This window comes from Leopardus geoffroyi, chromosome X, assembly GCF_018350155.1.
Source record: "Leopardus geoffroyi isolate Oge1 chromosome X, O.geoffroyi_Oge1_pat1.0, whole genome shotgun sequence".
NCBI lineage: Eukaryota > Metazoa > Chordata > Mammalia > Carnivora > Felidae > Leopardus > Leopardus geoffroyi.
The window spans coordinates 123,593,904-123,662,638 of NC_059343.1; the positions used below are offsets into that span (position 1 = coordinate 123,593,904).

At 54.1% G+C, this 68,735-nt stretch overlaps 4 protein-coding genes and 1 long non-coding RNA gene across 20 annotated transcripts; 4 read left to right on the forward strand and 1 right to left on the reverse strand.

Moving 5' to 3' along the window:
- Positions 1–12,447: 12,447 nt before the first annotated feature.
- On the forward strand, positions 12,448–13,844 carry LOC123594668 (melanoma-associated antigen 9-like). Of its 3 annotated transcripts, none has more exons than XM_045471536.1 (2): positions 12,448–13,464; positions 13,582–13,844. In XM_045471536.1, the coding sequence occupies exon 1, from the start codon at positions 12,617–12,619 to the stop codon at positions 13,349–13,351; it is 735 nt and encodes a 244-aa protein (XP_045327492.1). In that variant the 5' UTR covers positions 12,448–12,616; the 3' UTR covers positions 13,352–13,464; positions 13,582–13,844. The 3 variants fall into 3 exon arrangements, with proteins under 3 accessions (XP_045327492.1, XP_045327491.1, XP_045327493.1); XM_045471535.1 differs by having other exon boundaries at positions 13,608–13,844; XM_045471537.1 differs by having other exon boundaries at positions 13,611–13,844.
- Positions 13,845–31,086: 17,242 nt separating this feature from the next.
- On the forward strand, positions 31,087–32,425 carry LOC123594669. The gene is made up of 3 exons (XR_006710834.1): positions 31,087–31,172; positions 32,030–32,132; positions 32,291–32,425. It is a non-coding gene; the product is annotated as an uncharacterized LOC123594669 (long non-coding RNA).
- Positions 32,426–32,592: 167 nt separating this feature from the next.
- Positions 32,593–33,989, forward strand: LOC123594841 (melanoma-associated antigen 9-like). Of its 4 annotated transcripts, none has more exons than XM_045471809.1 (2): positions 32,593–33,609; positions 33,727–33,989. In XM_045471809.1, exon 1 carries the CDS (start codon positions 32,762–32,764, stop codon positions 33,494–33,496), a length of 735 nt encoding a protein of 244 aa, XP_045327765.1. In that variant the 5' UTR covers positions 32,593–32,761; the 3' UTR covers positions 33,497–33,609; positions 33,727–33,989. The 4 variants fall into 4 exon arrangements, with proteins under 4 accessions (XP_045327765.1, XP_045327764.1, XP_045327766.1 ...); XM_045471808.1 differs by having other exon boundaries at positions 33,753–33,989; XM_045471810.1 differs by having other exon boundaries at positions 33,756–33,989.
- A 12,973-nt stretch (positions 33,990–46,962) lies between these two features.
- Positions 46,963–48,774, forward strand: LOC123594475 (heat shock transcription factor, X-linked member 3-like). Its single transcript, XM_045471203.1, has 2 exons — positions 46,963–47,500; positions 48,184–48,774. The coding sequence occupies exons 1-2, from the start codon at positions 47,003–47,005 to the stop codon at positions 48,772–48,774; spliced, it is 1,089 nt and encodes a 362-aa protein (XP_045327159.1). The 5' UTR covers positions 46,963–47,002.
- A 705-nt stretch (positions 48,775–49,479) lies between these two features.
- EOLA2 (endothelium and lymphocyte associated ASCH domain 2) lies at positions 49,480–54,283 on the reverse strand. Of its 11 annotated transcripts, none has more exons than XM_045472652.1 (4): positions 54,153–54,269; positions 51,582–51,729; positions 51,181–51,463; positions 49,480–50,385 (listed from the first exon to the last, which is right to left on the reverse strand). In XM_045472652.1, exons 3-4 carry the CDS (start codon positions 51,431–51,433, stop codon positions 50,069–50,071), a joined length of 570 nt encoding a protein of 189 aa, XP_045328608.1. In that variant the 5' UTR covers positions 51,434–51,463; positions 51,582–51,729; positions 54,153–54,269; the 3' UTR covers positions 49,480–50,068. The 11 variants fall into 11 exon arrangements, with proteins under 11 accessions (XP_045328608.1, XP_045328605.1, XP_045328607.1 ...); XM_045472649.1 differs by lacking the exon at positions 54,153–54,269 and adding an exon at positions 53,997–54,138; XM_045472651.1 differs by lacking the exon at positions 54,153–54,269 and adding an exon at positions 53,894–54,008.
- Between the last annotated feature and the right edge of the window lie 14,452 nt (positions 54,284–68,735).

Here is a 68,735-nt window from a genome sequence, read left to right on the forward strand (position 1 = left end):
GTCTCTCTCTTTGCCCCTCCTCCTTTGTGGGGGAGTGAGTGTTCTCTTTTTGTCTCTCAGAAATGAATAAATAAACATTAAAAAAATAATAAAAAAGTAAACCAAAATACATAGCTGGTCTTGTTCCAGGGTCTGTCTCAGACCTCCCCAAATGCTTTTAATCCCAAAGCTTGAGGAAGGAATCCCTAAAAGATGAAGGTGTCTTGTTATGTCAATGAGGTGAGTCTGGGCATCTCCCAAGCACGGGGCCTGATTGCCAGGTGAGTGGACCATGTGCTTAGAGGATGGGCGCTTTCATTCCTCCTCCCTCCACTGCCAGGGAGGGCCGAGGGGCTGCAGACTGAGTGAGGAAGCCTCCAGAAAACCCCGAAGGGAGGCGTTGAGGGAGGTTTCAGGTGTTTGAACTTGCAGGTGTGTGGGGGAGGGCCGCACTCTGATGGTACGGCAGCCTCGCCCCTCTGCCCACATACGCAGGCAGCTCTTGTGTCTGGCTCTTCCTGAGCTCCATCCTTTTACAGTCAAGAGGTGAGCTACCGGGTAGCTTGTTTGCCTGAGTTCCGTGAGCCACTCTAGCCAATTCATGGAACCTGAGGACGGGGTGGTGGGAACCTCTGATTTAGAGCCTCTCGGTCGCAAGCAGGGGTGACGGCCCGGGGTTTGGGACTGGCGGGAGTAGGGGTGGGCAACCTTGTGGGCCCGAGCCCCGGCCCTGTGGACTGCGATGCTGTCTCTGGGTGGAGAGTGGCAGAAGCAGGATGAACTCTGGGCCACCCCGCCGGGCCCGGCCCTGGCTGTGTGAGAGTGCTGTCAGGCTGCCTCCAGGCCCGGCAGTCAGTTTGCATCGCCAGCGTCGTGGCAGCTTAGGAGGGCAGCGCCTCCGGCTTCCCTCAGGAGGAGGGCTAAGCTTCCAGGAGCAGTTCTGGAACACCAAGATCACAAAGCCCTGTCCGTGCCCGGCGGGGTGTCCGATCCCCCCAAGCCTAGGGCTGGCTTTTGCTCCACGGTCGCAGAATCACTGTGTCCTTTCAGTAATCAGACTACGTCGTTTCCATCGGCCCCTCTTCTCCCCCAGACCCTTTTGTCTGGAGGGGTCCTACCCAAGAGGGACTGAAGCATCTTGGCAGAGCAACATTGTCGTAAAAGTGAACCACAAAGACTCGTCACGGTCAGGGGCTAGTCAGGGTGACAACCTGAATTTTCAGCAGTGTTTGAAATGGGGGCACGTGACCCTTTTCATCCTGATCGCTTACCCGGTGAGGGGTGGACAAAAGAGCCTTGCCTTCCTGGGAAAGCTGAGGGAACACGCACACGGCCTGGTGGGTGCGGCAGGAGGAAGGCGAGGGAACAGGCGGCCAGTGCTTGTTGCGGACCGCAGATAACCAGGCCGGGCCCTCACAGCGAGCCGAGAGCAGAGGGCCGCCCCCTCGAGGGGTTCCGAGTCGGATCTGCCCTGAGTGCACGGAGGCCTCGGGGTCCCTGCGGTTGGCCTTCCCGGGACCTGCAGCTTCAGCGGGCATCCCAAGCTCGGAACACGCTCCCTCGTCTGTGTCAGAAATGCCCCTGGGCGGCTCCGTTTCTCTTGGTCTCCTGGGAGAGCGAGTGCTTCCTTGCGCACATCTGGAAGGGACCCAGATGGTGCAGGGCGGCACCCAGGATATTTTGACAGATTTGGACCCCACAGAGGGGTGTCCCAAATCTACAACACGCCCAGAGCCCAAGACCTGGCGGTCGGGCTTTGCCTGCTCTCGGTCCAGCACAGCACCTGCTGAGGCTGAAAAGGCCCGCCCACGGGGGCCACGTTCAGGTTTGGCTCGGCATTAAAGCCAGGCAGTTAGGCTTTGTGGTTCGGGTCTAACAAAGTCGGTGGCGCTTCCGCAGCAGCTTCCCGCAGGAAAGCCAAGACCGGCCAGGCCAGACAGCAGCTGCCCAAGTCCCCATGGCAAGCAGATGCTTTCCTAAGCCTTTCCGGCCTCGCCATCCTTAGAGTCTCGCCACCTGACCGCTGCAAAACCTGCACCTCGGGCCAGATCATCGTCATCCTCTAAGGGTCAGACCTGTGATTTCCCCAGGGCTCCTTAGCAAACTGTAGGGGGTCTGGGGATTGGGGGCTGCTCCGGGAAGAAGACATGACCAGGAGACACAGCAGCACACAAGCTCTCCTGGGTGGCGCCTGAACAGCCCCATTACCCAGGAGTCCCTCACAGCATGAGACCATCCAGGGGCTTATGGGCAGGGAGCCTATGCAGAACGGGAGTGCTATGGTCCGAATGTTTGTGTCCTCCCCCCGCCCCCAATACATCTGTTGAAATCCTAAGTGCCAAAGAATGATGGCATTTGGAGGTGGGGCCTTTGGGAGGTGCTTAAGTCACGAAGGTGGAACCCTCATGGGTGGGAGGAGCACCTTGGGAAAGAGGCTGCAGGGAGTTCCCCAGCCCCTGCCACCATGAAAGGACACAGCGAGAAGATGGAGGCTGTGACCCAGGAGGAAGGCTCTCACTGCACCGTGCGCGGGCACCTTGCCGGCATCTTGCACTTCCAGCCTTCAGCACCGTGAGGAATAAATGTCCCTTCTTCATAAGCCGCTCAGTGTGTGGCGTTGTGTTACCGCAGCCCCGTGGGCTAAGGGATGAAGGCAAGGGAAGGGGCCCCTGGGGGAGGCCTCCCTCAGGGAGGGGGCTCAACTCAGCAGCTCAGGGCCCTGGCCCGGGGTCTTAGAAGCATAAGGCTCTATCTTGTGTATTCTCCGCAGATGCAGGGTGAGGTTTGGCGAGGCACGCCAAGCACGCAGGCTCCAAACGGCCCAAACTCTGCTGCTTTGGGCTACGTTGGAAACAATCACAAACGTGAGAGAAAATGTGAGTCGGGTGCTGGCGGGTGTTTGAGCCAACAGGGTGCAGCAGCCTGCCATGAAGAAGTCCACCGCCTCGGGGGCCCCTGTGCGCAGGACCCGTTTGGCCCATTTGTAGAACACGACCTGAACCCTGCTTTTCCAGTCTCTAAAAGGCTCTGCGGGCTGCCTCTCTCTCCCACGTGGTCCTCCTTTCCCCAGGGCCTCCAGTAGGCAAAAAGCACCAGGAGACACCTTCTGTTACCAAGATTCAGAGTTCACAACAGAGAGAGACACTGATGGAGAGTGACTCTAATGGCACAGTTCCCGATGGGAGAACATCTCTGAAGGAGACACATCCGATACTGCAGAAAAGAAACGCTGATGGAAACCCTGAGGACCCGGGTCTCCCTGTCTACAGCATGGGAGGGAAACCGGCTATTAACAACACTTGCACATGGTTCCTCGAGAAAGCACCCAATGGCCCCGTGCCATTTGCAACCTTCCCAGTGTCCCCGAGCCTTGGGCGACTACTGAATGTAACGCCACCAGATAGGAAAGGCTCCTTTGCTGCTGGTCTGTGCAGTACACGGGAGGCTTCGTGGCTTCAGGGCTCTATCAACTTGGTCAGGTGGAACCTGGGCCCCTGACTCCATCTTCCACGGCCTAGGTTGGGCCTTTTCTGACACCTTCCCAGGGGACCGGGGCCCAGAGGAAATGGCCCAGACCCCGTGGAGCGCTCTGCACAGCCGCTGTGATGCGGGGCCCTCCGTGCCTGTTCCTGCTGTCCTGTTACATTGCAGAGCTGTAACGTCAAAGACGCTAAACCCCGCCCAGCTCCTGGTGGGTCACACACAACTTTCTTCCTTCCAAAATGTACACCCTGGGACCGGGTTCACATCGTGGTCTCCACTGTCCCCAAGGACTTCCTTAGTCTGGAAGGGGAGACGGAGCACCCAACTGGGACTCCACGTGGGAGCTGGGCTGGATGCGGGAGCCCCGGGAAGGGAATCGTGAGGGGGGCCGGGCCAGCAGTTAGGACTTCCGGAGACAGCGACCTCGAAGCCAGACCACAGGAGAGGGTAGCACGGGGTCTGACCCTGACACGGGCTCCAGGTGTGTCAGACAACAGTGCTGGCCAGACGAGCGGCAGGCCGGGCCAGGGGCCGGTGCCCGGCAGAGAGTGAGAAAAAGCGGCTGGAGGGCTGGAGGGCTGGAGGGCTGGAGGGCTGGTGGGTGCAGGCGAGGGTGAGGTGAATGCAGTGGCCAGCAGGGCTGGAGAAGGCAGGCCTGGGACGTGGCGAGGATTTGTGTCCACAATGGACGCTCTCCTTCTGGGCCGTGGCTGAGATAGACCCTCAGGGTGTGAGGTGACCCAACAGCAGGGGAAGGGTGGTGCCTTCGGGGGATGGGGACCAGGAAGGGGGTGGCTCCCGGGACACTGGGAGCAACGGTGGGGGGGGGACAGGGGGATGTTAAAGGATGGAGTCCAGGGGGTGGGGGTCGGGGCGGCCGAGGGCAAGGCCACAGAGCCAGGCTTGCCTGGTGGAGACGCCGGGCCTCGGGCCCTGTAACCTGGAGCTCGGCGCCCTCCCGGTGGGCACCAGGCTGTGTGGGAGCCGCAGAGAGTCAAGATTGAAATCGCTTTCCCTTCAGCGTGGCTGTCCTCCTGGCCTGGTCAGCTGTGCTCTGGGAGTCGCCCAGCCTGGGGTTTGGTCCCTGTAAGGCGGCGACACGTCTGGGTCATCTCTGGGGCCTTTGAAGCCCTGAGGGCCAGTCATTTCTCCCAGAGGGTCTCGAGCACAGAAGCTACCTGAGACAGACTCGTCTGAGCGGTGGTCACGGGTCCCAGGGTTGTAATGCTGGGACTGAGAAGGTTTAGCCAAGAGAGACTGGGATTTCCATCATGCCCTTCTTCATGTAGACTGAAGATGGCACGGTGGCTATTTCTTCTTCAGGGGACGAGCTGAGCCTCCTGCCCTAGACTGTTAACCCCAGTGGAGATTCGGGGACTCTTGAAACAAAGAACATAAGGCAACAGTCCTACAGAAGACTTCGGACCTAACAGTGCCTAAATCCAATCAAATCTCTGCCTGCTCTCTGTAGAGCGCCACACTGTGTCTTCATGAATCTTCTTCTCTCCCACATCCCTCCCACCAATAGGTCCTGTCCCTGTCAGTAACCAACAGAGCTCAGGGGCTCTCAAGGGCCACAGTGAAATACCGCTTCCACTCCTTAAAGAGCTCACTGAAGGGAAAATCCTTATGTGTGCAACTAAAGGAAGCTGAGATGCTGTGGAAGAAGAGATGCTAGGAGCCCCCTTCTGAGAAACCACCAATGACTTTGAAATGGTGGCTTTGTTTTACTTTTACCTCCCGTTTAAATCCTTATCCTCTCAGGGCACGGCCATACAAGACACGCTGACTTCTGGAATGAACACTTAGTAAACCTGTCTAGAAGCACACAGCCCACGGAGCAAGCCTGACTCTAGACCTGGGGTTCCGTCGAGGGTTCCAGCCATTGGACTGAAAGGCACCTTGGGAGACCCTCTCTCAGACCCTCTTGGTGTTCCCCTTTTAGACACAAAGTATGGACTCTCAGAGAGGGCCAATGACGCTCCTCAGTGGTGGAGCTGGCACAAGGAGCTAGGATCCTCGCAGGCGGGGCCCTTTCCTCCTATCCAGAGTGAAGATTAAGAACAAAGTTGTCCAGATGCCTAGAGAACACGTATCCCCAAATCCACTGTCCCATCCTCTCACCTATGGCGAAGATGACTTTCATTTGGGTTTTGTGCCACCCCACACCCAGACTCTCCTCTATTTTCAGATACTTCATATTGGTTCCATCTAGTCACGTCTAGCTAAACAAGTAGGAATGGTCCCTGGGAGTGAGTCTGTGTAAAGAAGGCCCTATGAAAAGTAGCCCCACAGTAAAGAACGTTATTCAGTGTATCTCCAATCAAGGTAATGGCAGGAGAGGACACACGGGGTGGGGTGGGAGTGGGCTCGGGACAAGAGAAGCAGGGTGGGCATGGCAGTGGACCCGTGAAGTGCTTTGTGTCAACAGAACGGAGTATATTCTGAACTTGCAAATCAAGTAATTAAAGGGGGAAATACCGAGGGAGATCCAATTTGCAAGCAGGAGGCCAGAAATCTGGGAGAGCGGAAGCGAAACCACCATATGGAAGAAAGGAAATAAGGCTTCAGAGGTAGGCTTGAGGGACCCTGAATCCAAGTGTCTGCAGAAGGTGATCTGCAAAGGACATACTCAAGTGCTCCCAAAGTGAGCAGGTCTTGGGCAATGAGAAGGTTTCCTATAGGGAACAAATGGAAACTAAAGGCAATCCCCTTGTGATCTGGAGAAGGATGAGCTGAGGAACATGGAGAAGCACAACAAGAGACTCTCAAGCACAGCGGAGGAAGCGGCCGTTCACGCCTAACACCGACGCATTGGGTAACGCTGTGTCTGAGGTGTTGTGGGTAAAATTGAGGTTGAGGAATAAGATGAATGCTCACACCGTGCTCCATCACAGCCCTACTCTGGGGACAACATGACCCGGGGGCAAGAAACCAGGACTTTTTGTTGAAAACAGGCCCAACTAACCAGCAGGAGGAGTTGGAAGAGACCAAAGAAAGAAATGGGGGGGCGGGTAGGCAGCAGGAAGAAACGGGGGGGGGGTTAACAACCAAACCCTACTCTGAGGAAACTTGACCTGGGGGCAAGAAGAGAGATTCTTTGAGCCTATCTGAGCAGGACCAACTAACCACCAGGAACAGTTGGAAGAAAACAAAGTGGGAAGTGAGTGGGCAGTAATAAAAGGGGGGCTACCAACTGGAGCACTGCTCTGAGGAGAACATGACCGTGGGGCAAGATAACAGGACTTTTTATTGGGGTCTCTCACAGCAGGACCTACTAACCAGCAAGAGTAATTGGAAGACACAAAAAGGGAAGTGAAGGTGGGGCAGTAATAATGGGCTACCAAGTGAGACACCACTCTGAGGACAACTTGATGTAGGGGGCAAAAAAAGCGGAGTCTTGGTTGCACACTATCTGAGCAGGACCAACTAACCAGAAGGAAGAGTGGGAAGAGACCAAAGACAGAAGTGTGGGGCACGCAAGAAAACCTAGGGCAAGTAAACAGGACTCTTTGTTGGGGCCTATCTGAGGAGGACATCTAACTAGGAGGAACAGTTAGAAGAGACCAAAGTGGGAAGTGTGTGTTGGGGGGTGGGAATAAGATGGGAGCTACGAACTGAGACACCACTCTGAGGACAACTTGACATAGGGGACAAGAAAATACGACTCTTTGATAGGGCCTATCTAAGCAGGACCAACTAAGCAGCAGGAACTGTTGGAAGAGACCAAAGCGGGAATTGGGTGGGGGCAGGAATAACGGGGGGCTAACAACTGACACCCTACTCTGGGGACAACTTGACCTAAGGAGCAATAAAACAAACAATACTCTTGGTGGGACCTATGTGAGCAGGACCAACTAACTCGCAGTAACAGTTGGAAGAGACCAAACCTGGAAGAGCGTTGGGGTCAGGGAAAAAAGTGGGGCTAAAAGTTGAAACCCGACTCTGGACAATTTGACCTGGTGGCAAGAAAATGACTCTTTGTTGGGGCCTATCTGAGCAGGACCAACTAACCGGGAGGAACAGTAGGAAGAGTCGGAAGCAGGAAGTGTGTGTGTTTGGGGGGGGGAGAAGCAGGAATAAAAGGGGGTACCAACTGAAACCTTAGTCTGAGGACAACTTGACCTGGAGGCAAGAAAACAGGACTCTTTGTTGAGGGCAATATAAGCAGGACCAAGTAACCGGCAGGAACAGATGGAAGAGACCAAAACGGAAAGTATGTGGGGGGCAGGAATTAAAGGGGTCCTACCAACTGAGCCCCAACTCAGAGGACAATTTGTCCTGGGCGCAAAAAAAACCAGGATTTTTTATTGGGGCCTATCTGAGCAAGACCAACCAACAAGCAGGAACATTTGGAAGAGACCCAAGCAGAAAGTGTGTGTGTGGGTGGGGGGCAGAAATCAAAGAGGAGGCTACCAACTAGGACCCTCCTCTGGAGACAACTTGACCTGCGGGGAAAGAAAACAGGAATCATGGTGCAGCCTATCTGAACAGGGCCAACTAACCAGCAGGAAGAGATGAAAGAGACCAAAGTGAGAAGTGTGGGGGGGGGAGCAATAAAAGGGGGGTTACAAACTTAAGGCCAACTCTGAGGACAACTTCACCTGGGCCAAGAAAACAGGACTTTTTGTTGGGCCTTATCTGAACAGGAACAACTAACCAACAGCAGCAGTTGAAAGAGACCAAACCAAGAAGTGTGTGTGTGGGGGGCGCGTGGTCAGCAGGTACAAAAGGGGGGTGCCAAATTAAACACAACTGTGAGGACAACTTGTCCTAGGCGCAGGAAAATAGGATTCTTTGTTGAGACATATACAAGCAGGACAAACTAACCTATAGGAAGAGTTGGAAGAGACCAAAGAAGGAAGGGGGAGGCAGGAATAAAAGGGGAGGCTACCACCTGAAATCCTACTCTGAGGTCAACTTGACCTAGTGGAATACAAATAGGACTCGTAGTTGGGGCCTATCTGAGCAGGACCAATTAACCAGCAGGAACAGGTTGAAAAGACCGAAGCAGGAAGTGTGGGGTGGGCAATAGGAATAAAAGGGGGGGCACCAACTGACTCCCTACTCTGATGACCACTTGACCTGGGGGAAAGAAAATAGGACTCTTTGTTGGGCCCTATCTGAGCAGGACCAAGTAACAAGCAGGAACCGTTGGAAGAGACCAAAGTAGACAGAGTGGGAGGGCAGGAAAAAAAAAGGGGGGGCTACCAAGTAAGACCCTAATCTGGGGACTACTTGATCTAGATGGTAAGAAAACAAGACTGTTTGTTCGGTCCTATCTGAGCAGGAGCAAATAACCAGCAAGAGCCTTTGGAAGAGAAACAAACGGGAATGGGGGGGAGATAAGAGGGGGGCTGCCAAATGGGACCCAATTCTGAGGACAACGTAACCTGGCGGCAAGATAATAGGACTCTTTGGGGGCCAATCTGAGTAGGACCAACTAACCAGGGGGAACAGTTGGAAGAGGCCAAAGCACGAACTGGGGGGCAGGAATAAAAGGGGGGGCTACCAGCTGAGACCATACTCTGAGAACAACTGGACAAAGCGGGCAAGTAAATTAAGACTCTTTTTTGGAGCCAATCTGAGTAGGGCCATCTAACCAGCAGGAAGAGTTGGAAGAGACCAAAGCAGGAAGTGTGGTGAGCAGGAATGAAAGGGGCCTAGTAACTGAGACCCTACTTGGAACACTACTTGACCCAGGGGGCAAGAAAACAGGACTCTTTATTGGGGCCTGTTGAGCAGGACCAACTACACATCAGGAATCGTTGGAAGAGACCAAACCGGTAAGTGGGTGGGAGCAGGAGTAATAGGGGGGCTGCCAACTGAGTCCCTACTCTGAGGACAACTTGTGTTGGGGACAAGGCAACAGAACTCTTTGCTGGGACATATCTGAGCATGACCAACAAACCAGTGATTACCGTTGGAAGAGACCAAAGCAAGAAATGTGTGTGTGTGTGTGGGGGGGGGGGCGGTGCGGCAGGAATAAACGGGGGAGGGGGGGCTACCAACTGCAAGAGTACTCTGAGGACAACTTGACATGGGGTCAAGAAAATAGAACACTTTGTTGGGGCCCTGTCGGAGCAGAACCAACCAACCAGCAAGAACAGCTAGAAGAGACCAAAGCAAGAAGAGAGGGGGGAGGAATAGAAGGGGGGCTACCAACTGAGACACTCCTCTGAAGACAACTTGTCCTAGGAGCAAGAAAACAGGAGGCTTTGTTCAGGCCTATCTGAGCAGGACCAAGTAACCAGCAGGAACAGTTGGAAGAGAGAAAAGTCGGAAGTGTGTGTGGCGGGGCGGCAGGAATAATAGCGGGGACGGGCCCAGGCTCTTCTGCAGCAGGTGTCGGGACTTCATGGAGATCCGCAGGGCCCATCCCGCCCCGGGGAGAGGAGATCAGCCTGGGCCGCGGTGCCGGGGTACGTGTAGAGGGTGGCCGCAGGCCCCGTCCACTCAACTGTGCCTCGGGGATCTGAGGAAGCTGAGGACCTTGGGGTGAGGGACAGGATCCTAGGTCAGGAAAGGGCAGGGACACAGGACGGGGCCACGGTGTCCAGGTGGGGGTCAGAGGGAGGACTGAGGGACTCAGGTCCCCAGGACAGAGGGGACGTCCCAAAGTTCAAGACCTCACGCCTTCTGAGAAGGGCCCTTGGGAGGCATGGGGACTCGCGGAGGAGAGTCGGGCCAGGCTTCCGCAGCCGGGTCTCAGAGACACCGGAGGAGGCGCAGGGGGCGGGGGGTGGCTGGGACACCTCAGGTGGGCAGAGGGCAGGGCCCGTGTCCCGGGGCGATTCCTAATGAGGAACAGAGGGACCTGCAGGCAAAGGAGCCTGGACCCCACAACAGAGTCAGTCCGCGCAGGGCCCCGGGAGGGATGGGGACACTGGGCGAGGCTGGACTTGGGCATGCGGGTCTCGGATCACCTGGACGGGGGAGTGGGGGTCGGATGGGTGAGCCGGGGAGAACCGAGGACCCGCTGTCTGTCGGGAGCAGCCGCTCCGGTGGGCAGAGGGGAGGAGGGCCCAGGTGCTGTCAGGAGACCAGGTCCACCCCAGCCCAGAGCTACGAAGTCAGTCCGTGCCGCAGGCCCGGGGTGCCCCTGCATCGGGTGGCCAGAGGTGGCGGGCACCCCGTCACTGAGCCTGGGCGGTGCGTCCCACAGACCTTCGGACCCCGGTCTGAGGGGCACGAGTTCCCATCGTCAGCGGCCACGCGCACAGGCCATCCCCGGGGTGCAGGAGGCCACGGAGCGAACACCGAGGGAGGGACTCTGGCCCCCAGAAGGCAGGCCCCGGGCCTGAAGGCGACCCCTAGCGGCAGCCTAGGGAAGCCCCTAGTGGGAATGAGGCCCCGCGGGGTGTCTGGACTTCCGCATCGCATCCGGGTCTCAAGAGACTGGCGGGGCGGGGCGGGGCGGGGCGGGGCGAGGCGAGGGGGCCTCGCGTCGGCGTCAGCGTTGGCGTCAGCGTCGGCGTCGGCGTCGGCGTTGGCTTCGGCGTCTTCCGGCCGCGCCTCGAATCCCGTCAGGCGCGGGAAGGGCGCAGAGCCTCGTGGGCTTCGAGGTGAGGCCCAGAGGGAGGAGCGAGGGAGCCGGGACCCAGAGGGGAATGAGTCCGGCGGTGGGGGCGGCGGTGGAGGCCGCAGGGTGGCGCGACCACGACGACTGTGACCAGGGCGTGAGGCGTGGGCGGACTCGGGCTCTGCGTCCCAGCCCGACTGAGAGCTGGTTGCGCGCGAGGAGCCGGCGTCAGGCGGCAGAGGCCGAGGCCCAGGCCGCCCAGGGAGTCCGGATGGGGACGAGAGGATAGGGCTGAGGGACCCCAAGGAAGCCATGTGAGCCCCCCGCCATCGGCCCCGGGCCTCCCCGGACTTGGTCGCCTCGTGCGACGCCAGCCGCCTTGGCCCGGACCTCGCCGGGCCGTGAGGGTTCTGGTGGGAGGCAGCGGGCCCGGGGCTCCCCGGGAGAGCCCTGCGGGAGGACGGCCGGAGGCCCCTTGGACCCCAGCCCCGGGGCCGCCCTCGGAAAGCCGCCCCCGCGGTGGGTCTGGGCGACGGGAGGGCCTTGGTGTGCGGGGCTGGACCCCGGTCAGCCGAGGCGGGATCCCGGGCCCTGGCCGGGGTGCAGGGGAGAGAGGAGGCGCTGCCTCCCAGCCCAGGACACCTGCGTAGGGCCCAGGCCTGCCCTGCCGCTCGGGTCCGCTCTGGCTGTCAGCGGAGGCCCAGAAAGGGCAGGCCCAGGCTGGATGGGGGGTGGGGGGTGGGGGCTCCCGGGGCGGGGCCGCCCAGAGTCCTGGCCGGAATCTCCTGGCCGCAGTGGGGGGTGGGGGCCCGGGGCGATGCTCGAGGTCTGCACCCACCCTGAGACCCTGAGGCGCCCCCTCCCTCCCTCCCTCCCTCCCTCCATCCCTCCCTCTTCCAGGGGCTCTGCGAGCTCTGCAGTTGAGGCCTTGGTCTGAGGCAGGAGTCCTGAGGTCACAGAGCAGAGGAGGCGCGGCCGCGTGCCAGTCGGTTGTCCAGGCGAGGTGCGTGCTCCACGCGTGGGACCGGGGGCTCGCCCATCCCACCCCAGAGGGGACCCCTCGGCCCCCAACCCCCATGCGGCCCCGCTCTCAGGCCTGGGAGGTCGGGCTCTGGGTGGGCTGGGCCTCCCCGTGAGGAGCCACCCCTCTTCTGTCTTCAGGGTCTGGCGACCATCATGTCCCTGGGTGAGAGGAGTGTGTTCTGCAAGCTTAAGGAGGAGCCAAGAGAGGTCCCGCTGCCATGGGATGCACTGCTGCCAGAGCCTGAGGACAGGGAGGTGGAGGAGGTGGAGTTGGAGGAGGAGGAGGTGGATTTGGAGGAGGAGGCGGTGGAGGAGTTGGAGTCGGAGGAGGAGGAGTTGGAGTCGGAGGAAGAGGAGTTGGAGGTGGAGTTGGAGGTGGAGGAGGTGGAGTCGGAGGAAGAGGAGGAGTTGGAGGAGGAGGTGGAGTTGGAGGAGGAGAAAGCAGAGGAGGAGGAGGGGGGTTACCCATCTCCCTCCTCCTCCTCCTCTTCCTCCCCGTCCTCCTCCTGCTCTGTCCTCATTGTGGTCCCCCTGGAGGAGGGGTCTGCTGGTGCCGGGTCCCCGAGTCCTCCCCAGAGCCCTCGGAGCACCTGCCCCTCCCCCAGTGCCATGGCAGGCGCTCCGGGGAGCCAGTCCCACCAGGGCTCCAGCAGCCCCGATGAGGAGGGGTCGAGCACCTGGGGGGCCCCGGCAGGGGCCCAGGCCTCGCTCCCAGATGCGCTCCGCGTGAAGGTGGCCGCCCTGGTGCTGCTTCTGCTCCTCAAGTATCGCACCAAGCAGCTGACCACGCGGGCGGAGATGCTGGCGGCGGTTAGCCAAGATGACCAGGACCGCTTCCCCGTGATCTTCCGCCGAGCCTGCGAGTATCTGCAGCTGGTCTTTGGAGTCGACGTGAAGGAAGTGGACCCCCGCGAGCACTCCTACGTCCTGGTCAGCATCCTGGGCCTCAGCTGCGATGGGACGCCGAGTGGTAGGGACGGCATGCCCAAGACCGGCCTCCTGGTGCTGGTCCTGTGGGTGATCCTCCTGGAGGACGACCGTGCCCCTGAGGAGGCGGTGTGGGAAGCGCTGGGGATCATGGGGGTGTATGCCGGCAGGGAGCACGTATTCTATGGGGAGCCCAGGGAGCTGCTGACCGAAGTCTGGGTGCAGGAAGGGTACCTGGAGTACCGGCAGGTGCCCGGCAGCGAGCCCGCACGCTACGAGTTCCTGTGGGGTCCCAGGGCCCACGCAGAAACCAGCGGCGTGCAAGTGCTGCAGCACATCCTCGCGGTCAACAGCAGGCAGCCCGGGTCTCCGTGTCTGTCCGAAGAGGCTGTGAGCCATGAGGAAGAGCGGGCCTGAGCCCGAGGGGCAGCCGGGCCCGTTCCCACCTGGGGTCGAGCAGCTTCTCCTGCGGGGCACGAAGCCAGGCCACTTCTCCCCTGCGAGTGCGAGCAGAGCGGGCGCTGGGCGTTGTGAGTAGTGGAGGGCCAGGGCGGCTTGGGGCAAAGCGGGGCCAAGCGCACGTTTGGGTGGGTTCTTGTTCTCTGTCTACGTGGCCTCGGAAATCGATCTTTGTTTCCTCGAGGAAGTTTTCAGATGTTGTTCCTTGTCATAGAAGGTTTCGTGAGCTTCGGGCTCAGTGTGGGAGTGGCACCCACGCCACAGGCGTTCAAGAGTCAGCGTTTTGCCGTTTGGTGCAACGAGCTGGGAACCCTTCCGTCCTCGTTCGGGATCCAGAAGGGAATCGCGGTGCCTGGGCTGGGCACAGACAGGGATGTCTTGCCAACGTGAAGACCTTGGCAGTAAACGGATGGTTTCAGGACATGGAGAAATAAAAGATGTTCGTTCTTGCTTCTTGTCCCTTGTCATCTGTCATTCTGGACATGGGACATAGAGATGTGTGCCTGCCTTTGCTTGGGTCTCCAAGAAAGGAGGAGACACTCGATCTGAGCAGAGGTCCCCAGCTCACTGGGACATTTGTGGCCGGACATTCGCTGAGCTCTGCTCACTCTCGGAAGGGCCCTGTGTTGGCAGTGAGGACACTAGGAGAGGCAGGACACGTCCCACCCATAGGTGAGTATCTAGCAGCTGCGGTCCCCATGGGAAGGCAGGGAAAGGTCCCCTAAGAGGAGCAGAAGAAATGAAAGAAGGCTGAGGCGGTGGGGCTCCAGGGGGGGAGCCCTGCAGTGGCGATGCCCTGCCCGAGCCAGGCTGGCCTGGGATCTCTGTTCAGTGCGATGCCTTCTGGGCAGCTGATCACAATGTAGCGGGGAGGGGACAGTGGCTGCGGTGTGCTCCCTGCCTCTGTCTCCAGGAAGTCGGGGAGTGAGAGCCTGGATCTGAGGCGCACAGACTCAGCTGTGCAGAGGGCGGGGGCACGGCCCGAGCCGGTCAGAGTCAAGGTGAGGATCCCGGAAAGGATGGTGACAGAGGTGGGGGCCTCGGTCTGGGATGCCTGGTTCGGGCCGGCAGAGAGAAGGGGCCCGGCCGGGCAGCAAGGCGTGCACGTCGACATGTGAGGGAGCACGGCCGGCCCCCCATCCCGGAATGCAGGTCAGTCCAGCCGGCAGCCCGAGAGACCCCGGCAGGGTGGTCAGGCGGAGCCCTTCTCCCAGCGGGGCTAAGGGTGGTAGACTCGGGGCCCCAGAGGGACGGGCCCAGGCTCTTCCTGGAGCTGGTGTCTGGACCTGAGGGAGGGCGGTAGGGCCTACTACACCCACCCACCCTGGGTAGAGGCGCTCAGGCCCCGCTGAGGCCGGGGTTTCTGGAGGGGGCGGCCGCAGGCTGCGTCCACTCAACTGTACCTCGGGGGTTTGAGGGAGCTGAGGACCTTGGGGTGAGGGACAGGATCCCAGGTCAGAAAGGGCAGGGGCACGGGCCGGGCTAGGGAGTCCAGGTGGGGACATGGGGGGAGGACCGAAGGACTCAGGTCCCTAGGACACACAGAAGGGACCTGCCGGAGTTCGGGCACCCGCGTCCTTCTGTGAAGGTCCAGGGGCAGGATGGGCATTTGGGTGGACGAGTCGGGCCAGACTTCCACAGCGGAGTCTCACAGACACGGGGTGTGTGTGTGTGGGTTGGGGGAGGCGGCTGGGACACCTCAAGTGGGCAGAGGGCAGGGCCTGGGTCCTGTGGCCATTCTTGGCGAGGATGCAGAAGGAGGACAGAGGGAGCCTGGGCCCCTCAACAGAGTCAGTCCGAGCCTTCCGAATGCCTGCCCCTCCCCCGCTGACATGGCAGGTGCTCCGTGGAGCCAGTCCGATGAGGACCCCAGCAGCCCCGATGAGGAGGGGTCCAGCACCAGAGGGGCCCCAGAAGGAGCCCAGCCCTCGCTCCCAGATGCATTCGGCATGAGGCTGGCTGACCTGGTGGCATTCCTGCTCCTCAAGTATCGCACTCAGCAGCCGACCGACCACACAGGCGGAGATGCTGGCGGCGGTCAGCCAAGATGACCAGGACCACGTCTCCGTGATCTTCCGCCAAGCCTGCGAGTATCTGCAGCTGGTCTTTGGTGTTGACGTGAAGGAAGCGGACGCCAGAGACCACTCCTTCTTCCTGGTCACCATCCATGGCCTGATATGTGATGGGATGCTAAGCAGTAGGCAGGGCATGCCCACGGCCAGCCTCCTGGTGCTGGTCTTGGGGGTGGTCCTCCTGGAGAACAACTGTGCCCCTGAGGAGGAGGTGTGGAACGTGCGGGCTACCAACTGACACCTACTCTGATGACAACGTGAGCTAGGGGCAAGAAATCAGGACGCGTTATCAGGGCATACGTGAGCAGCACCAACTAACCAGCAGGATCAGTTGGAAGAGACCAAAGTGGGAAGCGTGTGGCCACCATGAATGAAAGGGGAGCTAACAACTGAAAACCAACTCTGAGGACAACGTGACTTGGGGGCAAGAAAACAGGACTTTCTTTTGGGGCTTATCTGAGCAGGACCAACTAACCAGATGGAACAGTTGGAAAAGACCAAAGCAGAAAGGGGGGGGGCTACCAACTGGGATCCTACTCTGAGGACCACTTGATCTAGTGGACAAGAAAACAGGAGTCTTTGCTCGGGCCTAAATGCGCAGGACCAACTAACCAGCAGGAATATTTGGTGGAGACCAAAGATGGGAGTGTGTGCTGGGGAGGGGTGGCTGGAATAAAACGGGGGCTACCAACTGGAACCCTACTCTGAGGACAACTTGACCTGGGGGAAAGATACAAGGACTCATTGTTGTGGCCTATTTGAAGAGGACCAACTAACCGGCAGGAGCACGTGGAAGAGACCGAGGCGGAACTTTGTTGGCGGTAGGAATAAACGGGGGGCTACCCACTGAGAAAGTACTCTGAGGGCAACTTGAACTGGGGGCAAGAGAACAGGACTCTTTGTTGGGGCCTATCTGAGCAGGAACACCTAATCAGCAGGACCAGTAGGAAGAGACCAAAGCAGAAACTGTGAGGGGGGCAGCAGGAATAAAAGGGGGGCAACCACCTGAAACCATTCTCTGAGTAGAACTGTACCTGGGGGCAAGAAAAAAGGACTCTTTGTTGGGGCCTATCTGTGCCGGAGCAACTAACCAGCATTAACATTTTGAAGAGACCAATGCAGGAAGTGGGGGAAACGAATAAAAGGGAAGGCAACCATCTGAGACCCTATCCTGAACACCATTTGACCCGGTGGCAAGAAACCAGGACTACTGGTGCGTGTCTATCTGAGCAGGACCAAGTAAGAAGGAGGAACAGTTGGAGGAGACCACAGCGGGAAGAGTGGGGAAGGGAACAAAGGGGGACTAAAACCTGAAACCCTACTTTGAAGACACCTTGACCTGGGGCATGAAAATAGGACTCTTTCTTGGGGCCTATCTGAGCCGGACCATCTAACCAAAAGGAACAGTTGGAAGAGACCAAAGCAGCAAGTGGAAGCAATAAAGGGGGCCTGCCAACTGAGACCCTACTCTGAGGACAACTTGACCTGGGGGCAAGTCAACAGGACTCTTTGCTGGGGCCTATCTGAGCAGGACCAACTAACCAGCAGGAACAGTTGCAAGAGACCAAAGCGGGAAGTGGGGAGGGGCAGGAATAAAAGGGGTGCTACCAAGTGAGACACTGCTCTGAGGACAATTTGACATAGGGGGCAGGAAAACAGGGCTCTTGGTGGTGCCTATCTGAGCAGAACCAACTCATCAGGAACATTTGGAGGAGCCCAAAGCAGGAAGTGTGTGTGTGTGTGTGTGTGTGTGTGTGTGTGTGTTGGGGGGTGGCAGGAATGAAAGTGGGGCTACAAACTGAAAACCAACTCTGAGGACAAATTGACCTGGGGGAAGAAAATCAGTCTTTGTCGGGGCCTATCAGAGCAGGTCCAATTAACCAGAAGGAACTGTTGGAAGAGATCAAAGTGGGAATTGGGGGAGGGCAAGAATAAAAGGAGGGTACAAACTCAGACACTACTCTGAGGATAACTTGACCTAGGGGGCATGAAAACATAAGTCTGTTCGCCCTATGTGAGCAGGAACAATTAACCGGCAGGGACATTTGGAAGAGACCAAAGTGGGAAGTGAGGAGGCAGGAATAAAAGACGGGTACCCCCTGGAACCCTACTCTGAGGACTCCTTGACCAGAGACCAAGAATATAGGACTTTTTGTTGGGGCCTATCTGAGCAGAACCAACTAACAAGCAGGAATACTTGGAAAAGACCAAAGCAAAATGTGTGGGGTGAGGTTGCGAGTATAAAGGGGGGCTACCAACCGAGACCCTACCTTGAGGACAGCTTCACCTAGGCGGCAAGAAACTAGGACTATTCGTTGGGGCCTAAGCAGAGCAAGGAACCAGCAGGGACATTTGGAGCAGACATAAGCGGGAAGTTGGGATGTGCAGGAATAAAGGCAGGGCTACTGCCTTCAACTCTACTCTGAGGACAACTTGACTTGGGGGCAAAAAACCAGGACTCTGTGTTGGGGCCTATCTGAGCAGGATGTACTCATCAGCAGGAACAATTGGACGAGACCAAAGCAGGAAGTGCGCGGGGGGGGGGGCAGGAATGGGGGGGGGGCTACCAACTGAGACCCTACTCTGAGGGCAACTTAACCTAGGGGGCAAGAAAACAGGACTCTGTGTTGGGACATAGGTGAGCAGGACCAACTAACTAGAAGGAACAGTTAGAAGAGACCAAACAGGGAAGTGTGTGGGGGTGGGAATAAAAGGGAAGCCACCAACTGAGACCCGACTCTGAGGACAACTTGACTCAGGAGGCAAGAAAACAGGACTCTTTGTTGGGGGCCTACCTGACCAGGAACAACGAACCAACAGGAGCAGTTGGAAGAGACCAAAGCGAGAAGAGAGGGAGGGGCAGGAATAAAAAGGGGACTACCAACTGAGAACTTACTCTGAGGACAACTTGTCCTGGGGCAAGAAAACAGGACTCTTGGTTGGGGGCCTATCTAAGCAGGACCAGCTAACCAGCAGGAACAGTTGGAAGAGAGCAAGTGGGAAGTGGGGGTGGGGCAGTTATAACAGGGGGGCTAAAAACTGAGACCCGACTCTGAGGACAACTTGACCTATGGGACAAGAAATCAGGACTCTAAGTTGGGGCCTATGTGAGCAGGACCACCTAAGCAGCAGGAACATTTGGAAGAGACCAATGCAGGAAATGTGTGGGGGGGGGGGTGCGGGAATAAAAGCAGGGCTACCAACTGAGACCCTACTCTGAGGACAACTTGACCTAGGGAGTAAGAAAACAGGACTCTTCTTTGGGGCCTATCTGAGCAGGACCAACTAAGCAGCAGGAACTGTTGGAAGAGACCAAAGCAGGAAGTAGGGGTTGCAGGAATAAAAGGGGGCTAACAACTAAGACCTTACTCTGGGGACAACTTGACCTAGGGGGCAAGTAAAGAGGACTCTTTGTTGGGCCCTATCTGAGCAAGACCAAGTAACCAGCAGGAATAGTTGGAAGAGATCAAAGTGGGAAGTGGGGGAGAGAGAATAAAAGGGGGGCTACAAACTGAAACACTACTCTGAGGACATCTTGTTCTGGAAAAACAGATGTTGATCAAGAAAACAGGACTCTTTGTTGGGACTATCTGAGGAGGGCCAGCTCACCAGTAGGAACAGTTGTTAGACAGCCAAGCAGAACGTGTGCAGAAGGGTTAGGAATAAAAGGGGAGGCTACCAACTGAGACCATACTCTGAGGACGACTAGACCTAGGGGGCAAGGAAACAGGACTCTTTGCTGCGGCCTATCTAACAAGGCCCAACTAATCAGCAGGAACAGTTGGAGAAGACAGAAGCTTGAAGCAGGGTGGCAGCGTTAAGGTGGGGCTACCAACTAAGGCCTTACTCTGAGGACCAGGTAACCTGGGGCCAAGAAAACAGGACTCTTTGTTGGGGCCTATCTGAGCAGGACCAACTCACTAACGGGAACAGTTGGAAGAGGCCAAAGTGTGAATTGCAGGGGCAGGAATAAAAGGGGGGCCACCGACTGAGACCCTACTCTGAAGACAACTTGATAGAGGGGACAAGAAGACAGGACGATTGGTTCCGGCCTATCTGAGTAGGACCAGCTAACTATCAGGAACAGCTGGAAGAGACCAAAGCAGGATTGGGGGGCAGGAAAAAAGGGAGGCTGCCAACTGAGAACCTGTTCTTCAGACAAGTTGACATTGGGGGCAAGAAACAGGGCTCTTTGTTGGGACCTACCTGAGCAGGACCAACTAACCAGCAGGACCAGCTGGAAGAGACCGAAGCGGGAAGTGTGGGGGGAGAAAACAATAGGGGGGCCACAAACTGAAACCCTACTCGGAGGAGAACTTGACCTGGGGCAAGAAGAAAACAGGACTCTTTTTGGGGGCCTATCTGAGCAGGAGTAACCAACCAGCAGGAAAAATTGGATTGAACCAAGGGAGGAAGCGGGGGGGGGGGGGACAGGAATAAATGGGAAGCTGCAAACTGAGACCCTACTGTGCAGAAAACTTGACCTAGAGGGCAAGAAAATAGGACATTTTCTTGGGGCCTATCTGAAGACAACCAACTAACCAGCAGATACAGTTGGAACATACCAAAGCAGGCAGAGCGGGGTGGCAGGAATAGAAGGGGTACAACCAACTGAGACCATACTCTGAGGATAACTTCATCTAGGGGTCATGAGAAATGGACTCTTTGTTGCGGCCCATCTGAGAAGAACCAACTAACCAGCAGATACAGTTGGAACAGACCAATGCAGCAAGTGTTTGGTGGAGGCAATCAAAGGGGGTCTACCAACTGAGGTCCTACTGTGAGATCAACTTGACCTAGTGGGAAAAAAAACAGGACTCTTTTTTGGGCCTATCTGAGCAGGACCAACTAACCAGCAGGAACAGTTGGAAGAGACCAAAGCTGGAATTGTGTGAGGGGGTGCAGGAATAAAAAGGGGCTACCAGCTGAAACCCTACTCTGAGGACAAACTGACATGGGGGCAAGAAAACAAGACTCTTTGTTGGAGTCTATCTGGACAGGACCAACTAACCAGCAGGAACCTTTGGAACAGATCAAAGCTGGAAGTGAGGGGAGGCATCTATAAAAGTGGGGCTACCAACTGAGACCCTACACTGAGGACCATTTGACTTGGAGCAAGAAAACAGAACTCTTTGTTGGGGCTTATCTGACCAGGAACAACTAACCGGCAGGAGCAGTTGGAAGAGACCAGGAAGTGGGGAGGGCAGGTATAAAAGAGGCCTACCAACTGAAACCCTGCTCTGAGGATAACTTGATCTGGGGGCGTGAAAACAGGACTCTTTGTTGGGGCCTATCTTAGCAGGACCAATGAACCAACAGCAGCAGTTGTGAGAGACCAAAGCGGGATGTGGGGAAGCGGGAGAAAAAGGGAGGCAACCAACTGAGACCCTACTCTGAGGACAAATTGACCTGGGGGCAAGAAAACAGGACTCTTCTTTCGGGCCTACATGAGCAGGACCAACTCACCAGCAGGAACCATTACGAGAGAAGAAATGAGGACGTGTGTGTAAGGGGGTGGCAGGAATAAAAAGGGCGCTACCGACAGAAACCCTACTTTGAGGACAACATGACATAAGGACATGAAAATAGGACTGATTGTTGGGGCCTACCTGAGTAGGACCATCTAACCAGCAAGAACTGTTGGCCCAGGAATAAAGGGGGGGCTAACAACTAAGACCTTACTCTGGGGACAACTTGACCTAGGGGGCAAGTAAAGAGGACTCTTTGTTGGGCCCTATCTGAGCAAGACCAACTAACCAGCAGGAATAGGTGGAAGAGACCAAAGCAGGAAGTGGGGGAGAGAGAATAAAAGGGGGGCTACAAACTGAAACGCTACTCTGAAGACAACTTGACATGGGGGTAAGAAAATGGGACTCTTTGTTGGGACTATCTGAGGAGGACCAGCTCACCAGTAGGAACAGTTGTTAGACAGCCAAGCAGAAAGTGTGCAGAGGGGGTAGGAATAAAAGGGCGCCTACAAACTGAGACCCTACTCTGAGGACAACTTGACCTAGGGGGCAAGGAAACCGGACTCTTTGCTGCAGCCTATCTAACAAGGCCCAAGTAATCAGCAGGAACAGTTGGAGAAGACAAGAGCTTGAAGCGGGGTGGCAGCATTAAAGGGGGGCTACCAACTAAGGCCCTACTCTGAGGACCATGTAACCTGGCGCCAAGAAAACAGGACTCTTTGTTGGGGCCTATCTGAGCAGGACCAAGTTACCAAAGTAGTTGGAAGAGACCAAAGGGGGAAGTGTGTGGGGGCAGGAATAAAAGGGGGACTACCAACGGAAACACACCTCTGAGGAAAACATGCCCTGGGGGCAAGGAAACAGGAATTTGGGGGGGGGTGTTCTGAGTAGGACCAACTAACTAGAGGGAACAGTTGGAAGGGACCAAAGCAGGAATTGTGTGGGTGAGGCAGCAGGAATAAAAGTGGGGCTGCCAACTGAAACCCTACTTTGAGGACAAATTGACCAGGGGGCAAGAAAATAGGAGTCTTTATTGGGGTCTACCTGAGCAGGACCAAGTAAGCAGCAGGAACTGTTGGAAGAGACCAAAGCAGGAAGTAGGGGGTGCAGGAATAAAAGGGGACGCCAACAACTAAGACCTTACTCTGGGGACAATTTGACCTGGGGGGCAAGTAATTAGGACTCTTTGTTGGGCGTATCTGCGCAGGACCAACTAAGCAGCAGGAATAGTTGGAAGGGACGGAAGCGGGAAGTGTGGGAGAGGGAATAAAAGAGGGCCTACCAACTGAAACCCTACTCCGAGGACAACTTGACTTGGGGGCAACAAAATAGGACACTCTGTAGGGACTATCTGAGGAGGACCAACTCACCAGTAGGAACAGGTGTTAGACAGCTAAGCAGAAAGTGTGCGGAGGGGGTAGGAATAAAAAGGGGGCTACCTACTGATATACTTCTCTGAAGACAATGTGCCCTAGGGGGCAAGAAAACAGGGCTCTTTCCTGGGGCCTATCTTAGAAGGATCAACTAACCAGCCTGAGCAGTTGAAGAGACCACCTAGGGAAGTGTTGGGTGGAGCAGGAATAAAACTGGGGCACCCAAAGGAAACCCTACTCTGAGGGAAACTGGGCCTCGGGGGCAAGAAAAGAAGACTCTTTCTTGGGGCCCATCTGAGTAGGACCAACTAACCATCAGGAATAGTTGTAAGAGACCAAAGCAGAAAGTGGGAGGAGGCAGAAATAAAAGGGGGGCTATCATCTGAGACCCTACTCTGAGGACAACGTGACTTAGGGGACAAGAAAATAGGACTCTTTTTTGGGGCCTATCTGAGCAGGACCAACTAAGCAGCAGGAACTGTTGGAAGAGACCAAAGCGGGAATTGGGTGGGGGCAGGAATAACGGGGGGCTAACAACTGACACCCTACTCTGGGGACAACTTGACCTAGGGAGCAATAAAACAAACAATACTCTTGGTGGGACCTATGTGAGCACGACCAACTAACTCGCAGTAACAGTTGGAAGAGACCAAACCTGGAAGAGCGTTGGGGTCAGGGAAATAAGTGGGGCTAACAGTTGAAACCCGACTCTGGACAATTTGACCTGGTGGCAAGAAAATGACTCTTTGTTGGGGCCTATCTGAGCAGGACCAACTAACCGGGAGGAACAGTAGGAAGAGTCGAAAGCAGGAAGTGTGTGTGTGTGGGGGGGGGGGGAGAAGCAGGAATAAAAGGGGGTACCAACTGAAACCCTAGTCTGAGGACAACTTGACCTGGAGGCAAGAAAACAGGACTCTTTGTTGAGCGCTATATAAGCAGGACCAAGTAACCAGCAGGAACAGATGGAAGAGACCAAAGCGGAAAGTATGTGGGGGGCAGGAATAAAAGGGGTCCTACCAACTGAGCCCCAACTCAGAGGACAACTTGTCCTGGGCGCAAAAAAAAACAGGATTTTTTGTTGGGGCCTATCTGAGCAAGACCAACCAACAAGCAGGAACATTTGGAAGAGACCCAAGCAGAAAGTGTGTGTGTGGGTGGGGGGCAGAAATCAAAGAGGAGGCTACCAACTAGGACCCTCCTCTGGCGACAACTTGATCTAGGCCGCAGGAAAATAGGATTTTTGTTGAGGCCTATCTAGGTAGAACAAGTAACCAGCAGGAACAGTTGGAAGAGACCAAACCAGGAAGTGTGTGTCGGGGGGTGGCAGTAGTAAAAGGGGGACTACCAACTGAAATCATACTCTGAGGACAACTTGATTTGAGGGCAGGAAAACAGCACTTTTTGTTGGGGCCTATCTAAGCAGGACAAAGTATCCACCCGGAACAGTTGGAAGAGACCAAAACAGGAAGTGTGTGGGGGTTGGGGGGGGGCGGAATAAAGGGAGGGGGCGACAAACTAAGACCCTACTCTGGGGACAACCTGACCTAGGGGGCAAGAAAACAAGACTCTTTCTTTGGGCGTATCTGAGCAGGACCAAGTAACCACAAGGAGAATTTTGGAAGAAACCAAGGAGGGAATTGTGTGTGGTGCAGGAATAAAAGGGGTGCTACCATCTTAAACCCAACTCTGAGGACAACTTACTTTGGGGCAAGAAAACATGACTTATTCTTGGGGCCTATCTGAGCAGGACCAACTAAACAGCAGGAAGTGTTGGAAGAGAACAAAGCAGGAATGGGGGGAGCAGGAATAAAAAGGGAGGCTACAAATGAGAACCAACTCTGGGGACAACATGACCTAGGGGAGAGAAAATAGGACTCTTTGTTGGGCCCTATATGAGCAGGACAAACTTCCCAACAGGAGCGGTTGGACGAGACCAAGGAGGGAAGCGTGTGGGGTGCAGGAAACAAGGTGGGCTACGAACTTAAACCCAACTCTGAGGACAATTTACCTGGGGGCAAGAAAACATGACTTATTCTTTGGGCCTATCTGAGCAGGACCAACTAACCAGCAGGAACAGTTGGAAGAGATAGGAATTGGAGGGGGGCAGGAATGAAAAGGACGCTACAAATGAGACCCTACTCTGGGGACAACATTTTCTAGGGGGCAACAAAATAGGACACTTTGTTGGGCCCTACCTGAGTAGGACAAACTAACCAACAGAAGAGGTTGGAAGAGACCAAGGAGGGAAGTGTGTGGGGGTGCAGGAATAAAAGGGGGGCTACCAACTTAAATCCAACTCTAAGGACACCTTGACCCGGGGACAAGAAAATAGGACTCTTTGTTGGGACCTATCTGAAAGGGAACAACTCACCGCCAGGAACACTTGGAACAGACCAAAGTGGGAAGCGTCAGTTGGGAGGGGCATTAATAAAAGGAGGGCTCCCAACTGACACACTACTCTGAGGACAACATGACCTTGGGGGCAAGTAAACAGGACTCTTTTGCGGGGCCCATCTAAGCAGGACCAGCTAACCAGCGGGAACAGTTGTTAGAGACCCAAGCAGAAAGTGTGGGGAGGAAGGAATAAAACGGGAGGCTACCAACTGAGACCATACTCTGGGGAAAACTTGACCTCGAGGGCAAGAACAGGACTCTTTGTGGAGGACCATCTAAGCAGGACCGACAAACCAGCAGGAACAGTTGGAGCAGACCAAAGTGGGAAATGTGGGGGGGACAGCAATAAAAGTGGGGCTACCAATTTACACCCTACTCTGAGGACACCCTGGAACAAGAGAACAGGACTCTTTGTTAGGGCCTATCTGACCAGGACCAACTAACCAGCAGGAGAATTTGGAAGAGACCAAAGAGGGGTGTTGGCTTACAAGGGGCCTACGGACTGAGACCCTACTCTGAGGACAATGTGACCTGGAGCAGGAAAATAGGACTCTTTACTGGGGCCTATCTGAGAAGTACCAACTAAGCAGCAGGAGTAGTTGGTAGGGATCAAAGCGGGAAGTGGTGGGGGAGGGAATAAAAGGGGGGCTTCAAACTGAGACACTACCCTGGGGACAATTTGAATTAGGGATCAAGAAAACAGGACTCTTGGTGGGGCCTATGTGAGCAGGACCAACCAACCAGCGGGTACAGTTGGAGCACACCGATGTGGGAAGTGTGTGTGGGGGGAGCAGGAATCAAAGGGGGGCTACCAACTCAGATCCTACTCTGAGGACAACTTGACCTAGGGGCCATAAATCAGGACTCTTGGGGGGCCTATCTGAGCAGGACCAACTAACTCACAAGAACAGTTGGAAGAGGCCAAGGTGGGAATTGTGAGGAGGGGGGGGGGAAGAAATAAAATGGTGGCAACCAACTGAGACCCTACTCTGAGGACAACTTGACCTGTGGGGCAACAAAACAGGAAACTTGGTCTGGGCCTCTCTGAGCAGGATCAACTAATCAGCAGGAAGAGTTGGAAGAGACCAAAGCGAGAAGTGTGGGGGTTCAGACATAAAACAGGGGCAACCAAGTCAGACCCTACTCTGAGGACAACTTGACCTTGGGGGCAAGAAACGGGACTCTATCTTCGGGGCTACCTGAGAAGACGCACTCACCAGCAGGAACAGTTGGAAGAGACCAGAGCAAGAAGCGTTGTGGGACAGGAATAAAAAGGGGGCTACCAATGGAGACAGTACTCTGAGGGCAAGTTAATCTGGGGGGTAAGAAAACAGGACTTTTTGTTGGGGCCTATCTGAGCAGGACCAACTAACTAACATTTGAAGTTGGAAGAGGCCAAGAAGGGAAGTGTGTGAGGTACAGGAATAAAAGCGGGGGCTACCACCTTATACCCAACTCTGAGAACAACTTGACCTGGGGGCAAGGAAACACGATTATTTTGGGGCCTATCTGAGCAGTACCGACTAACCAGTAGTAAGAGTTGGAAGAGAACAAAGCAGGAACTGTGTGTTGGGGGGGTGGTGGTGGCAGGAATAAAAAGGGGGCTACCAATTAAACCCTACTTTGAGGACAGCTTGACCTAGGGGCATGAAAATAGGACTCTTTGTTGGGGCCTATCTGAGCAGGATAAAGGAACAGTTGCAAGAGACCAAATTGAGAAGTGGTGGCGGGGGGGGGGGGCTATAAAAGGGGTGCTACCAACTAAGACCCTACTCTGGAAACAACTTTACCTACGAGGCAGAAAATATGTTTCTTTGATGGGGCCTATCTGAGCAGTACCAACTATACCAGCAGGAAGGGTTGGAACAGTCCAAAGCGGGAAGTGTCGGGGGGGCAGCAATAAAATGGTGCTCCCAAATGAGACCGTACTCTGAGGACAGCTTGACTCTGGGGCCCATAAAACAGGACATTTTTGGGGGGGGGCCTATCTGAGATTGATGTCTAACCAGCAGGAACAGTTGGAAGAGACTAATGCAGGAAGTGTGGGGGGCAGGAATAAAAGGGGGGGCTAGTAACTGAGACCATACTCTGAGGGCAACTTGATCTAGGGGGCAAGAAAACAGGGCTCTTTGTTGGGACCTATCTGATAAGGACGAACTAACCAGCAGGAACAGTTGGAAGAGACCAAAGCAGGAAGTGGGGTGGGGAGGGAATAAAAGGGGGACTACAAACTGAAATCCTACTCTGAGGACAAGTTGACTTGGTGGCAAGAAAATAGGACTTTTTGTTGTGGCCTATCTGAGCAGGACCAACCAACCAGCAGTAAAATCTGGAAGGACCAAACCAGGAAGGTGGGGGGGGGTCAGGAACAAATGGGGGGCTACAGATTGAGATGCTACCCTGTGGACAACTTGACACACGAGGCAAGAAAACATGACTCTTATTGGGGCCTATCTGAGTCAGACCAACTAACGAGCAGGAACAGTTGGACGAGATCAAAGCAGGAAATGGGGAGGCAGGAATAAAAGTGGACATCAACTGAGATCCTACTCTGTGGACAACGTGACCTGGGGGGCAAGAAACCAGGGTTCTTCCTTCTGGCCTATCTGAGCGGTACTCCCTAATCAGCAGGAAGAGGTGGAAGACACCAAAGCAGGAAGTGTGGGAGGCATGAGTAAAAGGGGGGCTACCAACGAAGACCCTACTCTGAGGACAACTTGAACTGGGGCAAGTAAACGGGGCTCTTTGTTGGGGCCTATCTGACCAGGACCAACTAGCCACCAGGAGTAGTTGAAGAGACCAAAGCGAGAAGTTTGCCGGGGCAGGTATAAACGGGGGCTACCAACTGAGACCCTAATCTGAGGACGACTTGACCTGGGGGAAGAAAACAGGACTCCCTTTTGTGGCCCATGTGAGCAGGACCAAGTAACCAATAGAGCAGTTGGAATGGACCAAAGCAGGAAGTGGGAGGGGGGGCAGGAAAAAAGGGAGGCAACCAACACACACCCTACTCTGAGGACAACGTGACCTCGGGGGCAAGAAAACAGGACTCTTGGTTCGTGCCTATGTGAGCTGGACCAACTCACCGGCAGGAACAGTTGGAAGAGACCAAACCAGGAAGTGTGTTTGGAGGAGTGGCAGGAATATAAAGGGGACTACCAAATTAAACCAGATGCTGAGAACAATGTGACCTAGGGGCATGAAATTAGGACTGTTTCTTGCAGCCTACTTGAGAAGGAACAATTAACCAGCAGGAACCCTTGGAAGATACCAAAGCAGGAACTGGGTGGATCGGGAATAAAAGGGGGCTACCAACTAAGACCCTACTCTGGAGACAACTTGACCTGGGGGGAGAGAAAACAGGAATCATGGTGCAGCCTATCTGAGCAGGGCCAACTAACCAGCAGGAAGAGATGAAAGAGACCAAAGTGAGAAGTGTGTGTGGGGGGAGCAATAAAAGGGGGCCTACAAACTTAAACCCAACTCTGAGGACAACTTGACCTGGGGCCAAGAAAACAGGACTTTTTGTTGGGCCTTACCTGAACAAGACCAACTAATCAGCAGGAGCAGTTGAAAGAGACCAAACCAGGAAGTGTGTGTGTGTGGTGGGGGGGGGGGGAGCGTGGTCAGCAGGTACAAAAGGGGGGTGCCAAATTAAACACAACTGTGAGGACAACTTGTCCTAGGGGCAGGAAAATAGGATTCTTTGTTGAGACATATACAAGCAGGACAAACTAACCTATAGGAAGAGTTGGAAGAGACCAAAGAAGGAAGGGGGAGGCAGGAATAAAAGGGGAGGCTACCACCTGAAATCCTACTCTGAGGTCAACTTGACCTAGTGGAATACAAATAGGACTCGTAGTTGGGGCCTATCTGAGCAGGACCAATTAACCAGCAGGAACAGGTTGAAAAGACCGAAGCAGGAAGTGTGGGGTGGGCAATAGGAATAAAAGGGGGGGCACCAACTGACTCCCTACTCTGATGACCACTTGACCTGGGGGAAAGAAAATAGGACTCTTTGTTGGGCCCTATCTGAGCAGGACCAAGTAACAAGCAGGAACCGTTGGAAGAGACCAAAGTAGACAGAGTGGGAGGGCAGGAAAAAAAAGGGGGGGACTACCAAGTAAGACCCTAATCTGGGGACTACTTGATCTAGATGGTAAGAAAACAAGACTGTTTGTTCGGTCCTATCTGAGCAGGAGCAAATAACCAGCAAGAGCCTTTGGAAGAGAAACAAACGGGAATGGGGGGGAGATAAGAGGGGGGCTGCCAAATGGGACCCAATTCTGAGGACAACGTAACCTGGCGGCAAGATAATAGGACTCTTTGGGGGCCAATCTGAGTAGGACCAACTAACCAGGGGGAACAGTTGGAAGAGGCCAAAGCACGAATTGGGGGGCAGGAATAAAAGGGGGGGGCTACCAGCTGAGACCATACTCTGAGAACAACTGGACAAAGCGGGCAAGTAAATTAAGACTCTTTTTTGGAGCCAATCTGAGTAGGGCCATCTAACCAGCAGGAAGAGTTGGAAGAGACCAAAGCAGGAAGTGTGGTGAGCAGGAATGAAAGGGGCCTAGTAACTGAGACCCTACTTGGAACACTACTTGACCCAGGGGGCAAGAAAACAGGACTCTTTATTGGGGCCTGTTGAGCAGGACCAACTACACATCAGGAATCGTTGGAAGAGACCAAACCGGTAAGTGGGTGGGAGCAGGAGTAATAGGGGGGCTGCCAACTGAGTCCCTACTCTGAGGACAACTTGTGTTGGGGACAAGGCAACAGAACTCTTTGCTGGGACATATCTGAGCATGACCAACAAACCAGTGATTACCGTTGGAAGAGACCAAAGCAAGAAATGTGTGTGTGTGGGGGGGGGGGGCGGTGCGGCAGGAATAAACGGGGGAGGGGGGGCTACCAACTGCAAGAGTACTCTGAGGACAACTTGACATGGGGTCAAGAAAATAGAACACTTTGTTGGGGCCCTGTCGGAGCAGAACCAACCAACCAGCAAGAACAGCTAGAAGAGACCAAAGCAAGAAGAGAGGGGGGAGGAATAGAAGGGGGGCTACCAACTGAGACACTCCTCTGAAGACAACTTGTCCTAGGAGCAAGAAAACAGGAGGCTTTGTTCAGGCCTATCTGAGCAGGACCAAGTAACCAGCAGGAACAGTTGGAAGAGAGAAAAGTCGGAAGTGTGTGTGGCGGGGCGGCAGGAATAATAGCGGGGACGGGCCCAGGCTCTTCTGCAGCAGGTGTCGGGACTTCATGGAGATCCGCAGGGCCCATCCCGCCCCGGGGAGAGGAGATCAGCCTGGGCCGCGGTGCCGGGGTACGTGTAGAGGGTGGCCGCAGGCCCCGTCCACTCAACTGTGCCTCGGGGATCTGAGGAAGCTGAGGACCTTGGGGTGAGGGACAGGATCCTAGGTCAGGAAAGGGCAGGGACACAGGACGGGGCCACGGTGTCCAGGTGGGGGTCAGAGGGAGGACTGAGGGACTCAGGTCCCCAGGACAGAGGGGACGTCCCAAAGTTCAAGACCTCACGCCTTCTGAGAAGGGCCCTTGGGAGGCATGGGGACTCGCGGAGGAGAGTCGGGCCAGGCTTCCGCAGCCGGGTCTCAGAGACACCGGAGGAGGCGCAGGGGGCGGGGGGTGGCTGGGACACCTCAGGTGGGCAGAGGGCAGGGCCCGTGTCCCGGGGCGATTCCTAATGAGGAACAGAGGGACCTGCAGGCAAAGGAGCCTGGACCCCACAACAGAGTCAGTCCGCGCAGGGCCCCGGGAGGGATGGGGACACTGGGCGAGGCTGGACTTGGGCATGCGGGTCTCGGATCACCTGGACGGGGGAGTGGGGGTCGGATGGGTGAGCCGGGGAGAACCGAGGACCCGCTGTCTGTCGGGAGCAGCCGCTCCGGTGGGCAGAGGGGAGGAGGGCCCAGGTGCTGTCAGGAGACCAGGTCCACCCCAGCCCAGAGCTACGAAGTCAGTCCGTGCCGCAGGCCCGGGGTGCCCCTGCATCGGGTGGCCAGAGGTGGCGGGCACCCCGTCACTGAGCCTGGGCGGTGCGTCCCACAGACCTTCGGACCCCGGTCTGAGGGGCACGAGTTCCCATCGTCAGCGGCCACGCGCACAGGCCATCCCCGGGGTGCAGGAGGCCACGGAGCGAACACCGAGGGAGGGACTCTGGCCCCCAGAAGGCAGGCCCCGGGCCTGAAGGCGACCCCTAGCGGCAGCCTAGGGAAGCCCCTAGTGGGAATGAGGCCCCGCGGGGTGTCTGGACTTCCGCATCGCATCCGGGTCTCAAGAGACTGGCGGGGCGGGGCGGGGCGGGGCGGGGCGAGGCGAGGGGGCCTCGCGTCGGCGTCAGCGTTGGCGTCAGCGTCGGCGTCGGCGTCGGCGTTGGCTTCGGCGTCTTCCGGCCGCGCCTCGAATCCCGTCAGGCGCGGGAAGGGCGCAGAGCCTCGTGGGCTTCGAGGTGAGGCCCAGAGGGAGGAGCGAGGGAGCCGGGACCCAGAGGGGAATGAGTCCGGCGGTGGGGGCGGCGGTGGAGGCCGCAGGGTGGCGCGACCACGACGACTGTGACCAGGGCGTGAGGCGTGGGCGGACTCGGGCTCTGCGTCCCAGCCCGACTGAGAGCTGGTTGCGCGCGAGGAGCCGGCGTCAGGCGGCAGAGGCCGAGGCCCAGGCCGCCCAGGGAGTCCGGATGGGGACGAGAGGATAGGGCTGAGGGACCCCAAGGAAGCCATGTGAGCCCCCCGCCATCGGCCCCGGGCCTCCCCGGACTTGGTCGCCTCGTGCGACGCCAGCCGCCTTGGCCCGGACCTCGCCGGGCCGTGAGGGTTCTGGTGGGAGGCAGCGGGCCCGGGGCTCCCCGGGAGAGCCCTGCGGGAGGACGGCCGGAGGCCCCTTGGACCCCAGCCCCGGGGCCGCCCTCGGAAAGCCGCCCCCGCGGTGGGTCTGGGCGACGGGAGGGCCTTGGTGTGCGGGGCTGGACCCCGGTCAGCCGAGGCGGGATCCCGGGCCCTGGCCGGGGTGCAGGGGAGAGAGGAGGCGCTGCCTCCCAGCCCAGGACACCTGCGTAGGGCCCAGGCCTGCCCTGCCGCTCGGGTCCGCTCTGGCTGTCAGCGGAGGCCCAGAAAGGGCAGGCCCAGGCTGGATGGGGGGTGGGGGGTGGGGGCTCCCGGGGCGGGGCCGCCCAGAGTCCTGGCCGGAATCTCCTGGCCGCAGTGGGGGGTGGGGGCCCGGGGCGATGCTCGAGGTCTGCACCCACCCTGAGACCCTGAGGCGCCCCCTCCCTCCCTCCCTCCCTCCCTCCATCCCTCCCTCTTCCAGGGGCTCTGCGAGCTCTGCAGTTGAGGCCTTGGTCTGAGGCAGGAGTCCTGAGGTCACAGAGCAGAGGAGGCGCGGCCGCGTGCCAGTCGGTTGTCCAGGCGAGGTGCGTGCTCCACGCGTGGGACCGGGGGCTCGCCCATCCCACCCCAGAGGGGACCCCTCGGCCCCCAACCCCCATGCGGCCCCGCTCTCAGGCCTGGGAGGTCGGGCTCTGGGTGGGCTGGGCCTCCCCCTGAGGAGCCACCCCTCTTCTGTCTTCAGGGTCTGGCGACCATCATGTCCCTGGGTGAGAGGAGTGTGTTCTGCAAGCTTAAGGAGGAGCCAAGAGAGGTCCCGCTGCCATGGGATGCACTGCTGCCAGAGCCTGAGGACAGGGAGGTGGAGGAGGTGGAGTTGGAGGAGGAGGAGGTGGATTTGGAGGAGGAGGCGGTGGAGGAGGTGGAGTTGAAGGAGGAGGAGTTGGAGTCGGAGGAAGAGGAGTTGGAGGTGGAGTTGGAGGTGGAGGAGGTGGAGTCGGAGGAAGAGGAGGAGTTGGAGGAGGAGGTGGAGTTGGAGGAGGAGAAAGCAGAGGAGGAGGAGGGGGGTTACCCATCTCCCTCCTCCTCCTCCTCTTCCTCCCCGTCCTCCTCCTGCTCTGTCCTCATTGTGGTCCCCCTGGAGGAGGGGTCTGCTGGTGCCGGGTCCCCGAGTCCTCCCCAGAGCCCTCGGAGCACCTGCCCCTCCCCCAGTGCCATGGCAGGCGCTCCGGGGAGCCAGTCCCACCAGGGCTCCAGCAGCCCCGATGAGGAGGGGTCGAGCACCTGGGGGGCCCCGGCAGGGGCCCAGGCCTCGCTCCCAGATGCGCTCCGCGTGAAGGTGGCCGCCCTGGTGCTGCTTCTGCTCCTCAAGTATCGCACCAAGCAGCCGACCACGCGGGCGGAGATGCTGGCGGCGGTTAGCCAAGATGACCAGGACCGCTTCCCCGTGATCTTCCGCCGAGCCTGCGAGTATCTGCAGCTGGTCTTTGGAGTCGACGTGAAGGAAGTGGACCCCCGCGAGCACTCCTACGTCCTGGTCAGCATCCTGGGCCTCAGCTGCGATGGGACGCCGAGTGGTAGGGACGGCATGCCCAAGACCGGCCTCCTGGTGCTGGTCCTGTGGGTGATCCTCCTGGAGGACGACCGTGCCCCTGAGGAGGCGGTGTGGGAAGCGCTGGGGATCATGGGGGTGTATGCCGGCAGGGAGCACGTATTCTATGGGGAGCCCAGGGAGCTGCTGACCGAAGTCTGGGTGCAGGAAGGGTACCTGGAGTACCGGCAGGTGCCCGGCAGCGAGCCCGCACGCTACGAGTTCCTGTGGGGTCCCAGGGCCCACGCAGAAACCAGCGGCGTGCAAGTGCTGCAGCACATCCTCGCGGTCAACAGCAGGCAGCCCGGGTCTCCGTGTCTGTCCGAAGAGGCTGTGAGCCATGAGGAAGAGCGGGCCTGAGCCCGAGGGGCAGCCGGGCCCGTTCCCACCTGGGGTCGAGCAGCTTCTCCTGCGGGGCACGAAGCCAGGCCACTTCTCCCCTGCGAGTGCGAGCAGAGCGGGCGCTGGGCGTTGTGAGTAGTGGAGGGCCAGGGCGGCTTGGGGCAAAGCGGGGCCAAGCGCACGTTTGGGTGGGTTCTTGTTCTCTGTCTACGTGGCCTCGGAAATCGATCTTTGTTTCCTCGAGGAAGTTTTCAGATGTTGTTCCTTGTCATAGAAGGTTTCGTGAGCTTCGGGCTCAGTGTGGGAGTGGCACCCACGCCACAGGCGTTCAAGAGTCAGCGTTTTGCCGTTTGGTGCAACGAGCTGGGAACCCTTCCGTCCTCGTTCGGGATCCAGAAGGGAATCGCGGTGCCTGGGCTGGGCACAGACAGGGATGTCTTGCCAACGTGAAGACCTTGGCAGTAAACGGATGGTTTCAGGACATGGAGAAATAAAAGATGTTCGTTCTTGCTTCTTGTCCCTTGTCATCTGTCATTCTGGACATGGGACATAGAGATGTGTGCCTGCCTTTGCTTGGGTCTCCAAGAAAGGAGGAGACACTCGATCTGAGCAGAGGTCCCCAGCTCACTGGGACATTTGTGGCCGGACATTCGCTGAGCTCTGCTCACTCTCGGAAGGGCCCTGTGTTGGCAGTGAGGACACTAGGAGAGGCAGGACACGTCCCACCCATAGGTGAGTATCTAGCAGCTGCGGTCCCCATGGGAAGGCAGGGAAAGGTCCCCTAAGAGGAGCAGAAGAAATGAAAGAAGGCTGAGGCGGTGGGGCTCCAGGGGGGGAGCCCTGCAGTGGCGATGCCCTGCCCGAGCCAGGCTGGCCTGGGATCTCTGTTCAGTGCGATGCCTTCTGGGCAGCTGATCACAATGTAGCGGGGAGGGGACAGTGGCTGCGGTGTGCTCCCTGCCTCTGTCTCCAGGAAGTCGGGGAGTGAGAGCCTGGATCTGAGGCGCACAGACTCAGCTGTGCAGAGGGCGGGGGCACGGCCCGAGCCGGTCAGAGTCAAGGTGAGGATCCCGGAAAGGATGGTGACAGAGGTGGGGGCCTCGGTCTGGGATGCCTGGTTCGGGCCGGCAGAGAGAAGGGGCCCGGCCGGGCAGCAAGGCGTGCACGTCGACATGTGAGGGAGCACGGCCGGCCCCCCATCCCGGAATGCAGGTCAGTCCAGCCGGCAGCCCGAGAGACCCCGGCAGGGTGGTCAGGCGGAGCCCTTCTCCCAGCGGGGCTAAGGGTGGTAGACTCGGGGCCCCAGAGGGACGGGCCCAGGCTCTTCCTGGAGCTGGTGTCTGGACCTGAGGGAGGGCGGTAGGGCCTACTACACCCACCCACCCTGGGTAGAGGCGCTCAGGCCCCGCTGAGGCCGGGGTTTCTGGAGGGGGCGGCCGCAGGCTGCGTCCACTCAACTGTACCTCGGGGGTTTGAGGGAGCTGAGGACCTTGGGGTGAGGGACAGGATCCCAGGTCAGAAAGGGCAGGGGCACGGGCCGGGCTAGGGAGTCCAGGTGGGGACATGGGGGGAGGACCGAAGGACTCAGGTCCCTAGGACACACAGAAGGAACCTGCCGGAGTTCGGGCACCCGCGTCCTTCTGTGAAGGTCCAGGGGCAGGATGGGCATTTGGGTGGACGAGTCGGGCCAGACTTCCACAGCGGAGTCTCACAGACACGGGGTGTGTGTGTGTGGGTTGGGGGAGGCGGCTGGGACACCTCAAGTGGGCAGAGGGCAGGGCCTGGGTCCTGTGGCCATTCTTGGCGAGGATGCAGAAGGAGGACAGAGGGAGCCTGGGCCCCTCAACAGAGTCAGTCCGAGCCTTCCGAATGCCTGCCCCTCCCCCGCTGACATGGCAGGTGCTCCGTGGAGCCAGTCCGATGAGGACCCCAGCAGCCCCGATGAGGAGGGGTCCAGCACCAGAGGGGCCCCAGAAGGAGCCCAGCCCTCGCTCCCAGATGCATTCGGCATGAGGCTGGCTGACCTGGTGGCATTCCTGCTCCTCAAGTATCGCACTCAGCAGCCGACCGACCACACAGGCGGAGATGCTGGCGGCGGTCAGCCAAGATGACCAGGACCACGTCTCCGTGATCTTCCGCCAAGCCTGCGAGTATCTGCAGCTGGTCTTTGGTGTTGACGTGAAGGAAGCGGACGCCAGAGACCACTCCTTCTTCCTGGTCACCATCCATGGCCTGATATGTGATGGGATGCTAAGCAGTAGGCAGGGCATGCCCACGGCCAGCCTCCTGGTGCTGGTCTTGGGGGTGGTCCTCCTGGAGAACAACTGTGCCCCTGAGGAGGAGGTGTGGAACGTGCGGGCTACCAACTGACACCTACTCTGATGACAACGTGAGCTAGGGGCAAGAAATCAGGACGCGTTATCAGGGCATACGTGAGCAGCACCAACTAACCAGCAGGATCAGTTGGAAGAGACCAAAGTGGGAAGCGTGTGGCCACCATGAATGAAAGGGGAGCTAACAACTGAAAACCAACTCTGAGGACAACGTGACTTGGGGGCAAGAAAACAGGACTTTCTTTTGGGGCTTATCTGAGCAGGACCAACTAACCAGATGGAACAGTTGGAAAAGACCAAAGCAGAAAGGGGGGGGGGCTACCAACTGGGATCCTACTCTGAGGACCACTTGATCTAGTGGACAAGAAAACAGGAGTCTTTGCTCGGGCCTAAATGCGCAGGACCAACTAACCAGCAGGAATATTTGGTGGAGACCAAAGATGGGAGTGTGTGCTGGGGAGGGGTGGCTGGAATAAAACGGGGGCTACCAACTGGAACCCTACTCTGAGGACAACTTGACCTGGGGGAAAGATACAAGGACTCATTGTTGTGGCCTATTTGAAGAGGACCAACTAACCGGCAGGAGCACGTGGAAGAGACCGAGGCGGAACTTTGTTGGCGGTAGGAATAAACGGGGGGCTACCCACTGAGAAAGTACTCTGAGGGCAACTTGAACTGGGGGCAAGAGAACAGGACTCTTTGTTGGGGCCTATCTGAGCAGGAACACCTAATCAGCAGGACCAGTAGGAAGAGACCAAAGCAGAAACTGTGAGGGGGGCAGCAGGAATAAAAGGGGGGCAACCACCTGAAACCATTCTCTGAGTAGAACTGTACCTGGGGGCAAGAAAAAAGGACTCTTTGTTGGGGCCTATCTGTGCCGGAGCAACTAACCAGCATTAACATTTTGAAGAGACCAATGCAGGAAGTGGGGGAAACGAATAAAAGGGAAGGCAACCATCTGAGACCCTATCCTGAACACCATTTGACCCGGTGGCAAGAAACCAGGACTACTGGTGCGTGTCTATCTGAGCAGGACCAAGTAAGAAGGAGGAACAGTTGGAGGAGACCACAGCGGGAAGAGTGGGGAAGGGAACAAAGGGGGACTAAAACCTGAAACCCTACTTTGAAGACACCTTGACCTGGGGCATGAAAATAGGACTCTTTCTTGGGGCCTATCTGAGCCGGACCATCTAACCAAAAGGAACAGTTGGAAGAGACCAAAGCAGCAAGTGGAAGCAATAAAGGGGGCCTGCCAACTGAGACCCTACTCTGAGGACAACTTGACCTGGGGGCAAGTCAACAGGACTCTTTGCTGGGGCCTATCTGAGCAGGACCAACTAACCAGCAGGAACAGTTGCAAGAGACCAAAGCGGGAAGTGGGGAGGGGCAGGAATAAAAGGGGTGCTACCAAGTGAGACACTGCTCTGAGGACAATTTGACATAGGGGGCAGGAAAACAGGGCTCTTGGTGGTGCCTATCTGAGCAGAACCAACTCATCAGGAACATTTGGAGGAGCCCAAAGCAGGAAGTGTGTGTGTGTGTGTGTGTGTGTGTGTGTGTGTGTGTGTTGGGGGGTGGCAGGAATGAAAGTGGGGCTACAAACTGAAAACCAACTCTGAGGACAAATTGACCTGGGGGAAGAAAATCAGTCTTTGTCGGGGCCTATCAGAGCAGGTCCAATTAACCAGAAGGAACTGTTGGAAGAGATCAAAGTGGGAATTGGGGGAGGGCAAGAATAAAAGGAGGGTACAAACTCAGACACTACTCTGAGGATAACTTGACCTAGGGGGCATGAAAACATAAGTCTGTTCGCCCTATGTGAGCAGGAACAATTAACCGGCAGGGACATTTGGAAGAGACCAAAGTGGGAAGTGAGGAGGCAGGAATAAAAGACGGGTACCCCCTGGAACCCTACTCTGAGGACTCCTTGACCAGAGACCAAGAATATAGGACTTTTTGTTGGGGCCTATCTGAGCAGAACCAACTAACAAGCAGGAATACTTGGAAAAGACCAAAGCAAAATGTGTGGGGTGAGGTTGCGAGTATAAAGGGGGGCTACCAACCGAGACCCTACCTTGAGGACAGCTTCACCTAGGCGGCAAGAAACTAGGACTATTCGTTGGGGCCTAAGCAGAGCAAGGAACCAGCAGGGACATTTGGAGCAGACATAAGCGGGAAGTTGGGATGTGCAGGAATAAAGGCAGGGCTACTGCCTTCAACTCTACTCTGAGGACAACTTGACTTGGGGGCAAAAAACCAGGACTCTGTGTTGGGGCCTATCTGAGCAGGATGTACTCATCAGCAGGAACAATTGGACGAGACCAAAGCAGGAAGTGCGCGGGGGGGGGGGCAGGAATGGGGGGGGGGCTACCAACTGAGACCCTACTCTGAGGGCAACTTAACCTAGGGGGCAAGAAAACAGGACTCTGTGTTGGGACATAGGTGAGCAGGACCAACTAACTAGAAGGAACAGTTAGAAGAGACCAAACAGGGAAGTGTGTGGGGGTGGGAATAAAAGGGAAGCCACCAACTGAGACCCGACTCTGAGGACAACTTGACTCAGGAGGCAAGAAAACAGGACTCTTTGTTGGGGGCCTACCTGACCAGGAACAACGAACCAACAGGAGCAGTTGGAAGAGACCAAAGCGAGAAGAGAGGGAGGGGCAGGAATAAAAAGGGGACTACCAACTGAGAACTTACTCTGAGGACAACTTGTCCTGGGGCAAGAAAACAGGACTCTTGGTTGGGGGCCTATCTAAGCAGGACCAGCTAACCAGCAGGAACAGTTGGAAGAGAGCAAGTGGGAAGTGGGGGTGGGGCAGTTATAACAGGGGGGCTAAAAACTGAGACCCGACTCTGAGGACAACTTGACCTATGGGACAAGAAATCAGGACTCTAAGTTGGGGCCTATGTGAGCAGGACCACCTAAGCAGCAGGAACATTTGGAAGAGACCAATGCAGGAAATGTGTGGGGGGGGGGTGCGGGAATAAAAGCAGGGCTACCAACTGAGACCCTACTCTGAGGACAACTTGACCTAGGGAGTAAGAAAACAGGACTCTTCTTTGGGGCCTATCTGAGCAGGACCAACTAAGCAGCAGGAACTGTTGGAAGAGACCAAAGCAGGAAGTAGGGGTTGCAGGAATAAAAGGGGGCTAACAACTAAGACCTTACTCTGGGGACAACTTGACCTAGGGGGCAAGTAAAGAGGACTCTTTGTTGGGCCCTATCTGAGCAAGACCAAGTAACCAGCAGGAATAGTTGGAAGAGATCAAAGTGGGAAGTGGGGGAGAGAGAATAAAAGGGGGGCTACAAACTGAAACACTACTCTGAGGACATCTTGTTCTGGAAAAACAGATGTTGATCAAGAAAACAGGACTCTTTGTTGGGACTATCTGAGGAGGGCCAGCTCACCAGTAGGAACAGTTGTTAGACAGCCAAGCAGAACGTGTGCAGAAGGGTTAGGAATAAAAGGGGAGGCTACCAACTGAGACCATACTCTGAGGACGACTAGACCTAGGGGGCAAGGAAACAGGACTCTTTGCTGCGGCCTATCTAACAAGGCCCAACTAATCAGCAGGAACAGTTGGAGAAGACAGAAGCTTGAAGCAGGGTGGCAGCGTTAAGGTGGGGCTACCAACTAAGGCCTTACTCTGAGGACCAGGTAACCTGGGGCCAAGAAAACAGGACTCTTTGTTGGGGCCTATCTGAGCAGGACCAACTCACTAACGGGAACAGTTGGAAGAGGCCAAAGTGTGAATTGCAGGGGCAGGAATAAAAGGGGGGCCACCGACTGAGACCCTACTCTGAAGACAACTTGATAGAGGGGACAAGAAGACAGGACGATTGGTTCCGGCCTATCTGAGTAGGACCAGCTAACTATCAGGAACAGCTGGAAGAGACCAAAGCAGGATTGGGGGGCAGGAAAAAAGGGAGGCTGCCAACTGAGAACCTGTTCTTCAGACAAGTTGACATTGGGGGCAAGAAACAGGGCTCTTTGTTGGGACCTACCTGAGCAGGACCAACTAACCAGCAGGACCAGCTGGAAGAGACCGAAGCGGGAAGTGTGGGGGGAGAAAACAATAGGGGGGCCACAAACTGAAACCCTACTCGGAGGAGAACTTGACCTGGGGCAAGAAGAAAACAGGACTCTTTTTGGGGGCCTATCTGAGCAGGAGTAACCAACCAGCAGGAAAAATTGGATTGAACCAAGGGAGGAAGCGGGGGGGGGGGACAGGAATAAATGGGAAGCTGCAAACTGAGACCCTACTGTGCAGAAAACTTGACCTAGAGGGCAAGAAAATAGGACATTTTCTTGGGGCCTATCTGAAGACAACCAACTAACCAGCAGATACAGTTGGAACATACCAAAGCAGGCAGAGCGGGGTGGCAGGAATAGAAGGGGTACAACCAACTGAGACCATACTCTGAGGATAACTTCATCTAGGGGTCATGAGAAATGGACTCTTTGTTGCGGCCCATCTGAGAAGAACCAACTAACCAGCAGATACAGTTGGAACAGACCAATGCAGCAAGTGTTTGGTGGAGGCAATCAAAGGGGGTCTACCAACTGAGGTCCTACTGTGAGATCAACTTGACCTAGTGGGAAAAAAAACAGGACTCTTTTTTGGGCCTATCTGAGCAGGACCAACTAACCAGCAGGAACAGTTGGAAGAGACCAAAGCTGGAATTGTGTGAGGGGGTGCAGGAATAAAAAGGGGCTACCAGCTGAAACCCTACTCTGAGGACAAACTGACATGGGGGCAAGAAAACAAGACTCTTTGTTGGAGTCTATCTGGACAGGACCAACTAACCAGCAGGAACCTTTGGAACAGATCAAAGCTGGAAGTGAGGGGAGGCATCTATAAAAGTGGGGCTACCAACTGAGACCCTACACTGAGGACCATTTGACTTGGAGCAAGAAAACAGAACTCTTTGTTGGGGCTTATCTGACCAGGAACAACTAACCGGCAGGAGCAGTTGGAAGAGACCAGGAAGTGGGGAGGGCAGGTATAAAAGAGGCCTACCAACTGAAACCCTGCTCTGAGGATAACTTGATCTGGGGGCGTGAAAACAGGACTCTTTGTTGGGGCCTATCTTAGCAGGACCAATGAACCAACAGCAGCAGTTGTGAGAGACCAAAGCGGGATGTGGGGAGGCGGGAGAAAAAGGGAGGCAACCAACTGAGACCCTACTCTGAGGACAAATTGACCTGGGGGCAAGAAAACAGGACTCTTCTTTCGGGCCTACATGAGCAGGACCAACTCACCAGCAGGAACCATTACGAGAGAAGAAATGAGGACGTGTGTGTAAGGGGGTGGCAGGAATAAAAAGGGCGCTACCGACAGAAACCCTACTTTGAGGACAACATGACATAAGGACATGAAAATAGGACTGATTGTTGGGGCCTACCTGAGTAGGACCAACTAACCAGCAAGAACTGTTGGCCCAGGAATAAAGGGGGGGCTAACAACTAAGACCTTAGTCTGGGGACAACTTGACCTAGGGGGCAAGTAAAGAGGACTCTTTGTTGGGCCCTATCTGAGCAAGACCAACTAACCAGCAGGAATAGGTGGAAGAGACCAAAGCAGGAAGTGGGGGAGAGAGAATAAAAGGGGGGCTACAAACTGAAACGCTACTCTGAAGACAACTTGACATGGGGGTAAGAAAATGGGACTCTTTGTTGGGACTATCTGAGGAGGACCAGCTCACCAGTAGGAACAGTTGTTAGACAGCCAAGCAGAAAGTGTGCAGAGGGGGTAGGAATAAAAGGGCGCCTACAAACTGAGACCCTACTCTGAGGACAACTTGACCTAGGGGGCAAGGAAACCGGACTCTTTGCTGCAGCCTATCTAACAAGGCCCAAGTAATCAGCAGGAACAGTTGGAGAAGACAAGAGCTTGAAGCGGGGTGGCAGCATTAAAGTGGGGCTACCAACTAAGGCCCTACTCTGAGGACCATGTAACCTGGCGCCAAGAAAACAGGACTCTTTGTTGGGGCCTATCTGAGCAGGACCAAGTTACCAAAGTAGTTGGAAGAGACCAAAGGGGGAAGTGTGTGGGGGCAGGAATAAAAGGGGGACTACCAACGGAAACACACCTCTGAGGAAAACATGCCCTGGGGGCAAGGAAACAGGAATTTGGGGGGGGGTGTTCTGAGTAGGACCAACTAACTAGAGGGAACAGTTGGAAGGGACCAAAGCAGGAATTGTGTGGGTGAGGCAGCAGGAATAAAAGTGGGGCTGCCAACTGAAACCCTACTTTGAGGACAAATTGACCAGGGGGCAAGAAAATAGGAGTCTTTATTGGGGTCTACCTGAGCAGGACCAAGTAAGCAGCAGGAACTGTTGGAAGAGACCAAAGCAGGAAGTAGGGGGTGCAGGAATAAAAGGGGACGCCAACAACTAAGACCTTACTCTGGGGACAATTTGACCTGGGGGGCAAGTAATTAGGACTCTTTGTTGGGCGTATCTGCGCAGGACCAACTAAGCAGCAGGAATAGTTGGAAGGGACGGAAGCGGGAAGTGTGGGAGAGGGAATAAAAGAGGGCCTACCAACTGAAACCCTACTCCGAGGACAACTTGACTTGGGGGCAACAAAATAGGACACTCTGTAGGGACTATCTGAGGAGGACCAACTCACCAGTAGGAACAGGTGTTAGACAGCTAAGCAGAAAGTGTGCGGAGGGGGTAGGAATAAAAAGGGGGCTACCTACTGATATACTTCTCTGAAGACAATGTGCCCTAGGGGGCAAGAAAACAGGGCTCTTTCCTGGGGCCTATCTTAGAAGGATCAACTAACCAGCCTGAGCAGTTGAAGAGACCACCTAGGGAAGTGTTGGGTGGAGCAGGAATAAAACTGGGGCACCCAAAGGAAACCCTACTCTGAGGGAAACTGGGCCTCGGGGGCAAGAAAAGAAGACTCTTTCTTGGGGCCCATCTGAGTAGGACCAACTAACCATCAGGAATAGTTGTAAGAGACCAAAGCAGAAAGTGGGAGGAGGCAGAAATAAAAGGGGGGCTATCATCTGAGACCCTACTCTGAGGACAACGTGACTTAGGGGACAAGAAAATAGGACTCTTTTTTGGGGCCTATCTGAGCAGGACCAACTAAGCAGCAGGAACTGTTGGAAGAGACCAAAGCGGGAATTGGGTGGGGGCAGGAATAACGGGGGGCTAACAACTGACACCCTACTCTGGGGACAACTTGACCTAGGGAGCAATAAAACAAACAATACTCTTGGTGGGACCTATGTGAGCACGACCAACTAACTCGCAGTAACAGTTGGAAGAGACCAAACCTGGAAGAGCGTTGGGGTCAGGGAAATAAGTGGGGCTAACAGTTGAAACCCGACTCTGGACAATTTGACCTGGTGGCAAGAAAATGACTCTTTGTTGGGGCCTATCTGAGCAGGACCAACTAACCGGGAGGAACAGTAGGAAGAGTCGAAAGCAGGAAGTGTGTGTGTGGGGGGGGGGGGGAGAAGCAGGAATAAAAGGGGGTACCAACTGAAACCCTAGTCTGAGGACAACTTGACCTGGAGGCAAGAAAACAGGACTCTTTGTTGAGCGCTATATAAGCAGGACCAAGTAACCAGCAGGAACAGATGGAAGAGACCAAAGCGGAAAGTATGTGGGGGGCAGGAATAAAAGGGGTCCTACCAACTGAGCCCCAACTCAGAGGACAACTTGTCCTGGGCGCAAAAAAAAACAGGATTTTTTGTTGGGGCCTATCTGAGCAAGACCAACCAACAAGCAGGAACATTTGGAAGAGACCCAAGCAGAAAGTGTGTGTGTGGGTGGGGGGCAGAAATCAAAGAGGAGGCTACCAACTAGGACCCTCCTCTGGCGACAACTTGATCTAGGCCGCAGGAAAATAGGATTTTTGTTGAGGCCTATCTAGGTAGAACAAGTAACCAGCAGGAACAGTTGGAAGAGACCAAACCAGGAAGTGTGTGTCGGGGGGTGGCAGTAGTAAAAGGGGGACTACCAACTGAAATCATACTCTGAGGACAACTTGATTTGAGGGCAGGAAAACAGCACTTTTTGTTGGGGCCTATCTAAGCAGGACAAAGTATCCACCCGGAACAGTTGGAAGAGACCAAAACAGGAAGTGTGTGGGGGTTGGGGGGGGGGCGGAATAAAGGGAGGGGGCGACAAACTAAGACCCTACTCTGGGGACAACCTGACCTAGGGGGCAAGAAAACAAGACTCTTTCTTTGGGCGTATCTGAGCAGGACCAAGTAACCACAAGGAGAATTTTGGAAGAAACCAAGGAGGGAATTGTGTGTGGTGCAGGAATAAAAGGGGTGCTACCATCTTAAACCCAACTCTGAGGACAACTTACTTTGGGGCAAGAAAACATGACTTATTCTTGGGGCCTATCTGAGCAGGACCAACTAAACAGCAGGAAGTGTTAGAAGAGAACAAAGCAGGAATGGGGGGAGCAGGAATAAAAAGGGAGGCTACAAATGAGAACCAACTCTGGGGACAACATGACCTAGGGGAGAGAAAATAGGACTCTTTGTTGGGCCCTATATGAGCAGGACTAACTTCCCAACAGGAGCGGTTGGACGAGACCAAGGAGGGAAGCGTGTGGGGTGCAGGAAACAAGGTGGGCTACGAACTTAAACCCAACTCTGAGGACAATTTACCTGGGGGCAAGAAAACATGACTTATTCTTTGGGCCTATCTGAGCAGGACCAACTAACCAGCAGGAACAGTTGGAAGAGATAGGAATTGGAGGGGGGCAGGAATGAAAAGGACGCTACAAATGAGACCCTACTCTGGGGACAACATTTTCTAGGGGGCAACAAAATAGGACACTTTGTTGGGCCCTACCTGAGTAGGACAAACTAACCAACAGAAGAGGTTGGAAGAGACCAAGGAGGGAAGTGTGTGGGGGTGCAGGAATAAAAGGGGGGCTACCAACTTAAATCCAACTCTAAGGACACCTTGACCCGGGGACAAGAAAATAGGACTCTTTGTTGGGACCTCTCTGAAAGGGAACAACTCACCGCCAGGAACACTTGGAACAGACCAAAGTGGGAAGCGTCAGTTGGGAGGGGCATTAATAAAAGGAGGGCTCCCAACTGACACACTACTCTGAGGACAACATGACCTTGGGGGCAAGTAAACAGGACTCTTTTGCGGGGCCCATCTAAGCAGGACCAGCTAACCAGCGGGAACAGTTGTTAGAGACCCAAGCAGAAAGTGTGGGGAGGAAGGAATAAAACAGGAGGCTACCAACTGAGACCATACTCTGGGGAAAACTTGACCTCGAGGGCAAGAACAGGACTCTTTGTGGAGGACCATCTAAGCAGGACCGACAAACCAGCAGGAACAGTTGGAGCAGACCAAAGTGGGAAATGTGGGGGGGACAGCAATAAAAGTGGGGCTACCAATTTACACCCTACTCTGAGGACACCCTGGAACAAGAGAACAGGACTCTTTGTTAGGGCCTATCTGACCAGGACCAACTAACCAGCAGGAGAATTTGGAAGAGACCAAAGAGGGGTGTTGGCTTACAAGGGGCCTACGGACTGAGACCCTACTCTGAGGACAATGTGACCTGGAGCAGGAAAATAGGACTCTTTACTGGGGCCTATCTGAGAAGTACCAACTAAGCAGCAGGAGTAGTTGGTAGGGATCAAAGCGGGAAGTGGTGGGGGAGGGAATAAAAGGGGGGCTTCAAACTGAGACACTACCCTGGGGACAATTTGAATTAGGGATCAAGAAAACAGGACTCTTGGTGGGGCCTATGTGAGCAGGACCAACCAACCAGCGGGTACAGTTGGAGCACACCGATGTGGGAAGTGTGTGTGGGGGGAGCAGGAATCAAAGGGGGGCTACCAACTCAGATCCTACTCTGAGGACAACTTGACCTAGGGGCCATAAATCAGGACTCTTGGGGGGCCTATCTGAGCAGGACCAACTAACTAACAAGAACAGTTGGAAGAGACCAAAGTGGGAATTGGGGGGGGGGAAGAAATAAAATGGTGGCAACCAACTGAGACCCTACTCTGAGGACAACCTGACCTAGGGGGCAAGAAAATAGGAGTCTCTTTTGGGGTCTATGCGCAGGAGCAACTAACCAGCAGGAACAGTTGGAAGAGATCAAAGCGGTGAGTGGGGGAGGGCAGCAGGAATAAATGGGGGGCAACCAACTGAAACCCTGCCCTGAGGACAACTTGACCTGGAGGAAGAAAATAGGACTCTTTGTTGGGGCCTATATGCGTAGGAGCAACTAACCAGCAGGAATACGTGGAAGAGACCAAAGCAGGAAGTGGGGGGGGCAGGAAGAAAAGGGGGGCTCATCAACTGAGACCCTACTCTGGGGACAACTTGACCCAGGGGACAAGAAAATAGGACCCTTTGTTGGGGCCTATCTGAGCAGGACCCACTAACTAGCAGGAACAGTTGGAAGAGACCAAAAAGGGAATTGTGTGGGGGCAGCATAAAAGGGGGCCTAACTGAGACCCTACCCTGAGGACAACTTGACACAGGGGGCATGAAAACAGGACTTTTTGTTGGGGCCTTTCTGAGCAGTACCAAGTAACCAGCAGGAAATTTTGGAAGAGACCAAAGCAGTAAGTATGGGGGGGGAGGGCAGGTAGGAATAAACGGGGGCTACCAAGTAAGACTAGGACAAGTCCTCTAGGGATTGCCATCTTCTGAGAGGTACCGACCCCAAGGGTCCATCTGAGCCAGGCAGTCTTGGGGGCAGCCCAAGCCAGGACTAACCAGGGCCTGGCTCTTGACCAAATCTGAGAGACCAGCAACTTGTCTCCCCCATCCCTGGAGTGGGAGTGGACCTCGGATCATGGTTTCTCTTCCCATCCAGGGCCTGATCCCATGAAACAATGTTCCTGGCTGCAGACAGGAGCCCTTCCTGGGAACTCAAACCAGATGTTTGCATATACTTTTGGAAAAGAGAGAAGCTGGGGGCCCTGTGCCCATCCCCTCCCCCACACTTGGCCAGTGCTGCCTTGCCAGATCAGCTGTGAGCCACCTTTGTGACATCACATGACAAATAAAGAGGCGATGACTTAGGTAGCTGGTTGCCTCACTACGAGATTCTAGAATTTTGTGGATGGTATATATTGGGCATCCCCATACTGACCGAAGGCATTTGCGACTTGAGAGGTCAGTGAGACATTCTCATGGCAAAAGTGCTCTTGGTCTAGACTAGCTCCATGGCTAGTCAGAGTGCTAAGGAGATACCCAAAGGGAAGCTGGCCCCATCTGATGATGGAGAGCCAGCACCAGAATTACCATCTAGTTCATCCCAGGATCCAAATTTGGATTCCGGGGAGATTTTGGTGATGAATAGGGACCAAGCAGTGATCCAAGATCCAGGCCCCCAAGACAACCCACAACCACAGGCCCCAAACCACGGCGCCGCCAACGTGGGAGAAAACAACAGTATTCTTGGGCTCTCCTTCCCAAGAAAGCTTTGGATGATCCTGGAGGACAACACCTTCACGTCGGTGCGCTGGAACGATGCTGGGGACACCGTGATCATCGACGAAGACCTTTTCCAGAGGGAGGTTCTTCACCGCAGAGGCGCGGAGAGAATCTTTGAAACTGACAGCTTGAAGACTTTCATCCGCCTGCTGAACCTGTACGGCTTCAGCAAAATACGCGCAACCGACCCTTGGAGGATTCAGTCCCCAGGGAATAAGAGAATGCTGGTAAGTAGAAAGTCCTTGGTTTCCCATGTTTTCTGTCTTTTCAGCACCTTCCTAGTAGACCCCAGATGAATGATCTACTGAAAGGGTTTAATTTCCGAGGACAACTTTCTTTCTCGAGAGACATTATGGAGAGATGAGAAAGTCTAGGCTTTCCTATTAACCTACAACCCCCTTAGATGGAGTGTGCAGGTATGACTAAACATTCAGAGGCCAGGTAACGTCAAATAGGTATGTGAATCCCTTCAACTGGGCTTTATGTGTCTTTATTCAGTGAGTTTAGTTAGGTCCCAGGGCATAGTGAGCCTTGTAGACAACTTAAAAGGATCTTTTCTCCATAGTGGAACCAGACCATTATGACTGCTGTGGGAGGGGCCGGGGGCAGGGAGTGGTGGTGGGGGGATCCAGGGGCAGGGAGTGGGGGGGGTAAGGGGGGAGGGGGAATGGGAGGAGGAGGGGGAGGGGGGAGAAGAAGAGGAAGGAGAGAGGTGGAAGGGGATTGTGGGGGGGAGAGGAGGGAGAGGGAGGCAAGGGGGAGGATGGGGGAGAAGGGGAGGAGGAAGGGGAGGGGGAGGGGAGGAGGAGGGGAGGGAGAAGAGGGAAAGGAGGTGGCAGTCTCGGTGGCAGCAGACACAAATCTTCCCTCCCAGAATGACTAAAATGATGAATCTCGCATCTCGTTTCAGATTTACCGCAACGCCAACTTTCAGAGAGACAAGCCTTTCCTGCTCAGGAACATTCAGAGGAAAAGTGACCTGAGAGTCACCACCACCTGGCTAGGCACCAGTGCACCAACTCCAAAGAGAAAGAAGCCGGTGGCAGCAACAAGACAGTCCCCACGAATCCATCACAAGGAACCCGCCAACGACGACAAGACGGTCCTCGGCGCAGCCCCAAATGCTCAGGGTCCCAGCGGCAGCCAGTCCTTCGCCTTCTCTGGCATTTGGTCTCTGAGCAGCGCAGCCGGGTATGCCATGGCAACTCATGGCCCGAGTGAGCCAGGTGGCCTGAGTGGGGAGGGCACCTCCAGGAACATGACGTTTGTGCCCCTGGCTACTGCCAGAAGGGATGACGCAGGGGAACTGCCCGTCAGCCCCCCAGTTTACCCCGACTATGGTACGGTGATGTCTCTGTATAACACCTGTTTTTCCATCCTGCTGGCAGCCCTGTCAGTCATGTCCCCAAATGAGGCCCCCAGTGAGAACGAGGAGCAGGAGGGCTCCTCAGATTACAAGTGTGCCCTCTGTGAACATTTCAAGGAAAATCCGGGTCCCTAGGCTCACAGGCCACTGATGACAGCTAAAAACTCACCACTGTAACTGTCAATCTATTTTCGGCTTTAATGGAAACAAACACAACTCCGCGGGAGTAAATAAACAGTCTGACTAGAACGGCGAATCTGTGTTCTTTCTCACGTATGATGCTACACACACCTTATGCGATAAGCCCGGGGAGGCTGGGAATCCTGGCCTGAGACAGGTTCTGGCCCCCTACTGTCCTCTGTCCTTCGAAGCGGCAGCGTTTTTGCAGCCTCGGCCAAGGACCTGGCTAGGGAGCATGGAGGAGGCAAGCCCAGGAAGATCTGGTCCCCTGAACCTCGCCCGCGGGTCAGGAGACAGAACCGCCTCACTCCTGACCTTGGGGGTGTCACCTCGTATCATTCGTGTGTTTGAAACAGGAGGGCTTTTCCTCACGGGTGCCCCTGTGATGCCAGGAAGTTTCTGATCAGCAGCTGAGCGCCTCTAGCCCAAGAGCCAGGGGCCTGCCAAAGAGGCCCACCTAAAAGCAGGGCCACCCCATCTGCCAAGGGACGTGGGGCTACTTTCTTGTTGCTCAGAAGAGACGGGCCATTCTAGTCAATGCCTGGGGGTTGGGGGGAGGGACAGCCCATCTTCCCCATCGGTAAGGACCACCAGAAGCTTTGCTAAGAAAGCACACAACGACAACAAAAGATTTCCCACAGAATACACAACACGACTTAATCATTTTCCCATCGGTGCTGTATTTAGGATCCTTCCTTTGGCCATGAAGTAGCTAGCTGTGGGATGTGTCGAACATGCATACTTCATGGGCCAAGGGACGCTTTGACAACAGAGCAAGAGTCATTTGTAAGAACAGACGGATGCTGTGTCTCAGTCTAATGCTGTCGTCATGGTGAACAGGGGCACCCGTGGCTGGCCACCCCTGCACACCCCTTTAGCGCCCGCTCCCAGCCTTCCCACAAGGTCCCCTGGATGCTGTTCAAACGTCCTATGAGTTCTGAGCAGAACAACGAGAGGAGGAAACACGAACCGGTCGTCTTCAGACCTATGTCTTTGTACGACCCGGAAATCAGAAGGACTCAAGTAGTGGCGGCACCAAGACATTTACTGGCCGCTTCCCCTTTATCCCGAACGTCGAAGTCCTGGAGACTGCCGGCGAGCCCAGACAGGCATCTCACGAGGAAAGTCCCGCTGCCCTGTCCCCTGCATCTGAGTGGAGAGACCTGTTTCCACGAACAGCACACAGTGGCAGGGCCGATTCAGACTGAACCTGGCTTGTAGGTCTGAGGCATGACGGTCAGTCGATGGGTCACGATTTAGCCGGTTTCTCGGTAACCTTCTGCACTCGCCAGGCGTCCTGCCCCAAGGGCATCAGGTGCTCTGGGATGTCTACCTGGAAGATATCCTTTCCGCCTTTCCTGGGTATGGGCTCCAGTAACCACCTGGGGTTTGAAAGCACGGTGAGGTACTTCTGCTTCAGGCTGGTCAGTACAGCTTGATTCTCCAGCGCCACAACCTCATCAGGAGCTAAGTCCTCTGGGCACTGCACGGTTTCCCCAATGTCAACAAGCCCTGAGCACAAAGAGAAGCACACGATGGTTTTTCCTTCCAGAAACCAAGGCCCGCCTGTTGGAGAACATGATTATTCAAAGTTACAACCACCAGAGACCAAGAGGGTCTCCCCAAGGGGACACCGGGTACACTGGGCCCCTCGGACTGAGCATGCCCGACACGCCAAAGTCTGCTTAGGGAGTTCTGGGTGAGGCCGAGGGAGGGAGCGAAACGGAGTGGAGGGCCTCGTCCTCAACGACCACCCCCAAATAATGGGCTGGCCCCAGCCAGAGAGCTTAGGGCAACAGGCAGAGGTCAGACCAGAAGGGCCCCAGATGCTGAGCGGAACAGGCACTCAGGTCCCCGAGCACTTCAGCAGGTGGCAGGTGCTCGTGTGGGACCTCCCCCACCGAGGGCTTAGGGGACTCACCCCGGATGCAGGGACAGTGGGGGTGGGGCATCGCACAGGAAGCCCGGCAACAGCCCGGGGTCTGGAGTCTGCCCCGACCCACTGTGTGCACCATGCTGCCTCCACGGTCTCTGTCGCACGCACGCACGCGGGCACACACGCGCAACCATGAGCGAAGGTCACATGCACACTTGGAACCTGTCCCTGTCTCTCAGGTCAGAACCGGGCACTGAGGCCCAGAGCGGAAGCAGGGTTCACCTGAAGTCGTGGGACCTCAGCAACTCCCCCCATCCCCAGTCCCAGGGCCCCCTGCTGCCCCGCCGAAGGTGTGCTGCTTAAAGAAACCACGGCCCCCACACCAAGCAGCTCACACAAGGGAACAAGGCACAAAACTCCTGAGCAAGGTCCTGGGGAGTAGCCCTCGGGGGTGTCTCAGCAGCATGCGGCTTCTCATCACTTGCCAGCAATCACGCCACGGCCATACTTTTCCCCTTCCAGAAGCAAGGCCTGAATCTGAGCAGGGGTCATTCCAAGCCTCTCCGCCAGCAGCTCCCTCCATGCGGTGTCTTCCCAGTCCCTGTGAGCAACGTGGATGGCGATGGTACGGTTCCGGTGGCTGCTCAGCAGAGGACGCCAACGCGTCTCCAGGGTCTTGACCCCGTTTAAGACAAAACCTGCATAAGGCTGCCGGAAGGAGAGGCAGCCAAACTTCATCTCCCCAGAGCGCCTTGGGCCTCACCAGGCCTGCGGAGACACAGAACCACGAAGGTCAACAGGCATCGTGCCCAGCGCTCCAAGCTCATGACCTGGGGGCAAGACCTCTCCCCAGGGTCCCCCGGGGGTGCCCTGACACCCCACTGACCTGGACAGTGGGGGAACAGAGAGCCTTGGCTCCTCCTCCTCTGTCACTACACGGTCAGCTGACGGGCACAAAGGAAGGGGCCGGCGGTCAGGATGACGTGTTCATCACGTGGAGTCGTTGGGGACCTCAGAGAGGAGGGCGGGGATAGCTAGAGAAAGGCATGGCCAGGACAGCCTGTGGTCAGTTCTACATCGGAGGTCACTGAGCCCCAGGAGAGCACAGATGGCGAGGGGCCCCTCGGCTGGACGACTCAGTGAGCTGGCTCTACCCCTCTCCCAGCACAGACAGGGACATCCTGGGCTTTGCCACCCTGGGGCTGCTGAGCACAAACCCTTGGTATCCGACCTCAGCTCAGCGCTGGGGGCGCCCTGTGATCGCACATGGTCCTGGCAGCTGTCTCCTCCCGACCCCTTTGGGCGCCACTCTCCTCTGACCCCTTCCTGCCCCACTGCTCTCCACCATCAACAGACACCCCCCGACCCTGACCCGGGCCTAGAGAAACCAGGAACCAGAGCAGGAACAACTGGTACCAGGGCGCACGCACCGTCTCCATGCCAGGCACTGGGGTGGGCACAATCAACACATCACAGGATTCGATCCTCACATAACCCAGTAAGGCAGCGCTTCGTCACCCCGCTCTATAGCTGAGAAGGAGGCGCCGAGGGATAGAGAGACAGCACATGATTGCAGGGGACCTGAGTGCACCTACCCCTTGTCCTTGCACCTGGACGAGGGGGTCCCTCCTCCTCACGCACGGCAGAGCTGTGCAGTGGGAGGAGCACGACCCCGGCCCGAGCCTCAGCTGGGTCCTGGCGCCTCAAGGAGCCCCAGTCTCCATCGGGGCCGCGAGGACCGGGGACAAGGTGCAGGGGCACCTAGCCCGGCATGTGGCACCTAACAGGACAGCCACAAACAGTGGCCGCCCCTCATCATTATCATCATCCTCATCACAGGGCCTGGGGCACTGCGCTGCACTCAGGAGCACCCCGAATCTGGATCATCTCTCCTCCCAGTTCTCGAAGGACATAAACCTGGCCTCAACCCCTCCTCTCGTTTAAGAGAACACATCTGCTCTCAAAGATAAGGCCCTGGGATCACCCCTTTCCCAACCCACCGTCCTGCCGCCCTGGCACCACACCCCCTGCGTTCCCTCTGTCTGGGGCTGAGCTGCGTGGCCACCTGCCCTCAGCTGTGCTCTGGGCCAAGCACAGTCCTTCACTGGAGGACCTCACTCCGTCTGCTCTTGCTCAGGCAGCTCTACTCCCCTCCCCTGTGAGTAGATGGTCTCGCTTTCAGAAAGCCACACCTGTACACTCCTCACTGCAGGGGCAAAGAACCCCCCCCCCCAGCCCCTGAGCCCGCACGTGTCTCCAGCACCTGCCAACTTGTCTAAACCTCTGCATAGCAGAGGTCCCAGGAGCAGCGGTCTACACTCACAGTCTCTACTTCTTCGCCTCGCACTGCCCGCCCCCCTCCATGAACACACCGGTTGCCGCAGGCACCAGCGACCTGCCCCCTGCCTGTTCCATCTTCATGGAACTCACGGCCGGACAGCCCTGACGCGACTGACACCCCTCCTTCACTTCTCAGCCTTCCACGTTGCACCTCACTCACGGGTTGGTTCTGCTAACCACATAAGGCCCCAGCCGGCAGCAGAGAAAACCATTTCATGTAAGTGGCTCGTGTTCTCACAGCCTAGCAGACCCGTATCCAACAGGAGAAAGAGGACACCAGGCCCTCACACTGTCACACGGGAAGGATTTGGGGGCCCTACAGTCCAGTTCCCCTCAATCAAATCCTGGAAGCCTCCCCCCCCCCCCCGAGAGGAGTGCCAGGGGCAACAGGCTGAACCCCGCACAGCCGGCGGCCTCGGTGAGGTCGCGGCCCTAAGGGCCCAGCGGGAGGTGGGGAGGGCCGGAATGACTGCGTGCGGATCGGTGCCCGTGCAAAGGTATGGTCGCGTTTCTCCGCGCACACGTACGTCGCAGGCATGTGACGGTGGCGGGAGGAGGGGACAGGGAAGGGTGTCCGCGGCCGCTCTGCGCTTGCTTCCAGACCTCTGGTCCGGGAACCCCCAGCCCAGAGGCACCGTCCCGCCAAGGGTCGAGCAGGCCGCAGCCGCACGGGCTTCCTGGCTCCCTTCGCGCGTGGCGGGTCTCCCCGCCCCGGCCCCGCCCCCACCCACCGCAGGCGCGCTCGGCCGATTCGGCTGCGGCCACCGGGCGGGACCGTCCGCTTCCCGTGACCCTGCGAGGCCACCAGCGCCGGGACGACCGCCTCCCACGCCCAGGCGAGGAGACGACGCGGCCCACCGAGAGAGGACAGAGCGCCCGGTCCGCGTCGTGGCTGTCCCGCCATCGCCGCGGCCCGACACCAGGAACCGCTGACAGGTGCCGGGCGCCGGCGGCCCCTCACCTGACGCACCCGCACAGACGCTGCCGCTCCTTTTTTGCGGGGCATACGCCGGCTCGTACCCACGTAGTTACGTACGCACACGGAGGTACGCAGCACGCCAGGGCGAAAGCCCGTAGGCACGCAGCCAAGCAGTTACGTGGACACGCACTTACGTACACACGCACATAGGCCCGCAGGCCCCGGTCGCTAGGAGACGTCGTTGGACTCAAGGGGCCGGGAGGCGCGCGGAACCATCAGGCTTGATAGGGAGCTGGCGCTAGCGGCTGGAGCGGAACCGGAAGGAGGATCGAAATGGGGGTGGGGCGTTGGGGGGAAAGAGGCGGGGCGAGTCGAGTCTGGGGGTGGGGCTGTGGGCGGGGCGGCGGGAGGCGGAGCTGGGGGAGGAGTAGGTGGGGGCGGACCTGTGGGTTAGGAGCTGGGGTAGGAGGAGCTGTGAGACAGGGCTGTGGAAGAAGCTGGCGCCAGTTGTGGGAAAGAGTTGGGGCAGGACCTAGGGCAATGAGCGGGAAGGAGCAGGACGGAGATGGGAAAGTTGCGGAGGAGTAGCTGTGGGAAGAGCAGGGTGGGCCTGGGGAGGTGTAACTGGGGGAGTTGCAGGGGGGAGCTTGGGGTGGAGCCAAAGGGGAAGCTGGGGGACCACTGGGGAGGAGGGCAGAGCTGACAGGAGGAGCTGGAGCAGGGGCAGGATGGAGCTGGGGCAGTGGAGGCGGAGCTGGGAGAAACTGTGGGGGATGGAGTCAGAGGAGCTGGGGACCCCTGGGGGGAGGGCCCTGGGAGCAGCTGAGCGGAGTTGAGAAGCGGAGCTGGAGAGGGGCGGGGTGGAACTGAGGAGGTTGGGTAGGCGGAGCTGGGGCAGGAGGGGGCGGAGCTGAGAGAAAGCTGTGGTTGGGGGGGGGTTCAGGGGAGGAGCCAGGGAACCCATGGGTGTGGGGGTGGGGAGGAGCAGAGCGGAGCTGAGAAGGGGAGCTGGAGAGGGGCGGGGTGGAACTGAGGAGGTTGGGAAGGTGGAGGTGGGGGTGGAGATGGGCGGAGCTGGAAGAAAGCTTTGGCGGGTGGTGGAATCACAGGAGGAGTGGGGGAACCACCGGGTAGAAGGAGGCAGGGTGGAGCAGGATGGAACTAAGGGGAGCAGGCGGGGAGGAGCGGGGCGGAGCTGGCGGACGAGTGGGACGAAATTTAGGAGACGGAGGTGGAGCCATGGGAAGAGCTGGGGAAGCACAATGGATGAGCACCTGGGGAGTAGCAGGGCCGGGCTGGGGGACCCTCCAAAGGCAGAAGTGGGGGACTAGGAGGGCGTGGCTGGTGGCAAGTTAGGAGAGAGAGGTGAGGATGAGCCGGTCCGGTCTGAGGGAAAGGTCGGAGAAGTAGTAGCTAGCGCCGGGGGTGGGGAGGGTGGCACGGGGATGGGCAAAAGCTGGGAGAAGGTGGGGAGGTGACAAGCGGGGCTGGGGTTGAGTAGAACGACGTGGGCGGGGGAAGCTCGGAGCAGAAAATGGGGAGGAGTGGGGCGGGGCTTTCGAGGCTCGAAGTGGACTGGTGAGATAGCTGGGAGGGGGAACAGGGCTGGGCTGTAGAGAGGCTGGGCGGGACTGCTAGGATAGTTCGGAGGAGGAGCTGCGGAGGGGCTGGTGTGGAGAGTAGCAAGGTTGGACTCGTAGGGTATCTGGAAGGTGAAGCTGGGGTGGAGCAGGGTGGGACTGGTGGAATAACTCGGGGGAGGAGCTGGGGTGGAGCAGGGTGTGGTAGGGGAGGAGCGGAGCGGGACTCGTGGAATAGCTGGCGGGGAGGGGCTGGGGTTGAGCAAGGCTGTGCTGGTGTAGTGGCGGGGAGGAGGAGCTGGGGTGTCGCGGGGCGTGGCTGGGGTGGAGCTACGGTGGAGGCGGGCGGAGCTGGCAAGGCCGGAATGTTGGACCTTGGGAACCGCGGCGCGGGGCTTAGCAAAGGTGTGCCAGTGGCGCAGACCAGGCAGTGCCCTTTATAAGCGTCCAGTCCGCGCCGCACTCGTAGGCAACAAAGTGGCAGCCCCAGGGTCCTCAGCGACCTGAGGTGACCCTTAAAATGGACCCCGGAGAGCACGGAGGCGGGAAGAGGGTGGTACCCGCAGGTTGAATCCCGCACCTCCGGGCTGAACGCCCAGGCACCCTGGGATGGCCAGTGGGGTCCTGAGGGACGGACTTTATATGAACGTATTTTGCAGGTGAGAAGAAAAATTCCTACTCTGTTTCCTGCTGCCCCTCAGACCTGACATGTGTCAGACAGAGTCAACCGCCCTGTCAGAGCTGTTTCCTGCCCTCTACCTCTCAGTCAGGGACCCAACACACTCCCTGTCGCCCTGCTTTGTTCCTGGGGTTCCCTTACCCTCACCCTCCTTCCGCATTTGCTTGGTGACCAAATCCGGTGTCCCTGCCTCCCAAATGCCTGATCAGAATAGATGCTCCTCTTCTTGTCCCCACTGCTACTTCCTGAGTTCAGGTCTGAGGTCTGGGGCTTTTTACCTGAGCCTCCACACCGGCCTGGATGCCTCCTGTCTTTCTTCCTCTGTAGGGGTAACTTCAAAAACATTCAGGTCACCCCTGGTACTTCAGAGTGGCCTGCAAGTGAGCTTTTTTTTCCTGAACACTTTTTTCCAAGCACGAGAATCTCTTTTACCTCAGCTACCCTGCTCTCACTCAGTAACCCACCCTTGCCAATGGAACAAAATCCGCAAGGAGAAGTAGAGGGACTACAGATAGAATCCTTAAGGAAACAAAGTTTCTGGAAGAGTGTCCTGTATCTCTGGTGTTTCCTGAATTCTCTCATAGCTAGGGGCTTTTTTCATATGACTCAGGCAGATTTTTAACCCCTCTCTGGCCCTCGTGTGATCCCAGCCAACCCTATAGCTTAACCATGCTTCCTAAAACACAACTTTGCCCAGAAGTGGCCCTGGCTCCTAATTCTTGGCATTTAAGTGCCTGAACCTCTCTGGCCTCAGTTTGTCCAGGTGTCAAATGAGGATAATATAAACAATCCTCAGGTTGTGAGATTACTATGAGCACTGAATGAGCCCAGCTCAGCCATACATAAAATGGCCTTGTTCAAGGGAGTCCTCCTGTCTCCTTGGGCATAGCTGCCCCTCTAGTCTCACTGCCTGGACCCTTCCCCAGTTCCCAGTACTCAGTGACTGTGCCCTCCACACTGCTCTCTCATGGCAGATACTCTCCCTCACTTCCTGTGTGTGTCCTCATGAAGCCTCCCCTAACAGTCTGAGCCGGGTGTCAGGGCCTGCTCCTTCTTCCTGACAACTTTCCAGAATCCTGTCTATGGTATTCCTTTTGTGCAAGGTTACCTTGGGCTTTTTCTGTTTTGCATGTGTATGTGTGTGCCCAGTTACTGCAGCTAGACTGGAATCTCTCTGAACAAGGACTCTGTCCACTTCACCTTTGTGCTGTCCCCAGAGCCTGCCTCTGCCAGAGGAGACACTCGCTAGATGTTAATGATGGCGATAAACTGTCCAGTTTGAATCATCCAGGATTCATCGACTCTCTACCATGATGAGCTACTGTACCACACTAGGCTTCAGCAGATGAGTGACATAGGCCCTGACCCGGAGTCGGTGCATGCTAGTTGGATAAGAAAGGCAAGTATGTCAGTAACTCTCATTTGAGGTAGGACCAGACACTGTCCACAGAAAGAACTGTGAAGTGCTACAAGGCCTCAGGAGAGGCCAGGATGCACCTCACTGGGAGATCAGGAAGTTTTCAGAAGCAGGCTGGTTCTGAGCTGCGCACTGAAGAATAGGCAGGGTTTGGAAGGTGGTGATACAGGAGTCCAGTCCTGGGAAGTCAGCTTTAGACTGGGAAAACAGGAGATTAGAGGCAATAAGGAAGAATATCCCAGGTAAATGTGCTTCTCGCATCCTGTCTCCTCTGGTCCTCGAATCAACCTGGCAAGCTAGGTGCTGATAGATCCACTTGATGGATGAGGAAACCAAGAGCACAGAGGCCAAGGGACTGGGCTAAGATCTCTCATTCGGCTGGGGTGGGGGAGAGTTGGGATTTAAACTCAGGATCGGCCAACCCAGAGTCCACGTGGCCACAAGACAGGTTGGGAACACAGGATGCACACTCTGAACCTGGTGCTAAGGCCATCAGCCTGCTACCCTGAGTTATGCTTCTGAAGTATATGGCTGATCCTGGGCCTTGCGTGTATTCTTATTTCCCATCTGGAAGGCAAGGGGCTCAGCCTCTGACCACTCCTACTCCCTCCAGCTCTTGTGCAGTGTGATTCAGGGACTTTAAATTATTTCACTTGCCTGTGAGCTGGTCTACTCCTTTTAGATCACAGGAGGGACTATTGCACTTGAATCAAGATAGTATGCATTTCACAGAATGTACTTTATGGTGGCTGTGAAAGAGTCAATTCTGTTTACTCAGCTGTGGCTGGTGCTCTCTGGAGTGCAAGGAAAGACCGAACCAAAGGGAAGATTAATGGCTTGCTGTGCGACACAGCCACCCAAAGGCACTGTCCTTAGATTTTCATCCCCATTTGTGTAGTTGAGAAGTGTCAAATCAGGCATATGCATTTAGTTCTGCACTTGAGTTTCCTCTGATGGATTCTGCAGAATGACTCAGGGTAGCAGAGTTTCTGTCAAATCTATTGCTTGCTTCTGGGGATCTGTGTGGTCCAGAACCAGGTGACTTTACCATATATGTCTTCCTACCAGGATAGAGCAGGGCTTGGACAAGGGCTGATATGGAGGTGAGGGACTACAAGCGTCATCTGTAGTCCTACAAATCTGCCCTCTGAGACATTTTTTTATTCTCTTTTTTTTAATGTGTACTTATTTATTTATAGGGGAGGTGCAGAGAGAGAGAGAGAGAGAGAGAGAGAGAGAGAGAATCCCAAGCAGGTTTCGTGTGTCAGCGCAGAGCCTGATGCGGGGATCGAACTCACAATCCGTGAGACCATGACCTGAGCTGAAACCAAGTCAGATGCCTAACTGACTGAGCCCCCCAGGTGCCTCTGCTTCTTCAGACCTTGAAATGCTTGCCTGTGTCCTCTTCTCCTTCCTTCTCCAGTCCTAGCGAAACTACTTTTTGGAGTCCCATCCTATTTGTAAAATGACTGTTATTCATATCGAATTAATCCCAAAGTAGTACCATCAATTTCCCTCTAAAATACCAACAAGACCACTGCTTTAAACCGTTGATACATGAGGGGGCGCCTGGGTGGCTCAGTTGGTTAAGTGTCAGACTTCCACTCAGGTCATGATCTCACCATTCTGGAGTTCGAGCCCTGCATCGGGCTCTGTGCTGACAGCTCAGAGCCTGGAGCCTGCTCTGGGAGATTCTGTGTCTCCCTCTCTCTCTCTCTGCCCCTCCCCTGCTCATGCTCTGTCTCTCTCTTTCTCTCTCAAATATAAATAAACATTGACAAATTTTAAACTGTTGGTACATGAGGGAGAGAGAAGAGTCGGTGAGAGTAGGCGTGTTCTGAGCGTTCACACCGTATGCAGAGAGGTAGTTTGCCGCAGCTCCTGTGCTGCCGTTTCCACTGTGGTAAAACAAAGCTGGCATTCCCGCCAGGCTTTGCAGTTCATAGCTTGCTTACCTGTGGGTCCTTAGGAAGAAAGCCCCTCTGGGTCCTTTTCCTCATCCTAGTACCACATTGGATTCTCCTGGGGCTTCGGCGGTGACATTATCATTCTCTTCACTTTAGAGATGAGGCCCCTGAGATTCAGAGAGAGGAAGTGATTTACCTCCAGATGCACAGTGAGTGACCGAGGCAGGACTGCTTGAGTCCAACTATGGTGACCTGCTTCCCCTACCCACGGAGGGTTGTGGTTGAATATGCTACCTAGAAGGCCCTTTCGAGCTTGAACAACATTTGATGCTGTGAGTGTACTGTTTGGGAATTCAGTCTTGACCCTTTCAGACTTATTTCTTGGCTGCTTCTCTGGTTCCTGGCCTGCTCAATTTGGTTCTGTACCTGCCCAACACAGTTGCTCTCCGCCTGTGGTTCAAGAAGCCCAACTCTTCTGAAGTAATTCTTCCACTGCACTCGGTGTCTACCCCCACTCATGCTAGACTGTTCATGTCGGTCATGGGAGAAAGACACTCTGTTATTTGCATACTTGTGTTGGGGCCCAGCTCAGGCTGTCTTCTCATTCCTATGTCACATGCTAACCACTCATTCTCAAGTACTTTGGCATGCTGGTTATCTGGAATTCATCCTGGTTTCCTTGTCCTTGCTTCTACTTATATACACTCCTCCCTTCTGCCACATTATCTGGGTCCCAGGCCTTTTCTGTGTTTGGTTTTTCTTCTGTACCTCCCTGGGCTAGACACAGAGGCACAGTGAAGCTAATGAAGTTTAAGACTCAGCTTCAGGGTCACTTGCTTGTACAGGCCTGGGAGAGACCCTAACGTTATGGTTTATGCCAGTCATACGGCTTATAAAATCCACAGAAAACGAAATTTTAGCTGCTCAGGGCACCTGTCTTTCCATTCTGTTGCCTCCATTATTCTTGCTGTTGTGTTGGGTGGCAATGCAGCGGCCTTGGACATATTGGGAATCTGACTAAGGAGATGCTAAATGGGGATATACTTAGTGTGCATTTGGAGAGTCCTATTTAAGGGGCTCACAATCAATTCCATACATATTTGGGTTATTGCTAGCTGCCCTATATTGAAGTAACTTTCAGGAATACCTATGCTTTCTGTACCTTGGCACACAGTGTCAGGAAAAAAGGTATGAGGTTGTAGAGGACTGGGTGTCGTGTCTTGGAGAACTCAGTGCTGAAAGTGTGTCGGCAGTAGAGGAGAATCAAGGTTCACGGTGGACCGAGCCGGAAGCTGGTCTGTGGGAAACTCTTCCAGTCACAAATCAGATCTGTAAAATCGACCAACACAAGTTCCATCCTGTCAGGAAAATTCTCAGTGTGCAGTGTATGCAATCATAAACACAGTATGCATTATCTTAACATTTGGACGGGCCTGTATGAAGTGAAATTTTCCAGAATTCTTGTGACTGTGAGGCACACACCTGTATCAGAACTACAGACGTTGAGCGGCATGCCGAAAAGAGTTCATGTAGCTGGACTGAGACTGCTGTCCTTTCAAAAGGTCTGCTTGCAAGGCTGGCTTCTGGGGACTTGGCCTTCAGAGGGTGCCCAGGCAATAGTAAACTGATAAGAAGGCTCACTGTGTGCAGACTGTTTATACAAACTACATGGTTTATGCTGAACACCTACTTTCCTTCTGGGCGTCTGAAATTTTGGTGCATGCTAGCTAGGCAGACAGTTCCTATGTGACCAGCCCTGACTACAACCCCGGGGCACTGAGTTTGGGCTTCCCTGGGCAGAAATGTCACATCCGTGTCACTGTATGTTCATTGCTGAAGGAATCATGTGGTCTGCGTGGCCCCTCATGGGAGGGATAGAGGATAAGGAGTCTGCACAGGAATTCCTCCAGGCTTTCCTTGTGTCTTTTCCTCTTGCGATCTGCCTGTGTGTCCTTACCATGTTGCTGTAATGCATTTTAGGTGTGAGTACAACTGTATTCTAAGTCCTGTGAGTCTCCCACTATGATAGACAAGAAAAGTAGGAATAACGTATTGCAGAAATATGTCAGGCAATTATTTAATAAAATATACTTTTATTTATTGTGTCATTTTTTTCTGAATTTTGAGATGTGCCTCACGTTTGTTGACTTTTTCAAATGTGTATTCCATTGTATTTCTTCTCTCATTTTAAATATTCACTTCTGTTACCAATCCTGTATTGATATTTTTGTATTCTTATCCTTGGAGAGGGCCCCAAGTGTTATAAGCTTCCGGTTCCACAGAACCTGGATCTGCCTCTGTTGTGGATACAAGACTTGTGACTTCTTGTTGATTTTGTTATTGTCACCCCATATTTCACAGGTGGGAGATTAAAACTGAAAGGGGGAAGTCAAGTATATGTGGCAAAACTGGGACAGGATCCAGGTCTTCCAACTCCCAATTTAATGCTCTTTTCCTTCCATTCAGTAAAGCGTTTTGATGATTTATCTGTAAACAATGGTCAGGGTGCATTGGACATAGACTGGGTGGCACTTGGAAGACTGAAGTTCTACTCCCTTCTTTCAGTAGATGGGTCATCTTGTATGAGTCCTTCCCTTCCTGGGACATATTTTCTGCTTTTGTAAAACAAAGGCACTAGAATAGATGCTCTTTAGAGTAGAGGCCTTTCTCTCTTTGATGTTCTGTGAGTCTGTCATTCTAGAAACGCTGGAGTCACGCAATCATAGTTGAAACCATTTATCTTCTTGTCCTTGGGTCTTCTCTATCTCTAAAACAGAAGTAAAATACCTACGTCTCTCAGTTGTTGTCAGCTCCCTGGCACCATTCCTGGTAGAGCAGGTGATCAAAAGTTGCTTCCATCCTTTGGTCCAGTCAGGAACAAAGGTTGTGGTGTATAATTCTCACTCCTCCCCTTTGGAATCAGAGGATATTTGATCAGCAAACCAAATTTTTTTAAAAAAAGAAATACACACACACACACACACACACTCTGCTTCTGAAACTTTTAAAAATGGAAATATAATTTGCAAACAGAAAAAAAAAGCACAAATATTAAGTGAATAGATTAGTGGATATTCACAAAGTTAACACACCAGTAACCCACATTTATATTAAGAAATAGAACACTGCTAGAACTGCCTTGTGATCTCCTCCAGGTCACTCCTTCTGCCCAAAGGTAACCACCACTTTGGCTTGTTACATCTTATGGAATCCTACATTATGTACTGTTATTATTGTCTGGATTCTCAACACTTAATATTGTTTGTGAGATTCATCCGTATTGTTGCATGAACAGTATCTCCTTGATTCTCGTTGCCATACAGTATACCAGTTTATGACACTGTGATTTATCTATTCCACTGTTTGTGGACATTGGCATGGTTTCCAGCCTTTTGTTGTTACAAATAAAGCTGCTAGGAATATCCTTGTATTTACTTTCTTTGGCAAATATATGTTTCTGTTGCATATATGTCTAGAAGTGTAATTGATGATTTATAGGATGTGACCAAGTTTAACTTTAGCAGATACTGCTAAATAGCTTTCCAAAGAGGTTGTAGCAACTTCTATACTACCACCAGCAGGGTGTGAGTTCCAGTTAGTCTCCATCCTTGATAGCACACGTTGTCACTTAGGTGGGTTGCAGGGGGATCTTATTTTGGTTTGTTTGTTTACATAGATCAGACTTCTGTGGTGTACAATTTCATGACTTTGGACAGAAGCGCAGAGCCATGAATCCATTACTACCATCAAGATACAGAAAAGTTCCCTCACCCACGCCCCCCCCCCCAAATGGCCTGGCACCACCTCTTTGTGTTCTACTCCTCCCCCATTCTCAGACCCTGGCAGCCACTGGCCTGATCTCCATCCCTATAATTTTACCTTTTCCAGTTTCTCGAGTAAATGGAATCAAATGGTATATAGTCTTTTGGATCTGGCTTCTTTTACTAAGCAAAATGCCTTTGAGTTTCATCTGTGTGGTTGTTGTGTATCAGTAGCTCACTGCTTTTTATTGGTGGGTAGTCATCCATTGTATGGATGCACCACATTTTGTTTATCTGTTCAACAGTTGAAGGACATTTGGTTTGTTTCCAGTTTTTGGTCTATTGTTGTAAATATTCATATAGAGGTTTTTGTGTGGATATAAGTTTTCATTTCTCCTGAGTAAATATCCAGAGGTGGGGATTGCTGTAACTTCCACCACCAGCAAGGTATAGAACTGTACCATCACCACATCATCTTCATACCTCATGGTACCCCTTTATATCCTCACTCACTTTCTACTCCACATCCCTTACCCTTGGCGACTACTATTTTATTCTGCATCTATGTCGCTGTGCTATACCAAGAATGTTATTTACATGGACTCATATGGCACAGTATGTACCTTTTGATAATGGCTTTTTTTTTCACTCAGCATAATTCCCTGGAGGTTCATTCAAGTTGCTGCCATGTATCAATAGTCCACTTCTTTTTATTGCTGGATAGCATTTAATAGCAGTGATGTATCACAATTTAACCGTTTACACACTTCAGTAGTTTTCATTTTTTGGCCATTTAATGAATAAAGCTGCTATAAACATTCATCTACAGGTTTCTGCACTAACGTAAGTTTTCATTTCTCTGCAATAAATGCCCAAGAATGTGATTGCTGGGTCATCCAGTAAATACATTTTTAGTATTTAAATAAATTGCCAAACTAATTTTCAGAGTGGCTGTACCATTTTATATTCTGACCATCAATGTATGGAGATCCATTTTCTTGGCATCCTCACTAGCAATTTGGTGTCACAGTTTATTATTTTATTCACTTGGATAGGCTTGTAGTAATGTCTCATTATGGTTATAATCTGCATTTTCTTCAAAGGCTAATGATGTTGAATATCTTTTCATGTGCTTCTTTGCCTCTGTGTGTCCTCTGCAGTTAAATGTCTCTTCATGTCTTTTGCTCATCTAATAGAATGAGTTTTTTGATGCTGAGTTTTGAGATTCTTTATATACTCCAGATACAAGTCCTTTGTGGGACATAGAATTTTCACACTTTTCTTCCAGTCTGTAATTTGTCTTTTCATCTCCTCTTTAGTGTCTTCTATAGATCGGAAGGTTTTAGATTTGATGAGGTACAGTTTATCAATTTTTACTTTTGCGTGTCATGCTTTCAATCCATTGGGCATCTTTGTGTAGGTATATTCTGTATTCTCTATTGTCTTCTGCTGATGTATGTGTCTCTACCTCCCCCAGTACAAGACTTTATTATTGTTATTGTTGAATTTGGAGAGTTGTTCATATGTTTTGGATATAAGACCTTCTTCAGCTATGTCATTTGCAAATATTTTTCCCAGTCTGTGATTATTCTTTTCATTCTCTTAAACAATGTTCTTTACCTTTTTTTTTTTTCTATTGATTTCTAGCATGGCCTGAGACCATACATTTAATGATTGCTGTTACTTAAAATTCATTGAGGTTTTTTTCTATGGCCCACACAATAGTTGATCTTTATGAAGGTTCCATGTGCGAGAAAAGAATGTGCTGGGTGGGATTTTATACACCAGTTTCGTCAGATTGGTTGCCGTGCTGTCCAGGTAATCTGCAACTTTACTCATTTTTTGCCTGTATGTTCTGTCAGTTTCTGAGAGGAGTGTGGAAGTCTCCAACTGTAATTGCGTATTTGTCTTTTTTCTCCTTATAGTAGTGTCATTTTTAGTACATTTTTAAGCTTTGTTAAGTGAGCACATTTTTATGATTTTTATCTTATTGGAGAGTTGACCTCTTTCTTGTGTAATGTCCCTCTTCATTTCTGATAATATTCTTTATTCCGAGGTTTTTGTCTGATGTTACTCTAGCTACTCCACAATATTTTGCTACTATTGTTGCTTTATACTTCTCTTTTAGATCAATTAAATATAGGAAAAATCTGTTTTACCTTCATTTCTTTCTTTTTAGCACTCTTGATTTGTTTGTGAAGATCCATGTTTCAGACTAATGTATTACTTCAGCTTGAAAAGTTACTTCAAATTTTTTATTGAGTAGGACTACTGGCTATGATTTCCATCATTATTTGTGGTCTTCTGAGAAAGTCTTTATTTCTCTGTCATTTTGAAAATTAGGCTTATGGAGATATAATTTACATACTGTAAAATTCACCCTCTCAAATGTATACTTCAGTGACATTTGATCAATTTGCAAAGTTGGGGAACTCTCACCAAAATCCACTTTTAGAACATTGCTATCACCCCCAGAGACCCCTCATACCATGTCAATCATCTTCTCACCCCCATTTCAGGCAACCACTAATCTGCTTTCTTCCCCCTTCCAGTTTTATTGAGATCTAACTGACATACATCATTGTTTACATTTTTTTTCTGTTTTATTTTAGAGAGAGAGAGAGAGAGCACACACATGAGTCAGGGAGAGGGGCAGAGGGAGAGGAAGAGAAAATCCTAAGCAGGCCCCACGCTCAGCACAGAGCCTAACGTGGGGCTCGATCCCATGACGCTGGGATCATGACCTGAGTTGAAATCAAGAGTCAGACACTCAACCGAGCCGCCCAGGCACCCCCATCATTGTATACGTTTAAGCTGTAGAAATCTGCTTTCTATGCCTGTAGATTTGCCTTCTTTGGAATTTCCATATAAATTGAATTATACAATACTGAGTCTTCTGCATCTGGGTTCTTGCACTTACCATAATGTTGTTGAGGTTCATCCATGTTGTAGCAGGTGTCAGAATTTTGTTCCTTTGTGTTGCTAAATAGTATCCTGTTGTATGGACGTAGCATATTTTATCTGTTTACTAATTGATAAACATTTGAATTGTTTTCATTTTTTGGTTCTATGAATAATGCTGTTATGAACATTTGCTTACAGGTCTTTGTGTGGGCATATGTTTTCATTTTACTTCTTACCTAGAGCATACATAATTGCTGGTTCACATGATAAATTTACGTCTAACATTTAAAAATTTTTTCAAAAAACATTTTTTTTGTTTTAGTAAGTTAAAATATTTTTAGAAGAGATTGAATACACTATTTAAGAGATACTTGAATAATGCTATTCTGTATTTTGTTCAAGGTGATACTTTTTAAAACGTGAAGCTACTCTTGTGTCATTAGATTATTATGCCTTTTACATCAGAACTAAAGTACATTATGTTTTACATTTTAAGGAACTAATTGCCAAACTGGTTTCCAAAGTGGCTGTACCAGTTTACATTGACACCAGTTCATTTCTAAAGATAATTTTTTCTGGGTATAGAATTCTGAGTTGCATGGTTTCTGATGAGAAATTTCATGTAATTCTTATCTTTTTATTCTATGTAATGTTTCTCTTTTCTCTGGCCGCTTTCAAGATTTTCTTTAACTTTTGTTTTCAGCAGTCTGACTCTGATATGCCAAGGGGTGATTAACTGGAGACCCTGAACTTATATCTGTGCTTTGGTGTCATTTAATTTCAGGATATTCTCACCCATTATGACTTCATAAAAATTTTTAAAATAAATAATTTCCCATCCCCCTGCCTTCTTTCTGGGATTATACTTATCTTAAGGCTGTTTTATATAATTATCTTGGGTATTCTTTTCTGTTTTTATTTCTAATTTTTCTCCTTGATTTCAATGGGGGTAATTTCTATTGACTGATCTTCAGGTTCACTGATTCTTTCCCTGGCTGTGTTGACACTGGTGGTGAGCCCACTGAACATATTATTTATCTCCACTACTATGTTTTTCATTTCTAGCATTTCCATTTGGTTTTTCTCTTAGAGTTTGTGTTTCTCTGCTGCAATTACCTTCTGCTCTTGCATGATATCCACTTTTCCCATTAGAACTTTTAACGTGTTAATCATAGTGGAAGTTCCTTGTCTGATCGCCGCAGTGTCTGTGTCATAGCAGATGCTGGCTCTGATGATTGCTTTGTTTCTTGGGAGTATGATTTTCCTTGCCTTTCTGTGTGTCTTATTTTTTTTTTGTTTGAAGCCATACATCTTGTGTGGGACAATAGAGACTGAGGTATATAGTTTTTATGCCTGGATGTGAGCGTGAATTTCCTTCTGCTAGATCTTTAGAACAGGGTGTTGAGTTACCCTGATTAGGAATTGGACTGAGTTTGAGATTGTCCTTGCGGAAATCTGTGCACCACAGGTTTCAAATTCCTGTAGCAATTCCTTGTACTTAGGGGGAGAGGTGGTTTTCCAGAACGTTTTGTCAACACTGAGCTTTAGGTCTTCCCTTCCCACTGCTTCAGGTGGTCTCTTTGCCTACTCTTCCTCTTCTGTCCCTTTCCCAGCACTATTCTACTGTTACCAGTTACTGGAACTTGGTTGCTTAGTGGTGTGGGGGACTGGGAGGGGGCAGTTTCCGTTCTTCTGCTTGAGCCTCAGTCTTAGGTCCTGGGTCCCTTGGTCTCAGGAGTGTGGTCTTCATAAGTCTTTTGCCCCTGTCCTTGGTCATTGTGGGCCCAGCACACATTTCTGCCCTTCTCCTAGGACTCGTTGTTTTACTTGTTTTCCTGTTTTCTTCTTCCAGTTGGCATGGGTTGCTACCACGCAGTCTGTGGTCTTTGCCTCCACAGAGAAAGGCGTTTTCTTCCTGGAGGAGATAAGGGAAATGCAGAGGTGAGGATTCATAGCCCTCCCTAGTGTTCTTCTCTTCAAGGTCTGCATTTCAATGGTCCCTTCTTAGTGTTCTTTCTGAAATTTTCTGAGAGAAAAGCACCCAGTAGAGTTTCTGGGGTAGGGACTCCCACAGTATCTGAGGCTCTCAGAGGCTTCCCTCTGCCCTGCAGGTTTGTATTCTGCATTCACCAAGTCATCTATGGTTCCAGCTGACCTCTTCTTCCTGGTTTTCAGTTAGCTAAGCCCAGATGAGTGAGTGCTTACATCTTTTCTCCTGCAGAAATGGTATCTCCTCAGGTTTGGGGCAAGTTTGTTGCTCTGTGGCCACAGTTCTCCAATGTATTTGAAAACATTGATGAATTTAAAGTTAGTCTGGCTTGTTTTTTGTCTTAACTATGGGAATGATACTTCTTCCAGCCTACTGCATCCCAGAGTAGAAGCTATCTCCTGGTTGATCAACTTTAGATTTCTTTGAGCTCAGACTGTCAGCCCCTCACACCCCTTATTGTTATTCATATATTGTAATGTGCAGAACATTTCCTTCTTATGATTGTTGCTCTCAAAATATTCTGCTCTGCTTTGCAGTAAATGC

Excerpts from the sequence above, each read along its gene's own strand:
- LOC123594668 (XM_045471536.1), top strand. The coding sequence starts at position 12,617 with ATGGCAGGCGCTCCGGGGAGCCAGTCCCACCAGGGCTCCAGCAGCCCC.
- LOC123594841 (XM_045471809.1), top strand. The coding sequence starts at position 32,762 with ATGGCAGGCGCTCCGGGGAGCCAGTCCCACCAGGGCTCCAGCAGCCCC.
- EOLA2 (XM_045472645.1), bottom strand. The coding sequence starts at position 51,433 with ATGAAGTTTGGCTGCCTCTCCTTCCGGCAGCCTTATGCAGGTTTTGTC. Across the intron at positions 50,386-51,180 it reads TGGCCGTGGCGTGATTGCTG|GCGGGCCTTGGTTTCTGGAA; the intron begins GCAAGTGATGAG and ends GTTCTCCAACAG.
- LOC123594475 (XM_045471203.1), top strand. The coding sequence starts at position 47,003 with ATGGCTAGTCAGAGTGCTAAGGAGATACCCAAAGGGAAGCTGGCCCCA. Across the intron at positions 47,501-48,183 it reads CAGGGAATAAGAGAATGCTG|ATTTACCGCAACGCCAACTT; the intron begins GTAAGTAGAAAG and ends ATCTCGTTTCAG.